Source organism: Zingiber officinale, chromosome 7A (assembly GCF_018446385.1).
Source record: "Zingiber officinale cultivar Zhangliang chromosome 7A, Zo_v1.1, whole genome shotgun sequence".
Lineage (NCBI taxonomy): Eukaryota > Viridiplantae > Streptophyta > Magnoliopsida > Zingiberales > Zingiberaceae > Zingiber > Zingiber officinale.
The window spans coordinates 131,229,601-131,301,689 of NC_055998.1; the positions used below are offsets into that span (position 1 = coordinate 131,229,601).

The 72,089-nt window shown below is 38.5% G+C and overlaps 3 protein-coding genes and 2 long non-coding RNA genes across 7 annotated transcripts in view; 1 reads left to right on the forward strand and 4 right to left on the reverse strand.

The window, feature by feature from the left end:
- Positions 1 to 5,462: 5,462 nt before the first annotated feature.
- On the reverse strand, positions 5,463 to 5,964 carry LOC122000502. Its single transcript, XR_006117152.1, has 2 exons — positions 5,868 to 5,964; positions 5,463 to 5,742 (listed from the first exon to the last, which is right to left on the reverse strand). It is a non-coding gene; the product is annotated as an uncharacterized LOC122000502 (long non-coding RNA).
- Positions 5,965 to 6,080: 116 nt separating this feature from the next.
- Positions 6,081 to 44,701, reverse strand: LOC122002593. Its single transcript, XR_006117683.1, has 2 exons — positions 44,464 to 44,701; positions 6,081 to 6,382 (listed from the first exon to the last, which is right to left on the reverse strand). It is a non-coding gene; the product is annotated as an uncharacterized LOC122002593 (long non-coding RNA).
- A 7,180-nt stretch (positions 44,702 to 51,881) lies between these two features.
- LOC122000503 lies at positions 51,882 to 54,095 on the forward strand. Its single transcript, XM_042554888.1, has 4 exons — positions 51,882 to 52,084; positions 52,777 to 53,457; positions 53,563 to 53,640; positions 53,838 to 54,095. Exons 2-4 carry the CDS (start codon positions 53,257 to 53,259, stop codon positions 53,886 to 53,888), a joined length of 330 nt encoding a protein of 109 aa, XP_042410822.1. The 5' UTR covers positions 51,882 to 52,084; positions 52,777 to 53,256; the 3' UTR covers positions 53,889 to 54,095.
- A 1,969-nt stretch (positions 54,096 to 56,064) lies between these two features.
- On the reverse strand, positions 56,065 to 57,448 carry LOC122000504 (probable purine permease 4). The gene has a single exon (XM_042554889.1). It carries the CDS (start codon positions 57,388 to 57,390, stop codon positions 56,257 to 56,259), a length of 1,134 nt encoding a protein of 377 aa, XP_042410823.1. The 5' UTR covers positions 57,391 to 57,448; the 3' UTR covers positions 56,065 to 56,256.
- Positions 57,449 to 71,523: 14,075 nt separating this feature from the next.
- The window catches only part of LOC122002594 (YTH domain-containing protein ECT1-like), a 5,405-nt gene continuing 4,839 nt past the window's right edge, over positions 71,524 to 72,089 (reverse strand). For all 3 annotated transcript variants that reach the window (XM_042557814.1, XM_042557813.1, XM_042557815.1), the window contains exon 9: positions 71,524 to 72,089. This exon is cut by the window's right edge and continues 35 nt beyond it. In XM_042557814.1, coding sequence (XP_042413748.1) covers positions 72,008 to 72,089 — 82 coding nt within the window. In that variant the 3' untranslated portion in view covers positions 71,524 to 72,007.

Consider the following 72,089-nt stretch of genomic DNA (forward strand, 5'->3'; position numbering starts at 1 on the left):
GAAGAGGAGTGGAAGGGGAAAAAACTAAAAGATCATCCAGCCGTGTTTACTGTGTTTATGGTGCAAAGGAAAAACATTAAGAATAAATTGAAATGTCTCTTATGCCCTTCACCTTCGTCGTCAATTGCAAGCACACAGTGCAACACAAGTGGCAGGCAATGAGTAGATAACTAGATTTTTGACGTGTATACAGTGGACGCGCAAAAAATTGATGATGTGATAAAAAAACGATTCGTTCATTTCAACGTCCCCTAATCTATCCTTAAATTAATATAAAAAAATTAAATCATAGATGATTACTATCTATTAATATAATTCATCAAAATATAAGAAAGAATATATTCAGACACATTAAATTTCGATCTCAAAATTTCACGCGGTAACACCCGTGGGCCTTCTTTGCATTGTGTAATAAGAAGATATCCCGAATAATCAATGGATCTAAGATACGGTAGGGGATCTTCATTCAAAATTTAAGATATTAATCATCTGAATGGATCTTTATTAGTATTTTTTATTTATTTTGTTGACCGCTGAAAAAATTTTATGAGACCGAACTAGGTATTCAAGATTAGTCAATTCGATAAACTAAATATCTGGTATCAAAAGAAATAAGAATATACATATAAAAAAAATAGTTGGCATTATGTATCCAATTTACGTTTATTATTTTTGGAATGATCGATCCAATTTTATAAAAAAATTTCACTAATCACCGGAGTAAATCAAGAAACTCTTACATCGAGTGGTCTATCAACCCAGCATTCTTAGGTCAACTATCCGTTAAGGAAAATTCATTTGTTAATCTATTGAAGTTGAGACTTGGTCCTTAGATGTCTAGGAAACTGAAAAAGTACTCTGCCGTTGTATCATTACCATGGGGCAAAAAAAGTGTAAAATTTTTTAGACTACGAGTAAGCACATCTTAGGATACCCATACACCTAAGAGGGGCAAAGCCACCCTTGGACTAGAATGGATGTCTGTCCCACCTAATTTTCTAAAAAAAAATAACTTTTAATTTTAATATTTTAGCTTCATCATAAATCTATTAGTCATTTCCATCAACCTCCTCCCCTTTCAATTTCTGACTGATTGTGCCTCCACGGGCTGGATCAGCTGGTAAGTTGCTTGGTTGTTTGCTCAAATGGCCAAAGGTCGAGGGTCGCCAGTTGCACACGGGAATAATATTCTTGGTCTGCTGGTCAAAAACTCCTAAGACCCCAGTCAACTTTCCAGCCCAGCACTCACCGTGGTTTACTCCCTCTGAAATCCTGGGGGGGCAGGCTCAGGGGGTCGCTAGGGTGGCGGTTCCACCTTTTTTTTGCTCAAATTTCTGACTGATTGCTGTTAGAAAATGATGTTTGATCCTAACTCAACCTAATTCAAATTCTATTGTATCAATTTATCTAGGGTTGTAAATAAGTCGAGTTGAGTCAAACTTTGAAGTGTTCAAGCTTCTTTGATAAGGTAACCGAATCAAGCCGAGCCGAGCTTAAAATAAATCAAGTTTTTGAAATGATTGTTTAAGCTTAGCTTGGTTTATTTTTATGAGCTTGAGCTTCTTTAAAAAAAAAAGGTAGATCTGTTAACTTAACGACCTCCTAGTGTCGGCCCCATGAATATAGAGAAAGGTACATACAGGTACATACACCATAGACGCATGGTGGGGTAAACCAGGTTGAGCTGCTTTGAAGTTTGGCTTAAGCTTGGTTTGTTTAGATATTATCGAGCTCTTAACTAAAACTTGGTTCGAGCTTTGTTTGTTTAGATGTTATTGAACTCTCAATTCAAGTTTATTTGATTGTTTGAAACTTTTATTTGTTTGATTGATTATTGAGTTTGGTAAGTCAAACTTTTTATTTATTTTTTTATTTTATTTTTTTATTTATTTAGCATATTAATAATAATTTTATTAATGAACATGGTTCGTGAACATTATTCACGAATATTATTCACCGGCATTAATGAGCTAAACACATATGTGTTAGAACTTGTCTGTTTAGTTTAAGAAGTTGTCCAAATTTGTTTATTTAATTGGTCTTATGGTTATTGAATGGACATAAATAAGATCTTATCAAGTTGAACATCAAGTTTGTTCACGAACGTTTGGTTTATTTATAACCCTAAATTTATCGCTTGAATCGGAATATTTGAGTAAGAATGGTGAAAAGCAAACCCTAGTTAGCACAAGTCATGTGTGAGTTGTTCTCCTTCAGTTTATGTCATTTCATCGATGATTTCCTAGAGTTTAGGTCATGGGTTATGTGCATTCAAACCCTAAGAAGATTTTCTGACCAAACTTAGTCATGACTATCGCTTCCCTTTGAATTTCCGATAGTAATTTGGGCAGAAGTACTACATGACCACCTTACTCTAATCCAAATAGATTTTACTTGGTTTTTGAGGAGTTTTCAACTCAATTCCAGACCCTTGGTTTGGATATTTCAAGCTACAAATTGTTATAAATTTTGTTCGCTCTATTTAGTTATGATTTTGAGAGTTTTGAAGCTGAATTTCAACTTGATTAGTCGATTTGTGTGTTGTCTGAAATGAAAATTTTATCTATTTGATTTAGTTCGATCTGTAGGTTTTGAAATTATGTGATTTTGAGGTAAATTTGATGACTATAAAATTATGTTGAATATTTAGTTGTGATTATTTAAACTATGATAATATTGGGTGATCATGTTTATGAATTTTCAAGTTTGAATTTTTAGCTTAAAATTTTATTATTACAAATTTTAGAAAAATAATTCATTGGTTGTGATTTTTGAGAATTATTGACGTTACCATTGTTATTGAATTTGTATTGTGATTTTCCTAATTAGAAATAACCCAAAGTTGAATAATTATGAAATTTAGAAAATATTTTTTTATTGGGATGAAGAGTTGAAATAACTTTGTAATAAGATAAAAAAAGATATTTTTAACAAATTCTATAGTCATCTATATTGAACGAGAGTTTATTAAAAAAATTGATAAATGTTATTAATAAGTTTGATTCTAAGTAGAAGAGAAAATTACATTTTTAGTCATGTAACTTGTATCTTTTTCAATTTTAGTCATGTTATGAGTTAATTTACGTTCTTAGTCATGTAACTTGTAATATTTTTCAATTTCATTCCTTTTTCTTTCAAAATTGGAATTTTTCAACGGAAAATGTCTAGTTTATGGTTGGAATATAAAAACACATGGGTCATAAAAAATCAAAATCCCCAAATTCAATTTACAACTCATTATTTTCTGTTGAAAATTTTCAATTTTAGAAGAAAAAGGACAGAAATTAAAAAATATTACAAGTTAAAGGACTAAAAATATAAATTGACTCATAACAGGACTAAAATTGGAAAAAGTGTAAGTTACAAGACTAAAAAAGTAATTTTCTCCTAAGTATAATTGAAGCGCACGATTTCAATAGTATCTGTTCTCATGTTTTTTAATGTTAAATATTTTTATTATTTATTTTAAAAATTAATATTCATATATTTTTAATTTATATTTAAAAATTAATTAATTTATTGTATCAATTACATCGGTGTCAATCCAAATATTTTTGAATTCTAACTACGTCCTTAGACCTAACGTTTAAAACTCATGGAACACGAGAAATTCACCTCCTATGTTTGAACCACTTAGATCATTTAGCCATTGCGTGGATTGTCACTTATTTTTTATGGATTTATCCGTGACCAATGGAAAATTTCTATGGGGTCAAATCGGTCAACTTCAAAATTAATATATACATATATACCTATATTATCAAAAATATAGGCGAGAGAGGGAGGTGCGGCATTTTCGACGCATTTTTTCTCGTGGTTTGGTGCGACAGAGGTGAGCTAGAGGGTGATGTGGAATGCATGAGAGAGAAAAAATACATTAAAAACGTCGCACCTCCCTCTCTCGCCTTCGTTGCAAGAGATCTCTGTCGCCCCGAGATTTCTCAATCCCCGACCTCCCTCTCTCGCTCACCTCTCTCGCCTCAGTTCGAAGCGGTCACCTTTCGTGATGCAAAAAGGTTGGAACCGCCAACCCAGCGGCCCCCTCACCCCGGCCCCACAAGTATGAGAGGGAGTAAATCACGGTGAATACGGGCCCAGTTATGACATGGCGGTCTTAGGTGTTTAGCACGGACAGATATTGATGTTATCGCAATTGCTGCCGCAGACCTTTGACCTCTCGACTCATGATGCAAGAATACCATGTCATAACCTTTCGTGCTTCAGTTTGAAGTCGTCGCCTCTCTCACCTCAGTTCGAAGCTGTCCCCTCTCTCGCCTCAGTTCGAAGTCGTCACCTCCCTCTCAACTGACGAGAGCCCTAGCTTCTCTCTCCTCGCCGTCCCCTCCCTCTCAACCGACGAGAGCCCTAGCTTTTCTCTCCCCGCGCCTAGGTTCCTCGTCGCCACAAAAGCCTTACAGGCACCCTTCACAAGGTACTTTGTTTTCTCTGATTTGGGTTTCGTCTCAATACCTTAATCTGAGTTGGTTTCACAATGACATGATTTCACCTTGACCGTCTTCCCTTGATTTGGGTTTCGAAGATGTTAGTGGTTGTTCAAGTTCCTCTTAGAGGTGAAAATCAATAGTTGTTTAAGTTTCTAATGTTAGTAACTATATTAGTGTGAAATTTACAATGATCATGACTGAAATAGTAGCTATTTAATCCATTTTACTTAGAGGTTGCAGCCTTATAAGATAGAGAATAGAGCAATGTAAATCCATAAATTAAGATGAACGACCATGATCTATGGCTTAACATGCTCAACTGCACTCTAGAGTTGAGAATATCATGAGGATTTCAAATATTTCATATTTTATTGTGATCTTGGAAGATAGTATTACAAATGTGGGCAACATGGATGGCAAAAGTAGATGACAACTGATACTAGTTCATCTGACAATATTGAAAGTGAACACAATACTTCTCATGGACATAATTCGAGAATAATCCATGTATTGAAATTCATTTGGATATCAGCGAGGATGAACTTGATTCTCTAAGCCGTAATCCTGATTGTGTTGTTAATTCATCTTGTTAGTTAGTATTAAGTAATGTTGGTGTTGTAATGTAATTAGTTAAATATTTATAATTATGGATACAAACTTGGTTTGTTAGTTGGTGTTGGCAACGTTAAACAATGTTGAATAATGTTGGTATTACAATTGTAGTATGATAATGGTGTTCCTCGTACTTCTACTTTCCATCTACATAACAAACTTGTAAATTATAAAGAGTCAAATTTATCTTCTGCTAAAATTTTAAATAATCTCAAACATAAATATAATTAATTTTTGTTTCAGTCATAGTTTAATTTCTTTTAGATCTTTTAAATTTGAGCCGAAGCTAAATTTGACTCTTTATAATGTTTGCTAATTCTCGTAAAAATTCCCAAAACAAGTTTTGCATCAGTTTTTTTATGCATGTTTCAAATGAATTACAAAGATGCAACTTGAGTTGTTCAATTGTGTACTAATTGATAAGTTGAGCTTATTATTTGTATCGATCAATATGACTGAGCTTCACAAATCTATTACAAGAATCTCGTATGAATTCACATTGAGTTTGTAAAATAAAAGGATGCACCCTTTCAAAATAAGTTGAAGAAGACCCTTAGATGTGTACAACTCTTTTCTGTGTGATGTATTTTAATCAATGTAATGAGAAATAAAGGATGTATTTCTCGAAAGGATGCAGCTTCTTGATCGATCCTTGATCGTGATGTTTTGCAGGTATCGTTTGGTCCTATCAGTTACAATAAAAGATGTATTTTAATATAGATGATTGTGTATCAGATTGGCATTATTTTACATGTTTCTGTGTGAAAATATAATCAAACAAGTGTATTTTTTAAGTGCATTCAAGTGGACCTTGATTCGCGAGAGGATCAGCTCGCGCTGCTGATCGTCGCACATCTCTAACACTTTCTGTACGGCGTAGTTACCATATTGATCTTTCATCATGGCCTGCCATTGAACAAGTGGGGAAAACATTCAAACAGGTTTCAGTGATGCGACTGTATCACTGTCCTAGCAATTCCAGAAAGTCACGACAATGAATTTAGTTTGACGAAACTGATAAAGTTAAATTCACAACAAGACGATAGTATTTCTTGAAACACTCCTTGGGTTTCCTTACACAACGATACGATAAACCTTAAATAGATAAACAAAGGTAGAGGAAAACACAATAGACCAAAGGCAATATATCCAATTACAATAGTTTGAAGAAATGCATGGGAATAGAACTGATAACTTCAGGAAACTGATAACTTCTGAACAACATAATTACCATCTTGGTCTTGTGTCAACATGGAAACAGAACGTAGAATCTCACCCATGACAATCTGTTGAGTATTAGGATTGTCACAATGCTCCAGCACTCTCTGAGACAATAGAAGAAAAAAATAATAGAGGTAAAATACACATTCACATAAACTAGTATGACAGCGAATCAAAAATAAAAAAAAATGAACTTGTATAACAAGACAACCATATGGATGAGTAAAGCAGAAGTATGAGGATTACAGTGGCAACATTGTCAACATGTATGAAGGATGTGCCACCAATGCTATTGTCAATGCTAGAAGAGGAGTTCAATTTTCTCAAGCTAGTACCTAAATGAACTTCAGGTACTACCCATCGAAACTGGATTACAATATGACATCAAAATACAAGATCAAGACAGCATATGACATCAAAACACAAGATCAATAATCAGAATTCTTGGATTACAATATAATCAAACAAAAAAGAAAGAAATTAGACCAATCTTTGGCTATTTCTAATTACTGTATTTCCAATCTCAGTAAACTAAAAACAAAAAATCAGATCAATCTTTGGCATCAAAACACAAGTCTTCGATTACAATATATAATCAAACAAAAAAAAGTTTTTGATGACTAATTCTTGTTGGGTGTATTAGGACAATTTTTCTAGGTCAAGGTTGACCAGTTTGACTAAGCTTGAGTTGAGTCAAGCTTGAGTCGAGATTTGAGTTTTGATATTTGACAATATAAGGAGATTGCTAGAGCAATCGTCCGGTTATGGAGATGGTCAAAGGGTTGACCAGGTTGATGATAATACAAGTCAAGTAGGTCAAGGTTGATAGGAGACTTGATTGGGAAAGTCCTAACTGGATGTTAGACATTTGGAAAGTCCTGGTGAGGAGCCAAGTAGTTGGAAAGTCCAAGTGTGATCTTGGCAAAGGAGAAAGTTCTGGTGAAGAGTCAGGCAATTGGAAAGTCCAAGTATGATCTTGGCAAAGGGTGTAAGTCCAAGCATGTGGTCTTGGCAAATAAGTCCTAGTGTAACTTGGCAAGGAGAACCCGACAACTAGGATAAGGCCGAAGGAAGCTACTGAAGGCAAGACGTGAAGGATGGGGAGATATCCGAGGGATGTGAGGCTGATGGAGGAGGCTAGAAGGCTAGTTCAAGGTTGGTCGTGTTGGAGTGTATACTGAAAGCCTAAGCTTTGTAAACATTCATTATGAATAAAGAATCACATTTGGTCAAATTTTCTACATTTAGTTGTAGTTGTTCAATTAATTTATATTGTAGATAATATAGTATGTGGTGTCACATACAGAAGATGATATTATCAGTACCTTATAAATTATAAACAGTAGCTCATGACCAAAATGGAAAGGAACAAACCATTAGAAGGTCGTAGTGTAATTAAGTATCAGTTTATCTTGACTGTATAATTACACTAGTACACTCAGAGTGTATTGAGTAGGACCATTTGAGGTCGTTTCTTTTATACTGACTTTATAAAGAAACAAAGACCTCGGTTATTATGGAAGTGTGTGCTCTTAATCCTAATATAATAACAAGCACATATATTTGATATTTATTTCTTTAATTTATCAATGGGTGAGATTTAGTTCGATAAATCAATAAGCCGATAAATTGGGAAATGATATCACTTATAGTGTGTGTTGTTGATTATAGAAGGAAACGTGTCCTAGATATCCTCAAGAGGAGCTCATAAGGATTGTCATGTTAAACCCTGCAGGTGGACTTAGTCCGACATGATGATAAGGTTGAGTGGTACTACTCTTGGACTAAGATATTAATTAAATGAGTTGTCGATAACTCACTTAATTAGTGGACATTCGATATCTTAAACACGGAGACTAACACACTCATAATAAGAAGGAGCCCAAAATGTAATTTGGGATTGGTGCGGTAGTTCAATAATAGTTCTCTAGTGGAATGAATTATTGATAAAATTAAGTTGTGTGTTAAGGGCGAACAGGATGCTTAATTTTATCGGAGACCAAAACCAATTCCTCCTCTCGGTCCCTATCGTAGTCTCTTATTTATAGAGTTTCTATACCCACCTATACCCACCTTCTATACCCACTAATGAGGGCCAAGCTAGCTTGGGAACAAGCTAGTAGGGCCGGCCATAGGTGGCCGGCCCTAGCTGAACCCAAGCTAAGGCCCTAAAAAAAATAAAAGAATTTTAATTTTAATTTTATTATGTAGAAGAAATAATTTATTAAAGAGAATTTAAATTAAATTATCTCTCTTGTAAAATTTACAAAGATTAAAGAAAGAGATTAGATCTCTTTCCTTATTTATAGATTGGTGAGATATTTTATTTTCTCTTTAAAATTATTCACATGTATAAAATTAAAATTATGGAAATTTCTTTTATTAACCATGAAGAGATTTTTGAAGAGAAATTTTATTTTAAAATTTAGGAAACAAATAAGGAAAGTTTTAATTGTTGATTGGAACTTGTCGATTTGCTTCCTCTTGATGTGGCCATTAGAGATTAATTGGGAAATATTATTTTATTTTCTCAATTAAATCATGTCGAGGAATTAAGGAAATTTTATTGTAATTAAATTTCCTAATTTGCCTAGGCCAAGGAATATAAAAGAAGGGGTGAGGGTGCCTTCACAAGACACAACCTCTATTATTTCTCTCCCTCTTTTGTTCCTTGGTGTGGCCGGCCATCCTCTCCCTCTCTTCCTCTTGTGGTGGCCGAACCTCTCTCTCTCCCTTGGAGCTCTTGTGGTGGCCGGATACTACTTGGAGAAGAAGAAGAAGAAGGAGAGAAAGCTAGCATCTCTTGGAGCTTGGTTAGTATTTTGGTTTTTCTCCTTGGTGAAGTTTTCCTTTGTGGCCGAACCTTGCTTGGAGGAGAAGAAGGTGGTTGGTGGTTTCTCATCTCGGTAGATCGTTGCCCACACAACGTCCGAGGTTAGAAGAGGAATACGGTACAAGATCAAGAGGTTTTTCTACAAGGTATAACTAGTAATTTTTCTTTCCGCATCATGCTAGTTATTTATGGAAATTGATCCTGTCCGAACCAGGGGTCAACGAACGCTGGGGACGTGGCGCTCCCTACTGGATCCTCAGGTGCTCCGGCGAACCTGCAACAAAACCGAGCCGGGAGGGGTGTCCCGGCGACGGCCCTCCGACGCTCAAGTCAGGCGAGGAAATAGCAAAGAAGTGGCTTTGAAGTAGAAGACTCGTGTACCTCCGGTGAAGAAATGGAGACCTTATATAGACCTCTCAAAGAAGCCTGGGCGCGCCAATCAAAGCAACTACCTGCTTTTGACCATGCCCAGGTATGAGTCTGTCAGAAGGGCCATGCCTAGATATGGATCTGTCAGGAAGACGTCCATGAGGCCATACTGCTACTGTATCAACCTTTCCATGATGTGACGGCAAGATCCTCCATCGTGCGATCTTGTGTACGGCCTAATCATCAGACATGCTTCTGCTGATATCCCATATCCCGAGCCGAGCGCATAGGCCGCTCGGCCACCTTTGTACCCTCGCCCTTATCTTGGCCGAACGGACAACCCACTCGGCTCTTTGGTCCCAGCCGAGCGGATTCCCGCTCGGCCCTTCGATCCTCCTACCTTGGCGTCGGAAACCCAAGCCCATGGATGGGTTATTTCTAGCTCTGCTCGGACCATTGCCCGCTTGACCAGCCTTCCATCCGTCCTTAGGCTGGGACCCTTCAGATGGTGGGCCCCCCATTCTTACAGCCGGATCACTTGCCTTCCCTTCAAGTCTAGTCGAAGGAGGCAGTGAGTCCGACTGACTGGACTATGTGTCCGAGCGGGCGGTCGTCGCCTTCGAGTCGCTTATAATATCCCTGGGGTCATTCGACCCTTCTGCCAAATTCAGCCGCTCGGCTCTTAGTTATGGTTGTCTTGTCGCTCAGCGTGGATGTTTGCTTGTTTAAATCTTCTCGAAAATCACGCAAATCCTCTTTATTAAGGCGAAGCGTGCGCGGTATGGGCGCATTAATTGCGCTTGGTGACAGAGCGCCACGTGGCTCCTCTTGCGTGGCGGTGATGATCCGTACGATGGGACGCCGATTGCTTTGAAATGGACGGTTAGATGATGACCTTGTCTTCCGTGACCTGCATCCGACGGCGGAGGCCGACCGACCTCAGCCGTATAAAGCCTCCGTCTCCTTCCTTCGCCGCATATTCGCTCGTGCGTTGCCTTCTGCTTCTTCCTCTGCCGTGACCTCCGACGATCCAGTTCTTGTTTTTCGGCGGCTACCATCTCACTGGTGATCCTTTCCGTCCGTTTCCTTCTCAGTGAGTCTTCTCCCTTCGTTTACAAGGTCTTCCCAACTTGTTTTGCCTCTTTTGCTCCCATTCCTTGATTCCTCGCTATCTTTTGCTTCTTCGAGATGGCAAGCTCCTCCGAACCCATTGTTGGTGTTCATGGCCCTTGGTACTGACCATGGAGAGTCGGTTTGATGAGGAGGGTGCTCGGCGCCTTTGGTAGCCGACCCGACTGACCGGCCCCATGACCCCCCGATCGACACCATTTGTTTTTTCTAGACCAATTCCAGGCGGCCTTAGATTTCCACCCATCCCTTTATTTTAGAGGTTTGTAACTATTTTCGCATCTCGCTCGGCCAACTTGTGCCGAATTCCTTTAGGCTCTTGGGCGGGGTGGTCGTCCTCTTTAAGCTGCACAGTATCCCCCCAAAATATTCCACTTCTTTTTCTACCCTAAACAATCCGAGTGGGCACTTTTATCTTCCAGTAGAATAGGCTTTAGATTTTTTGATAATATGCCGACCTCCAACAAACACCGGAAGGAGTTTTTCTTATATCAAGCTTCCCGATATTCGAACGAATGGCGGACATCTGCCGACTCAGAGCTCGCAAGTTCGAGCAACCCACTATCTTCATGCGGCGAATGGTTATCCGGTCGATACAAGATCGACCGTTGCTTCTCGAGGGTGTTGTATATTTTCGGATTGTCTCCGGTGGCAAATCTCCCTTCCGCATGAGTAAGGATTCTTTGCTCTCTTAGTCTTTTTGTCTAATTGATTTTAATTTCTTTAAGTCATGTAGCGCCAAAGCTACCGCCATCGTCAAGTTGGAAATCAAGGCGGCCACCAAAAGGAGCTCGAGGCGGGTCTCATCCCGCCCGGCAGATGCGGGAGAGGGGGGCGCGAAACAGAAGCTGCCCCATCCGCTTCAGCGGAGGTTGAGGCGGATCATGTTTCCTCGGCCCCCGCCGAGTGGGGTCCCTCAGTCGAGGATCCACCGTTGGAAGTTCGGTGAAAGCGTCGAAGAGACTCCCGCCTTCCGCCGCCACAAGAGGGGAACCACAGGCGCCGATCGGCGTCGCCTGCTGCACGCCATCACAGATCGGGACTCCATCTCCTCCCCGGACTCGTCGCCGCTTACGTCGGTTGGCGAAACTTCCACCATAGGGAGTCTTCTGGCCAGCAATGCAGCTGAAGAAGCGCCGTCCGGCCATCCGACCATCAAGACCACCCTCCGATTCCCATCGGAGGAATATTTCTTGTCCGCCGATCGGCCATCGAGCCCTGTTCACGAAATAACCTTGACGGGTCCGCTCGCAAGCTTTTGAGGACGCGCAGATTCAAATGGCCCTCATGACACCCAAGCTCGGCGACAACAACACGCAGAGCCACCTGGGTAAATTCATTTTTCTTCTGCACGCTACTCTTGTTTGGTCCACGATTTCATTATTTCCCTTCGGTTGGGTGAAAGTTGCCACTAGCCATCGGCTAGTGGAGGAGCTCTGGAAAACTCCAGTGTCGGGAGGTCCGTCACGAGCGAGAAAACAAGCCTTGGTCGAGCGGAAGAAGTCTGAGGCACAGAGGTGGCTCGGCTGAGGCCAAGTCAAGAAGCCTTGAGCGGATGTCAGCCTTCGCCGGAAGAAGCGGGCGGTAGCCGATTTGGACAAGATGAAATTAGATGTCCGCGCGCTAGATCAGCGATCCAAGGATCTGGAGGCCCAGGTGAACGCCGAGCGAGAGGTCCGTGTTGGGACCTTGACGTGCGCTAGAGGGGGGGTGAATAGCGGCTCACCCAAAAAATATAAGGAGGGAGAGCCGCATCGCCTAGCAGCGGCGCGCCAAGAATACCTCCGCTCGGAGAGGTTCGGCGTAAAATTCGGCGGCAACGTCTCTTCTACTTTCGCCGAAGCGGTTAAGGTCACCATGACGTACTTGAAGAAGGGTGGCCACCTTCCTGCTGACCTGAGCATTCCCCCTCCTGATCTGGCGGCCATGCTTGACGACATCCCGGACGCCTTTTTTAATTTTGAGGATCCGGAGTGATGCGGGCTCTTTTTCAAGTACTTCCTGTATTTCGTCCGCTCGGCGGATGTAAACTTTTTGTACGTGCTGGTCGACATATTTTTCTTCTAATGAAACGCTGCTCCTTTGCCTTTGTCTTCGTACTCATTATCTATAATATTCTTCTGTTTGCTTAACGTTTATGCTTAGAGTCAGTCATGCTCTTAAGCGTTCTCCATCAAGCGGCCGATCGGCTTAACCCATTAAACAAATTTCGAGCGGGGAAGACTACTCGCGCTGCACGTATCTGGCTTACGTGAATTCAGCTAACGCCAAGTATCGAAGGACCAACCCTCGATCGGGCCTGAATGTTTTAATGTTCGTAGTTTTCGCGGTTTCTTATTCTGATATTCGTTCATCCGCCCGGGGCATTATAGCCGATCGGTCGGCGCGACTCTCGATGTTTAACGACGGAGCTCGTCGGGGCGGATGTTTATAGCCGATCGGCGCGGCTCTCGATGTTTAACGACGGAGCTCGTCGGCGCGGATGTTTATAGCCGATCGGCGCGGCTCTCGATGTTTAACGACGGAGCTCGTCGGCGCGGATGTTTATAGCCGATCGGCGCGGCTCTCGATGTTTAACGACGGAGCTCATCGGCGCGGATGTTTATAGCCGATCGGCGCGGCTCTCGATGTTTAACGACGGAGCTCGTCGGCGCGGATGTTTATAGCCGATCGGCGCGGCTCTTGATGTTTAACGACGGAGCTCGTCGGTTTTCAAGGCTGACTCCTTACCAGGTCGAGCGACCTTGGCCTTCATAACTTATCTCGCGCTTGAGCAGTCTTTGTGCCCGGCCGAACCGCATGGGTCATTTGCTTGCGAATCTAATCAGCTGGGAGACCTTCACTATTCGGGTGCTTGGCCCGGATAATCCATATGCCCCTTTTACCCAGATTGGAGAACGTACTACTGGCCGAACGGCTCAGGGTCTGCTTCGAGCATTTTGGCTCGGATAATTTATCTCCGTCCGGAAGGTACTGGGTCTTCAATCCTCGAGCACTTGGCTGTTCATTCTATCAAGCTACAGAACTGATCACGGTTTGATCATACAACTCAAGCAAAGCTCAGTTCACAGTATTGCTAATAGCAAGAAAATATGAACCCAAAGCTACACTTCCACCAGCAACTATACTTATCCAACAAACATCCCTAACTGTTCATTTGCTGTTTACTTGGCCACAAAGGGTTTAAAACTGCATATTTAACGAAATGAACAGAAACTGTACCAATCCTAATACATAGCAAACTTCAAGGCTGTTCTTATTCGTCTCAGCAAGGAAGAATCTAAACTAAGGTGTTACTCAATACAACTAAACTGCATGCTCCAATTTTAACCATTTCATGCTCCAATAACTCAACAAAGGATTTGTAACTGCTATGCAAGAGAAATCTAAAATCTGAATCATTTCCTGCCCATTGTCTAACAACAAATAACTAAATCTGTAGGGTTACATATCATCCGATCATGCCCATTAAGTAACAAAGAAAACCTAAATTCGAATCTGTCTTTCATGCTTAAACTGAACTAATCCTCCTCTTCTTCCTTTAGGGTTCACGGCAGCAAGGAAAACCAACAAAGAATCAACAACAGAATTTGGAAACTATAAAACTCCACATGAACTGAGCATGCATATCAAGGTTCCAACCAATTTCAAAATCTGAAGGGATCAACCCACTTGCTGAAACTTAACTAATCCTTTCCTTTCTTCCTTTAACCTCCCGACAGCAAACAAAACCCAAAAAACTTCATGGCAGAAACTCAAACAAACAAAGAAACATCAAAACGAAGTCGGAACTACTCTTACTGCATGTGAGTGAGCAACTCACCTTGGGTTTCTTGGACTTACAACCGAGAAGGAGGCTTCTAGGGCTTTCCGGAGAAGTGAAGATCTCGGCTCCTCTTCGTCACCACGAAATCTCCTCGACAGGGAAGCCTCTATTCCGTGAAGAGCTCCCGGAACTTGCCCTTCGCCGACCGCCGGAGACGCGCCCAGCTTCCTGATGTGGTTTCGTCCGAGAAGAAAATCGCCGATGCGAGAGGAAGGTGAGAAAGAATTCGGGAAAAAGAAAACTTAATTCCCTTCTTATAACTAGGGTTTTCATTAAACCAACTATACCTTAAATAATTTTACTATCTATTCTTAAACAAAACCGCCCGCAGCACACTTGGTTAGCCAGGTTTTAACCAAGTCAGAGATCTTGACTTCGATTCCTCAGCCACGCACTTTTATTTCCAATTTATTTTACTGTTCCTAACTACTACTTAAATATATATCGCTCCATATATGATTAACAAAACATCCGTAGACCAGATGGTTGGGCTGAATTCGTTAAGACTCGGGTTTGGGTCCGTGATCTTGGGTTCAAAACCCGGCTTCAACATATATTATTATTATTATTATTATTTTTACTTCTTCCTCTTGGTAAAAATTCCAAACGAACTCCAAAAATAGCATAAAAATACTCTAAAAATCTCTAGAATTTTTCTATAGCATTTCTAAATATTTTTGAATTATTTTTGGGACTCAAAATAAGGAAATTTGGGTCGTTACAGATAAGTCCCAGTGTAACTTGGCAAGGAGAACCCGACAACTAGGATGAGACAAAAGGAAGCTCCTGAAGGCAAGATGTGAAGGATGGGGAGATATCCGAGGGATGCGAGGCTGATGGAGGAGGCTAGAAGGCTAGTTCGAGGATGGTCGATTGTGGCCAAATGCAAGGAATGGAGACCCAACAGGTCACGGTTGACCGGGAATTGGGTTAGAGACTTTGGACTTGAGATTGAGTCAAGTCCAGGATGGTTAATCGATTGAACCAGGGTCCAATCGATCAGCCGATCGATTGGAGTGTGCTGCGAAGGAAGAAATGGCCCAATCGATTGATCGATCGATTGGGAGCATGAGTCGCGAGCATAGAAGTCTTCCCAATCGATCGAGCAATCTATTGGGAATCTCCAATCGATCGGTCGATCGATTGGAGCTGGGAGTTCTCGCGCGATCGCGAGAACACAGAAAGCATCTGAATCGATCAGTAAATCGATTCAGATTGTCCCAATCGACTGGCCGATCGATTAGGATTCGATCGTTGCGCAGAATGCAGGTGATAGACGACTGCGATGGAGCGGTGCTGACGTGGCAATCGATTGGGGTTTATTTCAATTGATTGGAGGCACTGTATATAGCCTGGGCGGAGCGTCTTCTTCACCAGATCTTTGGGATTTCTTCCTGCGATTTTTTTGCGATCTTCAACGAGCTTCTCCGACTTTCACCGCCAGTTCTTGAAGGCTCTTGAGAGTGTTCTCTCAAGGTTCAAGAGGCAATAACAAGCAACAAGTAAGCAAGAAGAGAGTGTTTTTACTTGTATTTGTATTTCTTCTTTTTGTGTGAGTTGTTTGTGTGTGTGAGAATTTGTACAAGGCTTCTCCGCCTTTGGTTGCGACCGGGAAGGAGGGTTTTCATAGTGGAGGAGAGTGTCGTGTGTGGATCCTTGGATTAGTCACCTTTTCTTGAGGTGGATACCAAGTAAATCTACTTGTTAGTGTTGTGTGAGTCTTGTATTTTATTTCCGCTGCATATCATCATCAAGACACAACCGACAAGCGCGCGACGAGACGCTATTCACCCCTCCCCGTCTAGCGGGCACATCGGTCCCAACAGGGTGAAGGCTTCTCTAATACTAGAGCAAAGGGAATAAACCAAATCGAAATCGAAGCCAAGGCAAATCTTCTCTAACACTGGATTCATTGAAAGAAAATACACATCAAGCTAAATACAAACAACAAGGATAGTAATGTTTAACCTTAAACATACAAACAAAGGAAATAGATCAATATCAATCATAGATAATTACAACATCCTAGCGCATGCTATTAGAATCTGCAACAATAAAGATAATTTATTAATTTTATTTTCTCAATAAACAATAAACCATTATAATTTTACAAATTAAAACTTTGATAATACCAGCTATAGATCTCAAATCAGGTTCATATGTGTCGTCAAGAATGATATGATTATTTTCTTTAATTGATTTGATAATTAACACATTGTCATGTACAAAATATAATCAAATAAATTTGTATGAAAGAAAAATATAATAAAAATGAAAAATTGAATCGACACATACCCTTGTTGTAAATTGGGATAGTTACGCTTATCATATGACACTCCTCGATGTCCGCATCCATGACAAAGCCTGGAATTTGATATTGATTTCTCCTTTGATGATTTTAATCTCTTCCCACATCCCTTATTTCTTACTACAGAAGGATCAATAATACCAAGATTCTCATCAATGAACTTCTTTCTTTGACTTCTATCACTGCATGTTGTACTAATGGACATCTCTTGAATTTTATTGTAGATACAATCGAATTATTTATCCAAGAAGGTTGCCCTCTCATTACTCAAAGATACACCATCAACTAACACTGAATCTTTATAGGATAACCTCGAGTGCCTCGACATCAAATTCCTTTCTGAATATGGTTCATCAATGATATTTTGCTCCTACTTTTGCATCTCGTGTTCATCATTTGAATATATACGTATCAGGCAAATGAAACACTTGGTTAATACGAAAAAAGCTAACATATGTCTGCATGGAATGCCCTCAAACTCAAATTTCCTGCAGCTACATGATATGTAGTCCCTTTGTTTGTCATGCATGAGTACTCTTGATTTTGAAGAAGAAGAATTTTGAAATTTCATCACATGGTAAACCGCTGAGGCAACTCTTGTAAATGTCTGATGCACATAATAACTATGACTCTCGGTCATTTCACTTTGAAACTCCAGTCATTTTTTGTGTGTACAACTTAACCATTTGAGTTTCCATTGGCCAGGTTGTCTTAACCTTGGGATGCTCATTCATATCAATATGATCCACAACTAACTCATTGTGTCTTTGGTATCTCAATGCTCTATTAAAATGGGTGATGAAATCCATTAATGAGTTCATATTTGAGATATATTTTTTGAAAAATGCATTTGAGCCTTCAGATCTTTGACTACTTGACATTCCTGCAGAAAATACATGACTAAAATATGTTGGTATTCATTTGTGTCGCAATTCATACATCAAGGACAACCAATCATTTTTTCTAAGTTATCACACTTGATATTCTCTTCCCATGACTTCTCAAAATCATCAGGTGTTGTAAAATTTATGATGATATTCTTTATGTTGTGATAGTGGTTTTGAAAAGTCAAAGGGTCTAATTTATCTAGGAATTTGTTCAATATGTGCCACAAACACTATCGATGCACTGTTTAAGGGAAAATCTATGCAATAGCTTTTGTCATAGAAGGATCTTGATCAGTGATGATAATATTTGGTGCACCTTTAGGCATGACTTCTAAGAATTTTGTAAGCAACCAAACAAAAGACTCAGTTTTCTTATCACTAAGAAACCTACAACAACAAAAAATTATCTGATGATGATGATTAACTCCTACAAATGGTGCCAAAATCAAGTCATATCTATTGGTATTATATGTGGTATCAAATACAACTACATCACCAAATACACTGTATGCCTTTCTTGATACATGATTAACCCAAAAGCACCTAGTAGATTTTTTATCTGAATCAATCTTGTAATTAATGAAAAAATTGAATTCTTCTCTTGCTCAGATGTAAAACATGCGATCAGTGTTTCTGCATTAATACCCTTTTGTTCATCTCTAAGATTTCTCTTAAAGTTTCTAATATCTTTTTCTGTGCAACTTACCCTTTCAGAGCCTCCATATTCTATCTCCAATAAACGCATTTGTTAATAAGTTGGTACATTAGCCTCTGAAAATTATTTTATCAATGTTTTCTTGGCTACCAAAACATTACGATGTGAGCATAGCAAATGCACCTTTGATGGAGTCGAGAGAGGATGATTATGGGTTTCTATGAAGTTACATACAACCCAAGCAGGCCTCGTCTGTTTCTTGACAAATGCAATATTTGACTGACACCCCGTTCTAACTGTGTCATGTGCTCTTTCTCTTGTTGGTTGATCAGGGTTTATATGTTTATTGTTTCACATTAGATATGTATGCCCTTCTTTAAAGTATACAATTTATTTTCACGTCACTTCATTTGTCATCTTGTTTTTCCTGCTCGTGCTATTCCTTGAACTAAATCTCGCTTCTCATGCATATTGATTATAGAACGAAAATACATCCTCTAGTGATGAGAATTTCATTCCAATTTTTGTCTTTCAATCATCTATAACTTGGGGAATGAATTCTTGATCATCAACTCTATTTTCTTCCATTTTGGGGCGCCCTCGCATTATATTTGACAATAGATATATAAGTAGATAAATAAACAATAATTGTTCCAATTAACTTGAAATAAACACTAAACTTTAACAGTTTCCTAAAGCAAAATAACAAAATAAAATCCACAAAAACTAAACAAATTAGCCAAAATAAGAAGATTGGAAAACCTTGGTTGTGTCATTGTTGTTGTTAATTCAATATCAGGAAATAGAAAGAGAATGACGTCAATTCAATAGTTAGGCCAACAAATCAGAAATAACTCTAAACTTTATCTGAAAACATTATTACTATTTAGAAGACAGAGTATTCAAGCAAAGCATATAAACTAAAATTATAATGCCCAAATTAGAATCTCAAATTGCTAAAATAACGTGCATAAGCACAAAGGCATGAGTAATCTTCACTCAAAAAACATCTATCTTTCATGATCATCAGTCAATACCAATAAAAAAAAAAAAAAGACAATAAAGGTGAAATCATGCCATTGTGAAACCAACTCAGATTAAGGTACTGAGGCGAAACCCAAATCAGAGCAAACAAAGTACCTTGTAAAGGGCGCCTGTAAGGCTTCATGGTGGCGAGGAACCCAGGCGTAGGGAGAGAGAAGCTAGGGCTCTCGTCGGTTGAGAGGGAGGGGATGACAGAGATGTTAGAATGTATACTAAAAGCCTAGCTTTTGTATAAATATTTATTTTATAAATAAAGAATCACATTGATCAAATTTCTACATTTATATGCTAAGTGTAGTTGTTCAATTAATTTATATTGTAGATAACATGGTGTGTGGTATCACACACAGAAGATCATGTTATCAATTCCTTATAAATTACAAATAGTAGCTCATGACTAAGATGGAAAGGAACGAACCATTGGAATAGTCGTAGTGTAATTTGATATTGTTTATCTTAACTATAAAATTACACTAGTACACTCTGAGTGTATTGAGCAGGACCATTTAAGGTAAGTTCTTTTTATACTGATTGAATAAAAGAACAAGACCTTTGTTATTGTGGAAGTGTGTGCTCTTAATCCTGATATAATAACAAGCACATATATCTAATATTTATTTTTTTAACTTATCAAAGGGTGCGATTTAGTTTGATAAATTAATAGGTTCGATAAATTGGAAAATGATATTATTTATAGTGTGTGTTGTTGATTATAGAAGGAAACTGTGTCCTAGTAATCTAGGTTGATGATGCCCCCAAGAGGAGCTCATAAGAATTGTCATGTAAACCCTGCAGGTGGACTTAGTTTGACATGATGATAAGGTTGAGTGGTATTACTCTTAGAGTTATATATTAATTAAGTGAGTTGTCAGTAACTCATTTAATTAGTGGACATTCTATATCTTAAACACAGGGAGACTAACACACTCATGATAAGAAGGAGCCCAAAATGTAATTTGGGATTGGTGTGGTAGTTCAATATTAATAATTCTTTAGTGGTATGAATTATTATTGATGAAATTAAGTTGGGTATTTGGGGCGAACACGGGAAGCCTAATTTCATCAGGAGACTAAAACCAATTCCTCCTCTCAATCCCTATCGTAGCCTCTTATTTATAAAATATTATATCCACTCATACCCACCTTCTTACCCCCACCTTAAGGTGGCTGGCCAAGCCTAGCTTGGAGCCCAAGCTAGGGTCGGCCAATCCAAGGTGAGTTGGTTCCATTGAGTGGCCGACCCTAGTTTGAACCCAAGCTTAGGTGGCCGACCAAAATAAAATAAAAGGGATTTTATTATGTGGAAGCCATGGTTTTAAAAGAGAGTTTAAAATTTAAGTCTTTCCTTTTATAGCTTTCTACAAAAGATTAAGAGAAAAGTTTGATATATTTCCTTATTTGTAGTTAAAAGGAATATTTTAATTTTTGATAAAACTTTCTTTTTTTATAACCATCTTCATGATTTAAAGGAGAGTTTTAAAATTAAAATTTTCCTATTAAAGTTTCTACAAAAGATTAAGAAAAGATTTGATATCTCTCCTTATTTGTAAATTGAGAGGAAGATTTTAATTTTTTTAAAAAAATTCTTTTTTGGAAATCATCCACATGTTTTAATAAAAAGATTTTAATTTATAAAATTTCCTTTTATAACCAACCATGAAGAGAAAAATTATTAGAGAAATTTTTATTTTAAAAATTTCCGGAAACAAATAAGGAAGTTTTAATTTTATGTTTAAAACTTGCCTTATTTAGAGCACATGAGGTGGTCGGCCATGTAAAGGGTTAAAAGGAATTTTTAATTAAATTTTCCTTATTAACCAATGGCAAAGAGAATAAGGGAATTTTAATTATAATTAAATTGCCTTATATGTCAAGACCAAGGAATATAAAAGAGAGGGTAGAGGTGCCTCACCTTACAACATATCTTCTATTATTCCTCTCTCTTTTCTTCCTTGGTGTGGCCGGCCCTAATCATCTCTTCCTCTCTTCTTCTAGTGGCCGAACCTATCATCCTCTTGGAGCTTGTTTGGTGGCCGGATTTGCTTGGTGAAGAAGGAGAGAAAGAAGGCTTTGTTTCCTAGTTTTTCTTGGAGATTAGTTGGTGGCCGAGACTTGCTATCTCTTGGAAAAGGTTGCTTGGCCGAAACTTGGAAGAAGGAAGAAGGAAGAAAAAGGCTTGGTGGATTCTCATCTCGGTAGATCGTTGCCCACACAACGTCCGAGATAAGAAGAGGAATACGATAGAAGATCAAGAGATTGTTGCTTACAAAGAAAGATATAACAAGTAATTCTATTCCGCATCATACTAGTTTTCTTTGTATAGATTTTGAAACACCGAACACAAAAGACATATGATTCTAGGTTTCGAATTTGTGATTCGAGTTTGTGTTCTTTTCTTTTCTTTTTTCATCTTGTGGTTCGATTGTTCTTACTGGTTAAACCTAGGGTTACTATAAGGAGATTGAATATTGAATTTCTTTAAAAGGTTTTGTCAAGAAAGTGGTGGATGATCTCATAACCAAGAAGACCTAGTGCCTCACCATGTTTAACCTGGAAGCCAATTTTAGAAATAAATATCTAATCAACTTTGTAACATGAGTGGACTTTGATTAATAATGTTAAGCATCGTTTGCGATCCAAGTCTAAACCTCTAAGAACAGATAAGTTAAATTTGGAATCAATAATGTTAAGTTCCGCTTGCGAATCCTAATTTAATTTCTAAAGAATACAATAGGTTGCTAGGAATGGTTCGGGACGTCTGAAATTTTTATGCGAGGGCAGTCTTGATCCGTTGGTAGGCAGGGACCCCTAAAGAGGGGTCGATGCCACGTGGAGGTCGAAAGGTCGGTGGTCCGTCGAAGAAGGGTGGTAGGCCGGACAGCGTGGAAAAAGACGCCGATCGGCTGCCCGTCTGCGTCGATAGTGAAGGCATACAGCGGTCGGGGTTAGGCCTTTCGATGAGTAGTAAATTGCGGCGGAAGGGCTAGAGAAGGCGGGATAATGGGTGCGCCACGTGGCAGTAGGCCATCGGACGACCGCTATTCCGGCGTCCGGGCGGACGATCGTGGGCGGTGGTTGAAGGATAGAACATCTTCGACGTAGTCCATGTAGGCCATACAAGTCGACAACAAGGTGTTGTGTCCCATTGAAACATGGTGAGCTAGGCATGTGGTATGGTGTCGGTAGCTCTCAGTGCATGCAGTATGGGGTGCGGACACTTATTCGCCTCGGTGGGCGTGCACTAGTTCTCTCACCGCTCTATATAAAGAGCCTCTTCCTTTCTTGGGTATCGTTCTACGCGTTTGAACTTTTACGTCGCTTACACGACTTGGCGTCGGAGGGGAACCCCTTCGGCCCGACCTGTCTTGGGATATGGGAGCTTTGGAGGCTGCGTCGATGGGGCGCCCGCGTTTGTCGTGGGAGATCGATTTGGCTGTGGGAAGCGGAGGGGGCATGACGTGACACACAGAAAAGCCCGCAGATAGGCGCCCGGGAACAACAAAAGCAGCGTATCAGGAACAGACATGGCGGCGGAAGCACCACCGGCGGCATGCCATTCCATCGGGCCCTCTTCCGCTCCTGAGCTGACTAATCGAGAATGGGATCGTCTTGGATGAAATACGAACGAGGACAACGAAAGAAGCCCCGGCGGGCGTCTCCGGCGGGTGATCCCCGATTTTCGGAGGTCGTTTCTGAGACCTTACCTGACAGCTCTCGTGCCTCCGACGATCGGCGAGTATAATGGGACGACAGGCCGGATGATCATCAGGTAAGTTCGATAACAGCCACTCTCCGTGATACGGATGGAGTAAAATGAGTTTTCTCACCACTCTCGGGATCGGCTCAGCGGTGGTTGGGAGGCTGGGACGGATCATCATGACTTCGGACTTAGAGCGACCTTCCTCCATCATTTGCAAGCGATGTATTATCAACAGCGTGAGCACGATTACCCGTCGGCAAGAAGCCGTGAGTCGCTTGAGCTTACATCAGCGGTTGACAGTGGCGATGGACATTCAGCCACCTCGGAAACCATGATGAATGCCTTCACGAGGCTAGTGGATGGGGATTTCTTCCGATCGCTCGTCGAAAGCCGCCGAGACTATGATGATCATGCTCTACTGTGACGGCGAATACATTAGCGTGGAAGAAGCACAGCGGAAGAAAAACTCGGTAGGCGGGCTCCTCAGTAAGCGGAAGCAGGCGCTCGTGCCCGCTGAGGACCAGGCGAAGCAATCGATCCCCAGCGGGTCTCGTATGCGAAGGTATGCCCGGTAGAAGAAGAAATGGACCGATGTTACGCTCCTTCCGGACGGATACGCGCAACCTGAGGATTCAAAGTCTTCCTTCGTGGCTCGTCATGTGGGGCGGCGGTCTCCATCGATCGGCGAGTGAGACCTAATAAAGGCCGGACCACGAGTTGATAGGCGGCGACCGCAGCGCCCGATCGGCGTCGTTCTCCAGGCGGGAGGATCGCAGAGAGCGGTCTCGGCCGACAGCTCGGGAAGAGGAAAATAAACAATACTTCGGCGAGATCAGCGTTTCTGGCGGGCCGGCGGAGGACACCGGTTGCTGCATGCGATACTTTAGTTCAGGTTCTAAAAGCCTAAAGGTTTAACGGACGAGAGGTCCGGGTTCGATTCATTAAAATGTAAAATCTTGGAAAATAGCGAATATGAATAAAGGAATTTTCCGAAATTTTGAAATTTTAAATTTTTCGGAGACCGTATGGACGAGTTTACGGGGATAAAAGCGGGCCGGGAAAGCCTGTTTAGGTTACCCAATTTAAGTGAGGAAAAGTTTATTTTTCTTTGCTTTCTTTTTCTTTCTTTATTTTTTTCTCCCTCGCCTTCTCTTCCTCTCACGCGTGCCCTAACCGGCGCCGCAACCGCCGCTGCCTCCCTCTCCTCTGCCCGACGTCGACGACACCCGGGAACAGAGAGTCGGCGATTGAGCTTCTCCTCCCTCCCTCTTCCTTTCTTCTTCTCTGTCTCTGCCACTGAGGTCGGGATGCGCCGCCGCCCCTCTCGGCCGGAAACTATCTCCAAGCCGAAGCCCTAGCCACGGTGAGGTCTAAGCCACCACCCGACACCTTCTAGCGCAGACGACGCCTCTCCGCTGAATGCCGAAGACCACAGCAGGTGCCTAGGTGTCGCCCTAGTTTCCGATCGTTGATCACCAGATTCGCTAAGTCATGCCCTAATCACTGCTTGCCGCCACCAGGTTCTGCCGAGCTACCCACTTAGACCTAGAATCGTTGATTTCCTCTTCCCTTACATCTCTACTTTGGTTGATGAGGATCAGTTCCAGCAAGGAGGAAGAACTGGGCATTGATGCAGTTTTCTGTAGTTTTGGCAGAAGATCGTTGGCAGCAATATTCTGCAGCAAGCAGTGACATCTGTTTTACTTGGCTGTGGATCAACAGGAGAGGTTTTGGGTTGAAGGTAAGGTGTTAGGAATTTTGGTTCTTGCTATAGCTCAAATTCGAACTAATGGTTGGGCTGGTCACTGGGGCACCAGTCACTGTTTTCTGACAGCTCACATATCCGGCAGTGACCTAACAGTTGGGCACTCAGTTTTGGGGTTTGTTGATTTGTTGCGGTGATCTTGATTCGGCTAAGGATGTGAAAGAAGTGAGGTAAGGGTAGTTAATTGATCTATGTTGTTAATTGTGGTTTGAATCAGATGTGGTAATTAGTTGATCATGTGTAGATTGATTAAATTTAGAATTAATCTAACGAAATGATTAGGGTTAAGATAATTAACCCTAGTCAACTATTGGATTTAATTTAGGAGTATAAATTGAGGTTATGTGATTAGGGTTTTACCCTAAATTAGTCTTAGGGATTTTATTTAGCTATGTTTATGAATGTAGCAAAATAAAATATTTATGTTATTTGACGCAGGACTCTGATTCGGGACGAGCATCTCGACGTCGGATTTGGATCGAATTGGATCCTTTCTATTGGAGGCGGGTACCTCTTGACTTATTTTTATGATATTGTCTATTGGATATGCATAGTATTTTATAGCTGCAAGCAATGATCATGTTTGCCTTGGTATGTCACGGTTTGATACCCATAGCATGATCTGTTGGCCATTTGTTATGTATCCATGTTTACGTTTCAGGATTATTGCCATGAGTACCTTGGTTCCTAGAGTAAGTGGCATACCATACCTACTGAGGTTCGGACTAGGTTATTTTATTTTTTACGTGTGTATCTAGATTATCGATACCTAGGTTTTATACCATTACGACTTGTGTACCTCTGTTTGTATATCATATCGATTTGTGTACTGGACCCTTTTTCTTTGATCATGCGTGTTGTTGATACGTATCTTATGGAAGGGATATGTTTAGGATCTGGGTTGTTATATCATGAGGACTGTATACCCTAGATCGTGGGATTTGACTACTTATCTTGTGGTACCATATTATGTATATATGGATATGGATATGTTGATCGGTTTATGCTTAGTGTAAATGCGTCGTGATTGCATCTTTGTCGATTATCGGCTCACCATGGTTGAGCCATCCCTGATTCGTATCTTCCCCCGCTCATGGTTTAGTGGTATATCAGGCGGTGTTAAGGATTCTGGTTATGGCTCTATTGGTCATCATTGTTAGAGTGTATACTAAAGCCTAGCTTTTGGTATAAACATTTATCTAGAAATAAGAATCACATTGGTCAAATGTCTACATTTGTGATAAATGTAGTTGTTCGATTAATTTATATTGTAGATAACATGGTGTGTGGTGTATTAGGAGAGGATCATGTTATCGGTCCTTATAAATTATAAGCGATAGCTCACGACCGAAATGGAAAGGAACAAACCATTAGAAGATCGTAGTGTAATTAGGTATCGGTTTATCTTGATTGTATAATTACACTAGTACACTTAAAGTGTATTGAGTAGGACCGTTTGAGGTCGTTTCTTTTATCTGATTTATAAAGAAACAAAGACCTCGGTTATTATGGAAGTGTGTGCTCTTAATCTAATATAATAACAAGCATATATTTGATATTTATTTCTTTAATTTATCGATGGGTGAGATTTAGTTCGATGAATCGATAAGCGATAAGTTGGGAAATGGTATCACTTATAGTGTGTGTTGTTGATTATAGAAGGAAGCGTGTCCTAGAGATACTAGGTTGATAATGTCCTCAAGAGGAGCTAAGGATTGTCGTGTTAAACCCTGTGGACTTAGTCCGACGTGATGATAAGGTTGAGTGGTACTACTCTTGGACTAAGATATTAATTAAGTGAGTTGTCGGTAACTTACTTAATTAGTGGACATTGTTATCTTAAACAGGGAGACTAACACACTCATAATAAGAAGGAGCCCAATGTAATTTGGGATTGGTGCGATAGTTCAATAATAGTTCTCCAGTGGAATGAATTATTATTGATAAAATTAAGTTGTGTGTTAGGGCGAACACGGTATGCTTAATTTTATCGGAGACCAAAACAATTCCTCCTCTCGGTCCTATCGTAGCCTCTAGTATATAGAGATTTATACCCACCACATACCCACCTTCGCCTGCCAAGCTAGCTTGGAACCCAGCTAAGCGGCGAGACCAGTGGATGAGCCGTGAAGGTGGTGGCTAACTTGGGTCCCAAGCTTGGGTGGCGACATTAGAATATTAAAAGGATTTTATTAAAATTATTTCTTATGTGGATATCATGTTTTAAAAGAGAGTTAAAAAATTAAAATTTCCTTTTATAACTTTCTGAAAGATTAAGAGAAGAGATTAATCTCTTTCCTTATTTGTAGTTTAAAATGATGGTTTTAATTTTTGGTAAAATTTTCATATTTGTAAATCATCTCATGATTAAAAGAGAGTTTAAATTTGAAATCTTTCCTTTTTGTTGATTAAAGGAGGATTTTAAATTTTAAAAACTTTCTTTTAAACATGTTCATGATTTAAAAGAGTTTAAAAATTAAATATTCTCTTTTATAAGTTTCTGAAAGATTAAGAAAAGATTTGATATCTTTCCTTATTTGTAGATTGAAAGAGATTTTAATTTTAGATTCTTTTTATCCACATGTTTAAAAGAAAGATTTTAATTTATTAAATTTCCTTTTTATAACCAATCATGAAGGGATAAAATTATTGGAGAAATTTTTTAAATTTCGGAAACAAATTAGGAAGTTTTAATTCTTGTTTAATTAAAACTCTCCTTGATTTGAGGAAATAAGTGGTCGGCCATGTTTTAGTGAGAAGAAAAATTATTTTAATTAAAATAAAATTTTCCTTTTCATAAAAAAATTAAGGAAGTTTTTATTAAAATTTCCTTATTTGCGAAGAGGATTATAAAAGAGGAGATAGAGGAGCCTTCAGGTGAGCAACCTCTATTATTTTCTCCTCTTTTCTTCCTTGGTGTGGTGAACCTCCTTCCTTTCTCTTCTCTCCATCTTGTGGCGGACCTCTCTTCCTCCTTGAAGATCAGTGGTGGCGGATTTTAGCTTGGAGAAGAAGGAGAAAAGCTACATCCCTTGGAGCTTGATTGATGGAAAAGATCTTCATCTCTTGGAAGCGTAGTGCTTGGGCGAAACTTGAAGAAAGGAGAAGAAGGTGCTTTGGTGGTTTCTCATCTCGGAAGATCGTTGCCCACACAACGTCCGAGGTTAGAAGAGGAATACGGTAGAAGATCAAGAGGTTAGGTATAACTAGTAATTTTTCTTTCCGCATCATACTAGTTATTTATGGAAATAATACCAAATCCAAGAGGCTTATGATTCTAGTATTTCGAATATGTTTTCGAAGTTGTGTTCTTTTATTTTCTTTTCCTTGTGATTTGATTGTTCCTTTTGGTTGACCTAAAGTTATTTTAGGAAATTAAATATTAGCTTTCCGTAAAAGGTTTTGTCTAGTCGGTGGTGGTTGTTCCCGTATCCAAGGCCGTGTGTCTCGCCACGTCGATCTTGGGAACCAATTATGGAAATTAATATTTAATGGAATTAATAACTTAGGTGATTTGGATCAAGCGTGTTAAGTTCCGCGGAGATCCAAGTCTAAACCTTAAAAAACAAATAGATTAAGTTTTGGATCAAGCGTGTTAAGTTCCGCGACGATCAAAATTTAATTTAAAAGAACACGTGGTAGCTAGGAAAGGTTCGGACCTTTGTATAAAATTTTTATAGTGGAACCTCTAGGTTTTCAGAGTAGCAACCAACAATTGGTATAATCGTTTGTCTCGTGTATTTGGTATTATTTTAATTATGCACATATTCATACATAATTTAGGCGGGATAATAGTAGGATGTGCTTAACTTTGTGGATGCAGGATCCAACTATTATGGCTTTTAGTTATTATGTGTGTGATTGGACCCTTGGACATGTCGGGCATTTATATGTGTGCGTGATTGTATTATAAAATACAGAAGGGCTGTATTTAGTTTGATTTTATTTTTTGATCTAGATACATATACATTCCTTTTATGGAATATAGGATCAAAATTGTAAATTCTATTTATGTCATGGATCGAATCTTGCAGCGTGGAACCTTCAGGACCGGCGGGCAGGACAAGGAGCAGATGGATCGACGACTGACCCGGTGGCGGTGGCAAATATGGCGGACTTGGGATGACCTGGAGTCGACTAGAGATAAAAGCCATAATAGTTGAAAATTAGATTTTCATTTATTGCTTTTATATTGTCTGTGTGTGCGTGTTAGTTTACAAGTTTAGTAGGCTAGCGTAGTTAAAATTCCTCATTAATAAATAACTAAGTGGGAGAGATTTTAAGTAAATCCCATGGTCTCCATTCTTGGTTTGTAAGTGATGCAAACAAGCTTGCGCGTTGGCTCGAGTGCCTTCCTCCATGCGGATGAGCTTGTTTGCGGATCGAAACGAGACTTCCGTTTTGGATACTATAGGAAGTTAATTAGGCGTGTGATCTTCCCAACGGAAGGCATAATCTTATTAATGGACTTAGTGTCAAGTAACGGTATACACTTAAACACATCTAATAGTATCCTCCCATGAGTCACTGCTTATTATTTGTGTGACGAATGAAACCAACTATTAATTTGTCATAAAACTAGGTTGACAAGATAATAAAATTAAAGGGTTAAAACCCTCTTACAAATGATTGATTTTGTATATACTAACGTGACATACAAAATTAACGGTGTTGAGATAATTTTATTTGTCGTAAAGTTACGTTGACAAGATAGTTAATGGGTAAACCCTCCTCTTACAAATGTTTTGTATCGTCCACACTAACGTGGCGTACAAAATTCACGGTGTTTTGAGGTGTTGGTAAATTTAAATAGTATTGTTAGAGGAATCGATATTATTTTAAATTTAGAGTCTTGACAAATATTTGATTAAAGATAGACCAACTATTAATTTTATCAATAAGTAAGGTTGACGAGATAATAAAATTAAATGATAAAATTTTCTCTTTGAATTTGTATCGTCCACTAACGTGGCATACAAAATTCATGGAGATTTTAAGGAGTTGGTCTTAACAAATATTTTGTGATTCTTAGGAAGATGGTCAATCCCTAGCTGATATACTTTAGGATAGACTTAGTGGTCCCAATTATAATTGATTGGAAATAGAATTTGGACATTAAGGTGGACTGTCCTCTTAGAAATAAGAACAATATAGGTGTATTTTATTCATTAGTTGATACATGTTTAGTGGAGTTATCTACCGGTACCTGGTGTGTAGATATGGGAGCCACTGATTATGTCTGCAATTCATTGCAGGGTTCCAGGATACCCGACAACTAAATGTAAAAGTAGTAGCTGTTGCGATGGAGATGTTTATCCTTTGATAAGAATAAAATATGGATTTTAAGTAATTGTCTTTACGTACCAAGTGTTTTATTGAAGATTATAGATGCCTAATGTATATATTTCTTTTGATATGAAAGTTGTTATAAATAAAGTTATCTACGTTATATTTGCTATTTATATTCAATTAGTTCACCAAAAATATTAGTTTGTACACCTTTATATTTGATAAGCGACTTCGAAATGACGATTATATAAGTCTCTTTTTTAGCTTGGGCTTAAAGTATTTGGTGACACTGGTTTGTGTTCACTTAGTAGTGGTAAATCTACATTCATTACTGTAATCTTACTTAAAGAAAAATAAAACGAGCTTTAAGTTTAAGGGAATGGAGTCGAAGATATATTGGAATTGATTCGTTCGATTTGTGTGATATGACAATCCAGACAAGAGGTAGTATCGAATATTTCGTCTATTTTACAACTATTCAAGATACAAAACATTTACTTAATGTACCGCATGACTAAGTGCTTTGATTAGTTCAAAGAGTACAAGGCTGATGCGGAGAAATGTTAAAGTAAAAGTCACTATGGAAAATAGTGGCAAGTACCTCTTGAGAGATTTTAGGAGTCACTTATCGAAGTTGGTTCAATCCCAACTAGCTGCATCTGGAACACCCCAAGAGAATGGTGTAGTAGAAAGAAGGTATAGGACTCTTATGGAATAATTAGATAGATGATGAGTTATTCGGAAAATTACAAATTTGTTTTAAGGATATGCTCTACGGAAGCGGAGTGAACTTTCAAGTCGTAACTCTGCTCATACGAATTCTTTGAATAGGTGTAAGCTTATTTTGAGCATATTCGGATTGGTAATCCGGCATATGTTAAAGAGATAATGATAAGTTGGATAGGAGTTCACTTGTTTGTAAGATATCCTAGATAAAAATAGGTTTATAGTCTTAAAATCGAAAGGTCATTAGCATAAATGAATGATTTTTAGAAAAGGACTATATAATGAACCACGTGCTCGTAAGTAAATTTGTTCTTAAGGAAATAATAAAGGACGTATAACCTAGTACCATTTGTCTAAGATGAGATACCTGAGAAAGCTAACTCGTATCACAAATTGATACACATTTTAGAAAGTGTCTTATTGTAGTGGGAGGGTTGTTATGCAACTAAATAGGTTCATGTTTTGGGAGAGTTTTGGACTCGATCTCTGGAGGCATGAACCTCGGTCGTATGATGAAGCACTCCAAGATAAAGATCCGGCATCTTGGCGAAGAGTAATGAATAAAAGAATTAGAATATATGTATTACAATAAAATCTGGAAGCTTGTAGAATCACCGAATGGTGTAAAAGCGTTGGGTATAAAAGGTCTATAATAGGAAAAGAGGATAGGCAGGAAGGTAGTAACTTTCAAGCGAGGCTTGATGAAAAAGGCTTTTCACTGGTAGTCATGCTTAAGTTTATCAGGATTCTTTTATCTATTGCAAGTGGATGTCGAGATAGCATTCTTTAATGGAAGTCTTGAAGAAAACATCCATATAAAGCAACGGAAGGGTTCGTTCTGAAAAGGCGTCTTGTGTATAGCTCAATCGATCTATGGTGAGAAAGCTTCAAGTCTTGGAACATCGATTTATCAAGTAATCCGGATCTATGGATTTAGTGCAGGATAAGTCTTGTGTATCTGAAAGATGTGATAGAAGCGTGGTGGTATTTCTTGTACTATACTTAGATAACATTTTTGGTAGTTGGAAACAATATCAAAATGTTGTCGAAGTAAGGGTATGGTTGTCGAACAATTCGATATAAAGGACTTGGGAGAATGTATATATTCTTGAGATCAAAGTAATAAGGATCGCAAGAAAAGAATATTTTACTTAACCCAAGCTTCATACATCGGAAAAATCCTTGCTCGTTTAAGCATACAAAAACTCGAAAGGTTTCTTACCTTTTAGGGATGGAGTAACTTTATCTAAAGATATGTCTGTAGGCATGAAGGAGATAAAGGAAATAAAAGCGATTCTTTATCTTCTTTGTTGGAAGTCTAATGTATCTTACGAGATCAATCTGTTTTGCGAGGCGTAGTTAGCAGAATGTCAAGTAACCAGACGAGACGGTGGGCATGATAAAGCATATATTGTAGTACCTTAGAGGCACTAGAGATTATATGCTAGCTCAATGCAATTAATTTAGTCCTTGTGGGTTGCAAGGATTTTGACTTCAATCGGATAGGGACAATAATAAGTCAACCACGTTTGTGTTTACTTTGGGAGGTAAAGTCATAACTATGGAAGAGTGATAAGCATAGGTGTTTTTGGACTCCACCAGAAGCTTAGCGTATGCGAGCCTCCGGGGTAGCCATAAAAGTGAATGACTCAATAACCTCAAGATAGACTTAGATATGATTTAGTTTGTCGAAAAATTATTACAATTTATTGTAATAATGTTGGTCTGATAGAACTCGAAGAAACCTATAAGTCTATAAAGTGATAAACGATAGTACCACCTGATATGAGGAATCGTATAAATGAGGAGAAGTTGTTGCCGCTAGATTGTATCGGTGATGACCTATAGATCCTTTCACTAAGGTCCTTAAGGCGAGAGCTTTTGATGGACGTGTTGAAGGGATGAGAATCGGATGTATGGCGTAGATATGGCGGCTTAGTCTTTTAGTATAAGTGGGAGATTGTTAGGTGTATCTAAAAGCCTAGCTTTTGGTATAAACATTTATCTAGAAATAAGAATCACATTGGTCAAATGTCTACATTTGTGATAAATGTAGTTGTTCAATTAATTTATATTGTAGATAACATCTGTGTGGTGTCATGCGCGAGGATCGTGTTATCGATTTATAAATTATAAGCGATGGCTTCCGGCCAGAAATGGAAAGGACAAACCATTAGAAGGTCGTAGTGTAATTAGGTATCGTTTATCTTGACTATATAATTACACTAGTACACTTAGAGTGTATTGGTAGGACCATTTGAGTCGTTTCTTTTATCCTGATTTTATAAAGAAGCAAAGACCTCGGTTATTATGGAAGTGTGTGCTCTTAATCTAATATAATAACACACGTATATTTGATATTTATTTCTTTAATTTATCAATGGGTGAGATTTAGTTCGATGAATCAATAAGCTCGATAAGTTGGAAATGGTATCACTTATAGTGTGTGTTGTTGATTATAGAAAAAACTGTGCCTAAAGATCTAGGTTGATAATGTCCTCAAGGAGCTCATAGGATTGTCATGTTAAACCCTGCAGGTGGACTAGTCCGACGTGATGATAAGGTTGAGTGGTACTACTCTTGGACTAAGATATTAATTAAGTGAGTTGTCAGTAACTTACTTAATTAGTGGACATTGTTATCTTAAACACATGGAGACTAACACACTCATAATAAGAAGGGCCCAAATGTAATTTGGGATTGGTGCGATAGTTCGATAATAGTTCTCAGTGGAATGAATTATTATTGATAAAATTAAGTTGTGTGTTCGGGCGAACACGGTATGTAATTTTATCGGGAGACCAAAACCAATTCCTCCTCTCCCTATCGTAGCCTCTAGTATATAGAGATTTATACCCACCGCATACCCCTTACCCGTCCAGTGGGTAGAGCTAGCTTGGAACCCAAAGTAGGGCCGAGACCAATGGATGAGCCGTGAAGGTGGTAGGCCAACTTGGGTCCCAGCTTGGGTGGCCGACTAGAATATTAAAAGGATTTTTATAAATTTTAGGAAACAAATTAGGAAGTTTTAATTCTTGTTTAATTAAAACTCTCCTTGATTTGAGGAAATAAGTGGACCATGTTTTAGTGAGAAGAAAAATTATTTTAATTAAAATAAAATTTTCCTTTTAATGGAAAAGAATTAAGGAAATTTTATTAAAATTTCCTTATTTGCGAAGACCAATATAAAAGAGGAGGTAGAGGAGCCTTGGTGAACAACCTCTATTATTTTCTCCTCTTTTCTTCCTTGGTGTGGTAGGCCTCCTTCCTTTCTCTTCTCTCCATCTTGTCGGACCTCTCTTCCTCCTTGAAGATCAGTGGTGGCGGATTTTAGCTTGGAGAAGAAGGAGAGAAAGCTTACATTCCTTGGAGCTTGATTGATGGAAAAGATCTTCATCTCTTGGGCGTAGTGCTTGGGCGAAACTTGAAGAAAGGAGAAGAAGGAGCTTTGGTGGTTTCTCATCTCGGAAGATCGTTGCCCACACAACGTCGTCCAGGGTTAGAAGAGGAATACGGTAGAAGATCAAGAGGTTTCTATAAGGTATAACTAGTAATTTTTCTTTCCGCGTCATACTAGTTATTTATGTAAATAATACCAAATACAAGGGCTTACGATTCTAGTATTTGAATATGTTTTGAAGTTGTGTTCTTTTATTTTCTTTTCCTTGTGATTTGATTGTTCCTTTTGGTTGACTAAAGTTATTTTAGGAAATTAAATATTAGCTTTCCATAAAAGGTTTTTAGTAGGTGGTGGTTGTTCCCATATCCAAGAAGGTCATGTGCCTCATCGTCGATCTTGGGAACCAGATTAAATTAATATTTAATGGAATTAATAACTTAGGTGATTTGGATCAAACGTGTTAATTAGAGATCCAAGTCTAAAAAAACAAATAGATTAAGTTTTGGATCAAACGTGTTACGCAGGCGATCAAAATTTAATTTAAAAGAACACATGGTAGCTAGGAAAGGTTCGGACCTGTACAAAATTTTTGTACAGTGGAACCTCTAGGTTTTCGAGTAGCAACCAACAGACATTTGACCAATGTGATTCTGTTTGGCTCCACTGGCATTTAGTGTAGCGGCGTAGTAGCCGGCAGACGGTGGACTCTGTTTGGCTCCGTTGGTCGGTGACTCGGCGTGGTAGCCGTGAGATACCTCCCGTCGTCGTGTCAGGGAGTTGAGGCATTGAGCTCCCCATTTATGATTTGGGGTCGCAGGACGGGAGTACTCCGACAGCATCCCGTCCACTCGGGAGTAGCGATGACAGAGTGCACGGTTGTCACAACCTACCCACTCGGTCTCACCATTTGAGTGTGAGATGTCGGGGGTGACCAGGACGCATCATTAGCATCATATGCATTGATGCATTTATATTCTTATGATTGTGTTTCTTTGCGTTTGGTTCTTTGCGTTTGGTTGGATCGTACTTTTGACTGCATACGGATTATTGACACTTCGGTTTGGCGACCCTTTTATGCGGATAGGGTTCTGGTGAGTCTGACTTCCTCGGTTACCTTTCGGTTTTGCAATTTCCTATATATGATTAGGAAGTGTATTCCATGTTTATTCTTGTTAGATATATCTTACTACTCATGTCCATTGGTATTCGCTGAGTTGTTGAACTCACCCCCGTTGACACTATCTTTTCAGGTACCAGGTTATTTATGGTGTCGCTTGGAGCATCCTGTCTGCTGGTCCCCACGTCACATCAGAAGCCATATCTCCGCATTTTTGTTATTTGATCTTGGTATATGAGATGTATGTATTTGACTTTGTGTGTTCTGGTTTTGTGTTCGGAGTGTTGATGCTGTATGTGATGTTTTGTATTGGTTGTTAGTTGTGTAAGCCTAGCTGGCTAGCAGTCTTTGTGTTTTGGGTTTGTATTTGGTTTCTGTCATTTTCCGTGTTTTGGTTTTGTCCGAGTGGGCTAATATATATATATAACTGTGTGGTTGTGTGTATATATTCCAGCCGCGTGTGGCTGATGTATATGTGTATGTAGAAAGTTTTGATTGTCCGTCGGAGGTCTTAAAATTTCTTGGACGAGGACTCCTCGGCGTGACACCAACCGAAAACTAAGCGGCGTCCGTGACTCAATTCGTATGGGTTGCAGCCAAGCAGGCGGCGGACGGAAATCGATTCGGGCGAGGACTTGGAAGGAGTTGAAGTGCACGACGCTCTGCTCATCAAAGCGGTAATAGCGAATTATACTATCCACCGCGTTTTTGTGAATCAGGAAGCTCGGTCGACATCATCTTGAAAGCATTCGATCGATTCTAAATTGATCGAGCCGCAGTACCATGACAACTCCGCTCATGGGTTCAGCGAAGTTCGGTAGGTCAGACGGTCCGGCCACCTCGTTGGGAGAAGAGCGCTCGAGACGGACGGGACAACAAATTTTGTGGTGGTCGACTCTCCTCGTCCTACAATGTCATTCTGGGACGACCGACGCGGGCGGTCGTCTCGACCTTCCATCAAGATCAAGTTCCCGTGGAGGACAAAGTGGGAGAAGTACGAGGAGATGGCAGCCTGGCGATGCTACATAGAGATGGTCGGCCGAGGCATGCCGCTTGGAAGGCGCCACGGAACGCCATCACCGAAAAGTCACCCTCTTTAATTTATGAAGAAAAGAGGAAGTGCAGATTCTGACCCGATCGGAGGCCACAACCTTTATAGCGTCCGATCCGGAGGAAGCGAAAGAAGAGTTGATCCAAAGCCTCGAAGAAATCATGATGTCTTCCTATGGTCGACGAGCTGCCCGGAATTTCACCAAGTATAGCGGCATGAACTACATGTTCGACCTTGACACGGCAGAGAAAAAGAGATTTGTTGGCGGAATGCTATCATCCGTGGAGGTGGAGAAACTCTTGGAGGCCGTCCATATCCGAGTTGGTTGGCTAACGTAGTATTGGTCTCCAAGCCGAGCAACAAGTGGAGAGTATCGTAGATTTTGGGATCTCAAAAAGCTTGCAGAAGATTTTTATCCTCCGCCTCGGATAGATCAATTTGGTGGACTCTGGTAGGATGTGAATTAATTTGTATGCTCAACGCTTACCGGGGCTATCACCAAGTGCTCCGTGAAGATCAAGAAAAGTCAGCTTTGTGACGGCTGACGGCACTTATTGCTATAATGTGATGCCGTTCGGATTGAAGAATGCGGGAGCCACATATCAGCGCTTAATGAATAAAGTATTCAGAGAGCAGATCGGGCGAAATCTGGAAGTGTATGTGGACGACATTCTCATCAAATCCATCCAAGCGGCCGATCTCTTGAAAGACATGAAGGAAACCTTGAGCAGCTGCTGAAATACGGGTCAGTTGAATCCCGAGTGCTGTTCGAGCAAAGGAGGCGCTTTAAGTGCATAGTGACCGAGCGGGGCATCGAAGCAAATCCCAGCAAGGTGAAAGCTCTACAAGATATGCCGCCTCCAAGAAATACAAGAGAAGTGCAGCGTTTGACCAGTCGGATCACCGCTCTATCCAGGTTCATCTCCAAAACCGCCGACCGGAGCCTTCCGTTTTTCAAGATCTTACGCAAAGCTACAAAATTTTACTGGGATGAAGAATGCGATCGGGCGTTCGAAGATTTGAAGGCATTTCTGAACTCTCTCCCGATATTAGCAAAGCCGACTGCGGGTGAGCCACTTCACATGTACTTGTCTTCAACCGAGCATGCAATCGGTTCAGTTTTAGTGAGGTCGAGCGGAGAAGAACCTGTATATTTCCTCAGTTATATTTTAAAAGATGCCGAATCTCGCTATACTGGGCTCGAGAAGCTGGCTTTCGCTCTGGTCCTGGCCGCTCGGCGCCTTCGTCCATACTTCCTGGCGCATACGATCATTGTTAAAACCAATAGCCCGCTCGGACGTGTCCTACTGAATCCAGAGGCATCCGGACGGCTCATCAAATGGACGACGGAATTAAGTGAGTTCGATATCCAATACCAGCCCCGCTCGGCGATCAAAGCGCAATCCTTGGCCGATTTCGTGACTGAGGTGCAAAGGCCGGAGCCGGAAGCTATGTGGAGAATATATGTGGATGGGTCGTCCACTCGGCTCGGGAGCGGGATTGGAATATTGTTGCTCTCCCCTCAAGAAGAAAAGATGAACTTATCCGTCCGGCTGGATTATAAAGCTACCAACAATGAAGCAGAATATGAGGCCCTCATAGCTGGCTTGCAGGCTGCCCGGCATGTGGGAGCCGGTCGGTTAACGCTCCACTCGGATTCGCAGCTGGCCGCTCAGCAGCTCTCTGGTACCTTCGAAATCAATAGTGCTCGGCTCAAGCTCTACGCTGAAGCCTTCGAGAAGCTCAAAGCCGATTTTAGAGAAGTTATTGTCCAGAAAATCAAGCGACCGATGAGTTAGCCAAGCTCATGAGCTCAATATCGCCATTCAGCAGCCAATTGAAAAAGTACTGTTGGTGGCACACGTCGACCGGATGGAAGGCCTCACATTTCCAAGCGACTGGCGGACACCCATCATAGAGTTCCTCCGCTCGGGCCCCACACCATCCAATGAGTATGAAGCCCAGCTGCTAAGGAGGAGAGCCGGTCGGTTCACACTCATCGGCCAACTTTATAAAAGGCTTTCTCACGCGTTGTTGAAATCGTGAGCTCGGAGGACTCGGCACATCCTCCAAGAAGTACATCAAGGATCGTGCGGAGGGCATCCGGCGGACGATCGTTGGCCAAGAAGATCCTGGGCGGGTACTTTTGGCCGACTTCTGGCGCTCGGACCGTGTCGGCGTGCCTTCATGCAAGTACCATAACTTGTACCAGCCGTAGGAAATGAAGGCATCTATCTCGTGTCCGTTCGACCGGTGGGAATGGATATCGTTGGTCTATTTCCTATGACAACCGGAACGGAAATTTCTATTAGTGGCGGTAGATTATTTTCCAGTGGGTGGAGGCAGCTGGCGAAGATCACCGAGCGGATGGTCAAAAATTCATCCGCAACACATCATCGGTTCGGCATCCCTCGCCGATTGGTTTCCGACAGTTCACAGGAAGGCGCTAGAGGAGTGGTGCAAAGCTACGGCATCGAGCAACACTTCACATCCGTGGCTTATCCCCAAAGCAACGTCAGCCGAAGAAGCCAATCGAAATTCTTCATATGCGCTCGGCTCGACCATTTGGGAGGAAGTTGGCCTGATGAAGTGCCGGGCGTCTTGTGGGCCATCCGGACGACTCCGAAGGAAGGGACGGGCGTCACGCCATTCCATTTGGTGTATGGTGGCGAGGCAGTTATTCCGGTCGAAGTCGGCGTCGAGTCCGTTCGGATTCAGAGTTATGATGATGGCAACGCCGAACGGAGGAACATGGAGCTGGATTTGGTCGACGAGGAGCGAGCCAAGGCGTCCGTTCGGCTAATGGCGTACCGGCAACGGATGAAACAAAATTACAACCGCCGCGTAATCCCCAGATCATTCCAGGTCGGCGATCGTGTCTGGAAGAAAGTCAAGCCGGTCGGCGATGTTGGCAAGTTAGAAGCTCCCTGGGCGGGCCCCTTCAAGGTTATTGAGAAGCTCCGATCGGGAGCATTTTATTTGGAGGATGAAGACGGGCAGCAGCTGGATCGACCGTGGAGTGCGAATCATCTCCAACCTTATCGAGCGGGGTGAAAGGTGCACGAATGTAAATTATTTTTGTATATGTTAGTTGCCCGTGTCCTTGTAATGCAGGAATCAAAATTAATTCAAAGGATGGCCCATGGGTCCGCCGATCGGCAATATTAAAATTAGCCTTGAGGTCCGTCGAGTTCCGACGTTAAATATCGAGAGACGAGCCGACGTCTATAAACGTCCGAGCGGAAGGCCGTCGAGCTCCGACGTTAAATATCGAGAGACGAGTCGGCGTCTATAAACGCCCGAGCGGAAGGCCGTCGAGCTCCGACGTTAAATATCGAGGCAGCGGTGTCATAAGCGTCCGGCGGAAGGCGCGAGCTCGGCGTTAAATATCGAAGGCAGGCGTCATAAACGTCCGGCGGAAGGCGTCGAGCTCCGGCGTTAAATATCGAGAGACTAGCTTGCGTCTATAAACGTCCGAGCGGCCGTAAGCTCCGACGTTAAATATCGAGACGAGCCGACGTCATAAGCGTCCGAGCGGAAGGTCGTCGGGCTCCGACGTTAAATATCGAGGCTGCAAGCGTCCGAGAAGGTCGTCGACTCCGACGTTAAATATCGAGAGACGAGCCGGCGTCTATAAACGTCCGAGCGGAAGGCCGTCGAGCTCCGACGTTAAATATCGAGAGACGAGCCGGCGTCTATAAACGTCCGAGCGGAAGGCCGTCGAGCTCCGACGTTAAATATCGAGAGACGAGCCGGCGTCTATAAACGTCCGAGCGGAAGGCCGTCGAGCTCCGACGTTTTTATTATCTAACCACTGCTTATATTTATTTCGCACCTAACCTTTTAATGAAATACTTGCGGCTCAGTTGGTTGGCCATGTTTTGCTTAACACGCAGCTCGTGGGTTCAAACCTCGGCTTGGCCCTTTTTCTGCAACCTTTAATCTCATTTTATTTCCGTTCCTAAATACTGCTTAATACCAATTTATTTCCTTATTTGATTAACAATGACCGTTGGCAGAGTTGGTTGGCTACGTCCGGTTAAGATCTGGTTCGAGTCCGAGGTCTTGGGTTTAAAAACCCAGCTTCAACATTTTTTTTTTAAAACTTCTTCCTCTTGGTAAAAATATCAAACGAACTCCAAAAATTACGTAAAAATACTCTAAAAATTCCTAAAAATATCTAGAATTTTTCTATAGCATTTTAAAATATTTTTGAATTATTTTTGGGCTCAAAAGGAGGAAATTTGGGTCGTTACAATTCCCCACACCTTATAAAAAGTTCGTCCTCGAACTTAGAATAATTCTAGATCTCTCTGTCTTATACTGTCCTTACGCTCCTAAATAATTTCCTTGTGCTTCTGGTTCTAAATAACTTTCACTAATGGTACTCTTTGTTCCTTAGTCTTTTAACTTCTCGGTCCTCTATCATTCATATCGAATCATACCCATTAGTGATCCTTGGAAGGCCTGTTATAAGTCTCTGGAGACCATAGGTGCATTAGTCACACCAAATGGCATGACTACAAATTCGTAGCGTCCATTTCTGTTCCTGTAAACTGTTCTGGGTGTATCACTTTCTTTCACTTTCAACTGATAGTTCCCCGAAACGCAGATTTATTTTAGAGAACACTATTGCCCTCCTTAGCTGATCAAATAGATCATCTATTCTGGGAGGAGGGTACTTGTCCTTAACTGTTACTTTGCTCAGCGCTCTAAAATCTATGCACATCCGCATAGATCCGTCTTTCTCCTTAACGAACAACTCTGGAGCTCTCTGAGGTGAATGACTAGGGAGGATGAAACCCTTGTCAAGTAGCTCCTAAAATTGTTCTTGTGACTCTTTTAACTCTGCTGTAGACATTCGGTATGGAGCTTTTGAAATTGAACTGGTATCAGGAAACAACTCAATTTCAAACTCTACTTCTCTGTTGGAAGGTAGTCCAGGTAGCTCTTCTAGAAATACCTTTGGGTATTCGCAGACTACCCGAATGTCTTCCTGCTTGGGTCCTTCTTGTTATCATTGTCCTTCTAGTTCTAATTACTTAACTGGGGTTTCTGACTCCCCACTGTCTTGTCCTCTATCTTAACATCTAACTATGCCAAGAATAATACTTGACATCTTCTCTATCATTTCTAAACAAACTTATGTATATGAATATAAGAGAAACAAAACTAAAATTGTCTCTATTCTTCCTAAGCATATGTATCAAAACATAGAAAATTAAAACATGAATTTTCTTCTTTCCTAAGCACATATAAGCAGATACTCTATACTGCAAATAATAAGGAAAAGCATAAAAGAAAATTAAATACTTTCTTACTTGAAGACGGCAAGGATGGTGCTGATGTGTGATGCTGGAGAATGGGAACTGCTCTGATACCAACTGTAACGACCACCCTTCTTACTACTACTACTACCTAAGAGTGACTGTTACTTAACTACTAACTCTACTTAACCGGTATGATTAAAATCACAAGGAAATCCTACCGAAAAATTTCGACAAAATCTCCCCTGTACCGGTGACCTTAAACTGACATACATACATAATATACACAGCCACGGGCGGCTGGAACATGTAACAGACTCTCACGCAGTTTAATAAATCCAAAACAAAAAAGAACAACACCATAAATCATCACACAAGATTACAATTCTTCTACTATGTCCTAATCACATCAAAATAACAAATACTATCTCAAATACTCCTAACATAGCAAAAGACAATGGAAACTAAAATAAAACTTCTTTCCTAGTCCCATGGCTTCCATAGTCCTGGCATCACACATCCTTCGAACACCTCCTTGTCGCCTTCCTTTCTATATCTTTTCCTTTCCTGTATCTACAGTAAGAGGAAATGCAATCTATAAGCAAAATTTGCTTAGTAAGCGCTATCTAACTCACAAAATCACGAATGTGCATGTATACGAAAAGAACTAGAAACTATATGCTCTAAAAAGAAATAAAGCATAAACATAACTGTTCATGTCAAACTAATAGCAAAGAAAAGCTAAGGAATCTACTCATGTAATTCTAATAGCTAATCATGCTGCTCATCTAATAGGTAAACATGAAAAACTACTCATCTACTAGATAAACATGGTAGAATAAAGAACTAAACTTACTGATTTTTAGAACTATATGAACCTTATTTCATTTGTTCTAAACTTAATCTTTAATACTTTATGTTTATGTAAAACTCGTTTTACTTGTTCAAAAACTTATACTTATAATACTTCAAAATAATAATCAACTTCTTTTTGGGCCCAGTAACTGTACTTGCTATGCGCGCATCCCTAACTAAACCCGAGATAGCTGGTCCCGAATCTAGTAGGGTTTACTTTGTAACGACCCACCCATTTGGCGGCCCATTTGGCGACCCTCGGGTCGTCGACCATCGACCGTCGGCCGTGCCGTTACTACTAGGTTATCTGAACCTAGGGACGACTATGGGAGCCCAGCCCAAGGACAACTGAGAGTCCAGTACAGTGCCACTGATAAAAGTAAAATACTTGTTATCTTCTAATACTTCTAATATATAATGCCTCGACATTTTTTTTAGCACCTTGTGTGTCAAAATCCCTAAAGTCTTGACTTTGGGATCTTCTTAAGGTCTTGACCTTTTTCTTTCTTTTCTTTATCTTGCTTAAACTTGTTAATACTTCTAATAGAAGAATGCTTCCTTAAAAACTGAAATGTTTAAACAACTTCTAACATCGGAATGCTTAAACCAAAAATCTGCATACTATGCTACTAAAAAAATTCTGGATATTAAGCTTAATAAAAATCTATTCTAAGATTGGAGTTATGTAGGCAATACTTATCAAAATCTGCATGTCATACTTATAAAAATCTGCTTATTAAAATCTGCATACTATACTTATAAAAATCTGCATATTTAGCTAACAAGAATCCGCATACTGTGCTAACAAGAAAACTTAAATCTGTATGCAACTTAACCAAAATTCTACATATAAACTTTAACAAAATCTTTAACATGCTACAATGGAAATCAGAAGAGAGGAAATCAAATCACGCATGCTATTCTTAACCTCTTCCAAATCCTAATTCTGTACATAAAGCACCCATCTTTAACAAAATCTTCAACCAAGCAAAGCCTAAGAAAAAGTTACTACTGCTATCAAAGGTCGACTCGTGATATACTAAAACATGCTCTCAATGGATCTACACATGCTGAATTGTTTCCAACCGAACAAAGCATAAGAACATGTTACTGCTACTATCACAAATTGAAACATGATACACTAGAACAAAAACTACGTAGACAGGAATCTGCACATTCTAAAACATTTCCAGCAAAACAAGCATAAGGAAAGGATGCTTTTATTAAACTAGAACTCGCTAAACTTGCTAAAGGTTTAAACAAGACCCATATGAAACTTATTTTCATTTCCAGATCTGGCAAATTCTGATTAAAAACTCCATGGCAGCAACTTCAAAACTAACCGAACTTGATGTAAGCCAACTGTCTTCCAAAACAAAAACCCACAGCATGCTACTGGAAACCAAAACTATACATTAAATCTGTACACTTTCTCATGTTAATTGTCTAATAGCCAAATTTGACCAAATTGCTTAGGAAAAATTCTGAACAGAAGTTACTTGTGCCCCTTATCACAGCACCACTTGACTTGCACATTAAGATCACAACAGAACAGAATCCGAAGCAAGCAACCCACGGCAGCAATCAATACCAATCAAAACCTCAAACTGTGCCCAACCCTCTCATACATCTCTGCTCAAAAAAACCAAGCAACTAGAAAAACTTATCACACTGAATTTCGAATCCAAACCCCCAGTAACATCACAAACACCACAAGAATCTCGTAAAGAACATCTCTAAACAAAAAGAAACAAGCAGTGTTCACGGAAATCACATTCGGAAATCCTAGAAAGCTCAACTCTACATCTACTATGGAATAAATGCTTGCCAAGTTGAATCCGAACCAACACCACAACCATCCCAAGAACAGAACAATCTAAGGAGGTAGAGCCATCTAAAGAAAACTCAAAGAAAACACTGAATCGAGTTCGTAGCTACTCTTCTGCAGGTGAGGAAAGCACTTACCACGAATTCTTGGACTTACAGCCGAAGGAAAAGAGATCTAGGGTTCGGTTGCTGGCGATTTTTTTTTCTTCCTCTTCGTGCTCACAGCCTTCTTCTTGACGAGGGAATCCCGAAATGGTGAAGAGCTCTCGACGTTAGCCCCTCGCCGGCCGCCGGAGGTGCCCTAGCTTCGGCTGTGATTTCGCCCAAGCAGAAATCGCCGACGCCGCACGTGAGGAAAAGGGTTCGGGAAAATCCAAAAAGAAAATAAAACAATTCCTTTTTTAAATACTTAGGTTTTTATTATCTAACTACTGCTTATATTTATTTCGCACCTAACCTTTTAATGAAATACTTGCGGCTCAGTTGGTTGGCCATGTTCTGCTTAACACGCAGCTCGTGGGTTCAAACCTCGGCCTGGCCGTTTTTCTGCAACTTTTAATCTCATTTTATTTCCGTTCCTAAATACTGTTTAATACCAAATTATTTTCTTATTTGATTAACAATGACAGCTGGCAGAGTTGGTTGGCTGCGTCCGGTTAAGATCTGGTTCGAGTCCGAGGTCTTGGGTTCAAAAATCCAACTTCAACATTTTTTTTTTAACTTCTTTCTCTTGGTAAAAATACCAAACGAACTCCAAAAATTACGTAAAAATACTCTAAAAATTTCTAAAAATCTCTAGAATTTTTCTATAGCATTTTTAAATATTTTTGAATTTTTTTTGGGCTCAAAAGGAGGAAAATTGGGTCGTTACATTTAAACTTTCTTTTAAAACATGTGGCCTAATTCAAATAAGGAAAGTTTTAAAATTTAATATCTCTCTTTTAAAACTTGTAGTTTTCTACAAAGAGAATATTTTAAAAATTTAAAACACCCCTTCTTATTTGAATTATTGTGGCCGGCCCCTACATGCTTGGGCACCAAGCAAAGGGTCGTCCCTTTAAGATGAGATGTGGTCAGCCATTGCTTGGCCACCAAGCAATGGACCGACCCCTTTCTTGGACACAAAGTTGGGCCTTTCTTTGGATGGACTTGAGGCTTTAATGAGGCTATGACAGGGACCTAGAGGAGAAATTGGTTTTGACCTTCCGATGAGCTTGAGTATCCCATGTTCGCCCCGAACACACAACTCAAGTTCATCAATAATAACTCATTCCACTAGAGAGTTATTATCGCACTACCACACCAATCTCAAATTACATTATGGGCTCTTTCTTATCATGAGTGTGTTACTCTCCCTGTGTTTAAGATAATGAATGTCCACTAATTAAGTAAGTTACTGACAACTCACTTAATTAATATCTATCTCCAAGAGTAGTACCACTCAACTTTATTGTCATGGCGGACTCAGTCCATCTGCAGGGTTTAACATGACAATCCTTATGAGCCCCTCTTGGGGACATTCTCAACCTAGATAACTAGGACACAGATTCCTTCTATAATCAACAACACACACTATAAGTAATATCATTTCTCAACTTATCGGGCATATTGATTTATCGAGCTAAACCTCATTCTTTTATAAGTCAAAGAAATAAATATTAAATATATGTGCTTATTATTATATTAGGATTAAGAGCACACACTTCCATAATAACTAAGGCCTAGTTCTTTTATTAAGTCAGTACAAAAAGAACTTACCTAAAATGGTCCTACTCAATACACTTAGAGTGTACCAGTGTAATTTATTAATCAAGATAAACTAATACTTAATTATATTACGACTATTCCGATGGTTTGTTCCTTTCCATCTTAGTCGTGAGCAACTGTTTATAATTTATAAAGAACCGACAACATGATCTTCTGAGTATGACACCACACACCATGTTATCTACATATATAAATTAATTGAACAATTACATTTAACAAATAAATGTAGATATTGACCAATGTGATTCTTTTATTTCAAAAATAAATGTTTACAAAAGCTAAACTTTTAGTATACACTCCAACACTTGGTTGTCGTCCACTGGACATCACCGGACGACAAGAAATTTTCCAAGCGACCCAAGAGGATGAGGAGGCTTCAACCTCCCCCACCTGGACGTCGCCCATGGCGCTTGCTGCCAGTGTCGGTGTAGGCCCTGTGGCGGTGCGTCGTGTGTCGGTGTCGCTACGCTGTGCCTGTGCGACTGTCCACTTGTGCCATTGTATGGTGCGGGTGCAGCCGTGTGTGTGCGGTGTCGGAGAAGAAGGAGTGCTTTTTTTTTAATGTTCTTAGCATTTTAATTAAGCAATACGACAACTTAGTAAGTGGGGCCCAAAGTTAAATAAATTAAATAATAAAAAAACAAAAACATTAAACACAGATCGAACTATGTAAATCTTCCTTTTCTTTTCTTTTCTTTTCCCTTCGCTGATGCTTCGTAGAACGACAAAAACCCTAAGTCCCTAACCTCTTCCACTCCAACTCTCTTTCAAGTCTCTTGAGCCCAAGGCTCTAAGCCTCCAACCAAGTCTCCAAGTACGATAGTCGATGGACTCTCACTCACAAACAGCTAGGCGACAGGTGGCGACAGTAGTCTCCATTCTCCAACCGGAAACCGAGTCTCTAAATCTAAGGCTCTATTCTCCAACACCATTTCTCCATAAGGTTAGAACTTAGATTTGTTGTGTTTTAAATTTTTATTATTATTTTATCTTTTTTAGAAATGTAGAGGATACTTTATTACTATTGTAGTTTAGTTTTCTATTAGATTGGTAGTTTTCCATTATTATTTAATTTTTTTATAAAATGTACAGAATTACATTTGTAGTTTAGTATTCCATTAGTATTCTACTAGATGGGTAGTGGTGGTTTATTAAAGTTTTAGTTCAACATATATTTTTCCATTACATTTGTTGTTTTCCATTGTATAATTTATTTTTAGTTATTTATTTATGTAGGATATGAGAGATTTTTTAAACAAACTCATAGTTCCGACTCTAGCTCCTCTAATGAGTCGAATGTTATTGAACAAGTAAAAAATCGATGCCATGTAGAATTAAATTTGGATGATATTATTAGTGATCCGGGATTATAAAAACCAATTGAAGAATTTGATATTGCTATTCGAGATCAAGCTCGAAGAGAGTATGCGCTCCGAGGGTCTTGTCAACCAAATGGTCATGTGTATCTGAAAACAACTTTTGGTAATCAAAAAAGAAGTTTTCAAGGAATTTGGTATAAAAAATATACATGGCTAGAGTATAGCATATCAAAAGATGCTGCATTTTATTTTTTGTGTTATCTTTTCAAACCATTAAATAAAGAAAATGTAGATAATGTCTTTATAAAAGATGGATACAACAATTGGAAAAGGGCATTAAAAAGATTCAATCGTCATATGAGGACTGTGAATAGTTGTCACAATGAAGCTAGAATATAATTTGAGTCTTTTCAAGATCAAAGGCATAGTGTGGGGAATATTTTACGAGTACATAGTCGCGATATGAAAATTGATTATCGCACTCGTTTAACAGCAATGTTGGATGTGACACGCTTTCTATTGAAGCAAGGGTTGCCTTTTCGAGGACACGATGAGTCAACTAGTTCTTCAAATAGAGGTAATTTTCTTCAGTTGCTTGAATGATATAGTCAACGAAATGAAGAGATTTCTAAAGTTATAAAACAAAATGCTCCTGCAAACAATCATTTAACTTCCCCAAAAATTCAAAAGGATTTAACATATGCTTATGCTTCAGAGATCACACTTGCTATAATCAATGATATTGGAGATAAATTATTTTCTTTGATGGTTGATGAGGCTCGGGACAGGTCAGTGAAGGAGCATATGAGAGTTGTTTTGAGGTATGTGAATAAAGAAGAATGTGTGATTGAACGATTTTTTGCAGTTGTGCATGTACCTGACACTAGTTCTCATTCTTTGAGAATGACTATTGATGCTTTATTTGTACAACATGGTTTATCATTATCTAGATTGAGAGACCAAGGATATGATGGATCTTCAAATATGCGCGATGAGTTCAATGGATTGAAATCTCTGATACTACAAGAAAATCCATTTGTAATGTATGTTCACTGTTTCTTTCACCAGCTCCAATTAGTTCTTATGTTATTGCCCATGATAATTTTACTATGAGTGAATTTTTTGGGTATATTACCATGATTGTGAATATATCTAGAGCATCTTGTAAGAGGAGAGATCGACTTAGAAAGATTCAACATGATAAGATAATTGTTGAATTGGAAAGTGGAGAAATTACTAGTGGAAAAGGAAAAAAATCAAGAAACTAGTTTAGCAAGACCTGGAGATACTCATTGGGGATCACACTACTTAACATTACTTCATTTATGCTTTATGTGGTCTTCAGTGATAGAAGTGTTAGGAAGTGTACATGATGATGCCTCTTCTTATGCGAATAAAGGTGTTGCCGCAGGTTTAATTGAGAAGATGGAGAGTTATCAATTTGTTTTTATGTTACATTTGATGAAGTATATATTGGGAATTACAAATGTGTTATCACTTTGCCTACACCAAGGGAATCAAAATATTGTTCAAGTCATGTCCTTGGTTAAAAGTGTGAAATGTCGACTACAAGACTTCAGGGAAGATGGATGACGGATAATTTTGGAACAAGTTAACACATTTTGTGAATTGAATATTATTCCAATACTTGATATGGAGGACAACATGCTAACTCGTGGTCATGGCAGGCGTAGAGGGCAACTCATCACCAATTTTCATCATTATCATATGGAGATTTTTTGTCAGGTATTATTTTTAAAAATCTATTTTTTTTGTTAAAGAGATTTCATTGATTATTAATGTTATCATGATTGCAAATTTGAATGTTAGGTTGTTGATTTAATTATACAAGAAATGAATAATCGTTTTCCAGAAGTTAGTACGGAATTACTTGGTTGCATATCATATCTTTATCCAAGAAATTCTTTCTCTAAATTTGATGTTCACAAACTCATCCATCTTGCTGTTTTTTATCCCGAGGACTTCTGTGGTACTAACTATTTATTTTTGGAACAACAACTTATGAGCTACTTTTATAATCTGCGGGATGATCCATACTTTTCTTCAATTGATGACTTGGGAATTCTTGCTCAGAAATTGGTTGAGACTGAAAATATTTAGTGTGTCCCATTGGTTTATTGTATGATAGAGTTGACATTAGTTTTACCAGTTGCAACTGCTTCGGTTGAACGAGTTTTTTTTTTTTTTGCAATGAAGACTGTGAAGACTGATTTACGCAATAAAATGGGAGATAAATGGATGAATGATAGTCTAGTTGTATACATTGAAAAAGATATATTTTTTTTTCTACAATTGAAAATGAGTAAATATTACAACATTTTCAACAAATGTAGTCTCGTAGAATCCAATTGTCTCCTCTTGTATCGACTCGTTGACCATCACAAACTTCTGTGTCAAATTGGAAATGAAGCTTACCTATAGAAGAAAGGTAAACTAATCTTTCCTAAACTTCTAGTTTTTTTTCTTGCAAGTTAGATCAAATGTTCTCAATGTTAATTTATCAGGTTATGGAGATTCGGTAGAATATTAAGTGGGACAAGGGAAAGGCTCTTGGGTTCTAGTCTCTTGGACTCTTGGTAAACTCTAACAATCATTTCAATCACATATAGTAAGTATTAGTATTGCAGTCTATTATATGGTTTAAATGAGAATCCTAAGTGTTCAACAAAATCAATTGGTTGTGATTGACTTAATAGGCTAATAGCTTTTGCATGGAGAGTGTTTCATGTTGTTAGTCATCAAGTGGGTTGCAAAATGAGATGTACAACTATTTCTTATTGCTTCTGTATTGGCACAAACATTTGCTATTAAAGTGTTCTTTGTTCATCGTTGATTCCTTAAAATTATGAACCTCTTTTTTTTTTTCTTTGCTCTGTTCTACACTATCTGTCATGAGAATTTCATGCATATTATAATTTATGTGAGTGATGTTCATGTTTATTTGGCTGCAGTTTCTGTAGCACGTATATTATGTAAGAATTGGAGCCTTGGAGGGATCAACACACTGGAAATGAATAGACTAGAGATTAATTTCTTTGTTAGTTAGATTTCAGACTTCATGTGTATAGTTTCTGCAGCATCGTATATTATGCAAGAGTTGATGTAAAATTTTAATTATTAAATATTTTTATTTAGCTATACAAAAAAATATATATGTGCAATTATATATATATATAGCCTGCACCCCTGTTCGGTGCACACTCCTGGATAACCCTCACATATTCAGGCACCTCGATTCTCAAAAATGAATCGCACCTACTAATGTGAGAGGCACCCACGGGTGACGCCCATCGACGTCACCCAAGCTATCAAGCATATATGTGTGTGTGTGTATGTTATCTATTGTGAACCATATGTCGCGAGCCCGTCTGCGCCACAATGATCCAGGTGCCTGGATTCATTTTTTTTGAAAAAAAATAAAATTTTCTTAAAGATGAACACTATACCCTATGAGTATCTAAAATTTGTTTGTCTTGAACACTATAACTCAAAAGGGAAGCCTAAATACTAAAGTAAAATTTTATTAGCTTAAACTCATTATAATCCTTTAAATCCTAAATACATATAATATATCCCACGAGTTTATAAAATTTTTAATCTTGAATACTATAACTTAAGAGGGAAAATTTTATTGAGTCAAACATATTATGACTCAACTTCTTAATCCTAAAATCTTGAACCTTAAATATATATAATATACCAAAAAAAATTAAAAAAAAATTGCCAAATGAATTTAGGCACTTGGACTATGTCATGCACTGGTACCTAGATCAATTCTACACGTCCCGAGTTAAGTCTGAATGAGTTCGTAGCAAAAGATCCGTAGCATATCATATATCTTCTTTACCATATTTAAAAGATAACATCTATAAAAGATTGATACAAGATTTTAGGGTAAAGAAAGTTTTTCATCGACCAAGTCGATAGAGAGATTTTTGATCATTTCTTTGGTACTACGAGATGATATTAAGGTGATTTAATTTTCTCTCGGTAAATCTTAATTGCATATTATTTATGCTATTATCATGTAAATTAAGCTCACGACATTGTGGGTCTTACAATTATTGACTGAATTTAATCGGCCGTTCAGATACTCTCAGGTCAATCACCACCGTCCATACATTAGGCGGACTATTCGCAGGATACTTGCAGAAGCATCAGAATATGCTCAACGGCGGAGATCCAGGATCTGTTAATGAACGGTGGATCTTGATTCTTTGGGTACCATAATCCTAAGCACCCGCATCGAATTGCTATGTTAACTAGAACAAGGTATACTTTTTTAATTCCGTAAACGCCCTCTACTTTCATTTTATTGACAACACAATCCTCATGAGAGGGAGGACATTTTGGGTTATTAACGCCATGGAGTAGGGGTAATATAGTCAGTTTAAATTCCCCAAGGCCACTATTTTAACCCTTTTCTTCTTCATCCCCTTCCTCGCTTGCTTCCTCTTTCCTCCTCCCCCGCTCGGTTGTTCTGTTCCACCGCATTCCTCCCGATTCACTTCATCTCCTTCCTCAAACCCATTTCTACATAATCTTCGGTCAAAAAGAACAAGAAAGAGGAAAGGTCTTTGATTGTTTCGACTGACATGCAAATCATGAGAAGATCGTTCGATCTGTAGAAGGAGCTACATGTTGATTCCCTGGTACCATTTCCTTTCAACAAATTGTTTTCGATATGGTTTTGATTTTATCGAGGGAAGGACTGATAGAGGAAAATAGATGACCAATTCTAGTTCACATTATTTTCTTATTCTGGTTGGATTGATATGGTTTGTTTTCCTGTTGATCTCGGTAGTTTTTTTTTCCTTTACTGTTTTTCGTCCCTTTCTCCTCTTCTGTTGTAATTGTCTCCTTTGAAATGACCGAGCTTTTCTTCTTGAATCATGTATTTATTAGATCAGCTTGTCGCAAGTTGTTGGTGACATTTCCTAGTTTTTTTTTTCTTCTTACGATTGAATTTGAAGAACACACTTGGCTTCTAGAAATTGGGGATCTTCAAGTTCGTAAACAGAATTCACGTTTGCTTCTAATATGATCTTTTTGAAGTTTTCCAGTCTTTGATCTTCTCACTAAGGTCTTCTCTTCCTGGTATCAAATTGCTTACAACATTTTCTAGCGCACCTGGTTCTATATAGATCATTGTTTTCATGTATCCCATCAAAAAATCAACATTTGCTGGATAATGCAAGTTTTAATTTTGTTTGATACCCTTCCTGAGTGTTTTACATCAAGATCATATTTTAATGCCATATCTCTCGTTCTCTTTACCCGTGATATGATTGATTTACCGAGATTTGAACCAGTTGCTTATTTCAATTTCACTTTGTTGATGTAGATTACATAAAATGAGTTTCGATATCTTGCCACTCAGCAACGGAAGGAAGCCCTTCTTTAGACCATGGAAAGAGAAGGTCACCATCGACGGCGATAGCCATCGCAAGGCGCATCGCATCCATGAGAGCGAAATCCGCACCAATTATTTTCCTCTTATTTTCTTAACCCTCTCTTGAATATTTTCACTTCAATATTTTTTCTTTAAAAAAAGTATTCAAGTTTTAATTATTGTGGTTTAAACACTTTCATGATTTTTTTTTATTTCTATTTATGGTCATGAATCGTTTACGACCACTTCTTACTTCCTTTCTATTTATAGCATGGCCACGCTACAATTCATCCCCACCTTATTTTTTACCATTTATAGATCTCCGAAATAACCCTTCCTTTCTCACCGTGATCAAGACCTCAACGGCCCACCACGATCCGAGAAGCGGCCACCGCCATTCCCACCGAGGAAGCCACCGTCTCCGACGGCCCAATGAACGCCGCCCCTGAACTCGACAAGGACTTCGACACCGCCCCGATCGAAGAGAAGCTGAGCGTGGATCAATCGGAGTGGCCCAAGATCTGCATCTCCCTCTCCCGGAAGGAGAAGGAAGACGACTTCCTCGCCATGAGAGGCAGCAAGCTTCCCCAGAGGCCCAAAAAGAGAGCCAAGTGCATCGACAAGTCTCTCCAAGTATCGATCTCAAACTAGATTTCCTTTTCGTTCATTATTTTTTTGTTCCGTTTGTTTCTGCTCTTCAGATCTAGAAATAAGGCACTGCGTTCTGTGCGATTGCAGTACTGTTTCCCTGGAATGTGGTTGTCAGATTTGTCGAGAGGAAGATATGACGTTAGGGAGAAAAGGTGCAACAAGAAGGTAATTATTAATTAAATCACGAATTTCGACTCGATTTTTTTTTATTCTTTATTAATTTTCTCAAAAACGTGGTCTTCGTAAATCGTAATCTGTTTGTTTCGCGTTCGTGGTTTTGTGAGATCGAAGTTTGCATTCTTTATTTTATTTTATTGAATTTAAATTTCTAAAATTTGATTTATGGATTCAATTTTACGCAGAGGCGTTTGGGATTGAAGGGGATGGAAAGCCTCGAGAGCGATTCCGAGTGATCTTGGTGTTGCTTTCTCTGTTATTATTATTGCCATTTTATTTTAGTTTTTCTCAATTGTGGGAGGAATTTGTTTATACTTATATATTTTCCTTGCTATCAAGTTCGAATTCTTGTTTTAGTGAGGAAAATTATACTCTTTTTGATTACCTCTGATGCTGGAAGCTGTATATTTTGTATGATTTTTTTTTTAATTTCATTGATTCAACTTTATTTTCTTTTCTAAAATTGCACGCATATGCTTCTCTTAATCGACTCTAAACATTAACACGATGATGAGGTGAAAATGATTTCAAATCTAATGAAATGTCATCATCACTTCATGTTTTGATCAAATTATTGTAGTCGAAGTCCTCACTGAACGATCTGACTAGCGCATAAGGTGTTGTCACTATGAGATATGTGGTTCCAATTTTTATATAGCTGAAATAAATATTTTCCTCATGCACTAGTCACTATTTCAAAAATTAATAGTCATCCGTCATTTATCTCTTTCATTTTTTACCATCATATTATTATAATTAGAGATAGATATGAGTACATGTTGAATTTGGTGGAGGTGAAAAAGTGTCCTGAGTGAATTGCTAAGGCCGAAGTTTGGTAATTGAGTTTTATTGATAAATATGATTTACAATTTACAATCCTTGTTCATGTTTATGAACATTAGTTGAACATCAAATTTATTTCTGAATATTCGAGTCTTTTAGCATCTTATTTGTAATGCTTGAATGAGTTTTCAAGCTTGGCCGAGGTGGGCATATAAGACTAGTCTCTTTAGGGTACAGATATATATGATAATTTATCAGTTTCTTTATTATCTAATTTACTCCCACATCCTACTCTATTATTGAATAATGACACATTCAATAATTACACAGAGAAATTGAACATTTTTTCGTGCCTCTCCAAATGTACATTAACATTCTTATATAATTGCATGTCCCATAAGCTAATTGTGTTATATCACTTAATGGGTTGGAGAGTGCTATAACAATGTTTTTAAAATTTCACTTCAAATCCAACATTTATTTATCCAAATTTGAATTAATATAGTTAGTCTAAGCCTACTCTCTAAATAACTCTCTCATTGCCAATAGAAAAATTATGAAAAATCACATCTCTAACACGCCCAAATACTAAAATTTCAGAGAACAAAAAATTGCACCTTTAATAAGCAACATAATTTTTTCCAACCTCCGAAGGCAGCATAAAATGTCTCTTAAGCCCATAAAGCTTCCAATGAAGAATCATCACAATATTAAGATAAATATACAAGGTTAGAACTCTATTACCTTTTTCATAATTTCAATGTAAAGATACTCAAATTAAAGCTTGAATAACTTTAACAGAGCGGTAGATGGGGGTCTATTGGGTCCTCCTAGACAAAAAGCCACCTCAGGTCTGAAGCAGACCAGTTCAATCAATTAAATCCCAACTCCAACCTTGGATGACTAGAAACAAATGATGATGTGACGACATTGCTCTGGAAATTAACCGATGAATTTAAAAAGCATTAATTGATTAATCACGGCCTGCTGAGGAGCAGCAGTGCATGTTCTTGGTTGCGCTGGTAAACAAGGAAGGAACAAACTAAACGCTGCATCTTCAAGTACAAGCCACATGAAATTCAGCCAGTGTATCACTACTAGCTAGCTCCCCCCCTTTATAGGCAAATTAAACCTTGTAATTGATTTTCCGATCTGTAGCAGCATCAAGATACTTATTCGAGGGGCTACTGAATTGCGTTCCTTCCTCTTGAAACTTGCTAGCTAGCATGCAGCTCGCAGTACGTAGGACACTGAGGCGACCTTATTATCAAGGATGCCAATTGCAGAGGCATCCGCCATAAAGCTGACTCACTCGGCCACCTTTTGCAACAGCATCTGTCTCTCCATCGTATTCGTGGCCACCGAGGGAGGCCTCAGGATCTAAGAGGGAGATGATCAGCCATGGCAAAGCTCGATGCCAGGCACACCAAGCTAAGTAAGTACTCCCCTAAACAGGAAGATCAACATGGACATGTTCCATCCTTTTCACATGCACTGTCGTCTCTCACTCACTCACCTTCAGTACCATGTTACTACTGCTGCATGCTCCAAAGCTGAGTAATTAATAGAATTGTGGGGTGGTTGAGTTTGGGCTTTCGATCGAAATTAATTAACCTCGAAGAAGAGAAGAATAAAGAATTGCTATGGCAGTGGAAGTACACGCATTAATTAACTAATTAACTCCATTAATCTCCCCACTATATGATTTGTAACCAGCAGGATTAGACGAGGAGGAAAAGATGGAATTGAAGCAAAAACAGTAATGCGTCATTAGTTGTTTGGCACTAATGATTAATTAACTAGCAGGGAGTGGGTTTTTTTTTATGGATTAATTAAGGGGTTGCCATCATTGATCGCGTCCTTGCTGCTTTCCAGCTTTTCCAGCTTCAGCTCGCCGTAGACGTAGGAGGTGAAGCCCCAGAGGCAGAGGGCCATGGCGACGGCTTTGCTGCCGCCGAACTCATCGCCGAAGACCAGCACCCCGCCGAGGACGTTGACCGACAGCAGCGCCGTCATGCAGATGCCGCCGTTGACCGAGGAGGTGAGGAAGACCACGCCGGCGGTGCCCGCGAAGCAGAGCTGCCAGCTGACCACGGCGGAGCCCACCACGGACCAGTAGGCGGCGGCGTCGAGGTCCCATGCGTCCTCGCGGCGCCATCCGCCGGCGGCGGCCATGCCCGCGGCGGCGAGGGCGGTGGCGGCGGCCTGCACGACGACCTGCACCTCGGCGGCCTCGCGGCAGCCGGAGACGCGGAGGTAGAGGAGCTGCGTGGCGGGGAGGTAAACGGCGACGAGGGCGGCGGCGCCGAGGGCGGCGGCGAAGCCGAGGAAGAAGCTGCGGCCGTCGACGCCGGCGGGGCGATCGGTGGAGGAGTCGAGAGCGAGGAGGACCGAGCTGAGGGTGAGAAGGACGACGCAGTTAATGTTGGAGAAGGTGAGGGGGTGGCGGACGAGGAGCGCGGAGAGGAGGAGCGTGAAGCCGAGCTGCGAGGATAGGAGGAGCGAGGAGGTGGAGATGGGGAGGTAGGAGACGCCGCAGGAAAAGAGGAGGTTGTTGATGCCGACAAGGACTCCGAGGAGGATGGAGAGGTAGAGGAGAGAAGGAGTGAAGCGATAGAAAGGGCGGCCGCCGGAGGCAGGGGAATGAGTTAAATAAATAGCAAGAAGAAGCAGGGGAAAGCCAGCGGACTGGACCAGGGTGGAGAGCCACCGGTTGGATCCTCCGTGCACGAAGTAGAATCGGGAGAGCAGAGAGGAGGACAGTGATCCGACGAAGAGCGCGGCGTAGGTGGCCGCCAAGAGGACCGTGCTCGGCCGCCGGCTGGCTGCTGCGCGCCCCTCCGCCAGAACAGAGGAGTCGACGGACCCTGCGCCGCCGCTCCTGCCGAGGCAGGAGGAGCCTCTTTCTTCGTCGATACGGGGATGGCTTAGTTGCTTGAGGAACGTGTCCTCCATGGCTGGCAGAGCTTGGGGGAGGAGGAGGAGGAGGAGGAGGAGAAGGAGGAGGAGGGGAGATGATGACTTTGCCGCCGCACTAGTGGTGGCTATATATATACTCTTGTCTTTAGTCGGCACACGTATTCAACTTAAGCCGGGGTGACTGATCTGATCTTAGAAAAAAAAATTTATACTCGTAGTGAGTGATTTATCAATTCAGTGTTATGATTAATTATCCATTAAAAAAAATATTTATTAAAATTAAGACTGATTTTTAGATGTCTTAAAACTTAAGAAAGAGTTTTGTTCTTGTAACATTAACCCAAAACTATATATATATATATATATATATTAAGGATATTAATTCTCATGGATTAGATGAGTTCATATCATAATATTGAAGATCAGTTACTAAAATAAATCTCAATACGAATTTAATTCAAACTCAAACTTAATATAAATCAATCCAACCAATCTGAATCAATTTTTTCTTTTCTATATTATTATTTTCTTATAATTTTTTTACTTTAATTTTAATATTTTATTAGTGTTATACTAACATTTACTATTTGTATACTATAATATCTTAATTTTTAAAATAAAATTTAATTTAACCCCAACAAATTTTAAATTCAGATTCATTCAAGTCAACTCAAACTCAACTCTATCTAATTCAAACTTAAACCAACCTAAAAAATCTTCAATCTAAATTTGATCCGAATTTGAAAACTCTCAATCCAAATCTCGCCTCGACTCGGATCGAGTTGACGGATCCCCTAATTATATAACTCTTGATCAATTGTTGGGGTGAATAAGAGGAGTGATCATAGTGAATGGAATAAAGTTAATTTTCCATATTTAAATGATAATTTCAGTTAATTTCATTAAAGATTTAGAGGATTAATTTAGCCTCATAAAAGTTTCCTATTGGTCATCAGGATAAATCGGAAAACACATGATAGTCAGCCCAGCATTCTTTGATTGCACTTTCTATTTAGAAATTTTTTTTTATAAATATGAAATTTGAACTATATATATCTAAATGATAATCTAAATATCCTATTACGATATCCTAATTTTGAGGACTAATCTTTCATAATTACGAGTGGATTGGTGCATGCAAATGAAGATCGATTGTTAAATGTATTAAAAGTAGTGCGAAGTGACATAAAATTCAAATCCTTATAATTTATATTAGTTAAAAAGAGTAGAAAGTGAGATGCAATCATCTTGAGCAGAATAATACTAAAAGATTGCTTACTAGTGTTTTTTTCAACAATTGACCAGAGGGGCGTACTAAAGGTTACCGAATTAAAAGATTTACTTAATTTTAGATTTTCTAAAGCATAGACTTGTTTTTTATTTTAGTTCTCCCGTCAATCACTACTATAACACTGTATTTTAAAAATCAACATTATCACGATACTGTATAAATTTTAAAATCAATATAATCATGGTACTAATTAAATTTTAAAACCTATATGATTTTTAGTTGATACCAAATATTTAACTTATATCGATTAATTTTAGATTACCAATCCCGTCTCATAAAAATTTACTATGATAAATTCAGAGTAAAAAAAATTGAAATCACCCTATTTTTAAAGATAGAGAAGTTAGAGGGGTGCAATTCCAAGATTTCAAAAACAACACCTCAAATGCTTTGCAAAAAAACAAAATTTGGTATAAAAAGGTCAAATGAGAAACAAATATATCAATTGAAAAATTGAGAAATTAGGTATTTTTTGAATATAAGAATTGTCAATTTCTTCCCACATTATAAGAGCATCTGTAATGCTCTATTAATAGGATGTTATAATACCTCTTCGTATTATCATTTATTATGGAGGGGTATTATAATACTCCTCCATTTTAGCGCATTCAAAAAATTGAATGCGTTTAAGCAATGTGGGGTGGGTTAGCCATGTGTGTGTGTGTTTTTTTAAATTTTATTTATTAAAAAATTTAAATTTTAAAAATATTAATAATTTTAAAAAGTAAGATTATTATTAAAAATATTAATATTAATAATAATTTAAATATTTTATAGTATATTTAAAATTTATTTATTTAATATGATATAATTTTAAGATGATTGAGTGTATTGTGGGACCCATAAATAATGAGTGTTAATGTTAAAGTAATGTGAGTAAAAAAGATATGTTGTTATAATGAGTATATATGACAATGAACCATATACTTTTTGATGAGGTGGTGAATATTATAATGATGATGTATTGTGGATGTCCTAAGTAATGTATGAGTTTGATTGACTTTTTTTTTTTTCATCCGCATAGTACAGACGATGTATGCATGATAACTATGGCGTAATGGTTAGAGGTCGATCTCCCGAGATGATGACAGACATGGTCAATTCTATCATACTCTCAACGCTTGTATACCTGTATAACCCTCTCTTCATATCCGTAAGACTAATTCAGAGTTATTAAGATAATGTATCTATCTTTGATTGACTTTTTTTATAATGAATAATTAAAATTGATGACATATTGACACAATAAAAGTACAATAAAAATTTAAAGGGATATTTCAAGATGAAAAATAATATAAATTGATTTTATCAATCTAAACAAATCAAAAATAATAGTGAGAACCTATTATCGTAAAGGATTAAACTTGTAAGTGACAAATTCTTATAATAAATTTGACATATTTTCTTTCTTAATTATTTTATTTTATTTTTACTATTTTATTAAGAATCTTCTTTCTTTACTAGCTAATTTTGATAAAATCTAAATTGAAAATACATATTAATGTCGTTTTTACTATTCATGTCAAAAATAATTCTAAAATTTATTAATAATTTCTATAAATACATCTATCAATAATCTAAAGTTTGTGACCGTCTATTATTAAGAAATTTTCTCAATAATCAATTAAAAATCTAGAATTTTTTTTATCTCACATCTTAAAATTGACAACACTACGAGCAAAAAAATTTCTATAAATATCTTGGATCGTCGATATTAAAAAACATATTTTTCTCAATTTTTTATTTTAAATCAAATATGATATTAAATTAAAAATAAGAGTAATGCTAAAAAATTCTTCTTTCTCTAAATCTCTCCCTACATTAATCATATAAGGAGCATTCAACGCGTGTGCACATTCTTTAGTTATTATAAAGAATATATACTTTGTATAAAGTTTATTCATCTCTTGAAAGAAGATATATTCTGAGATTTAGGGAGTAATTCAACAGAATGAAGTTGACCCCTCTAGCCATCGACCATTTATTACACAATCTTAGCAGATCTCTTATGTCGATTTTTTTTTCTATAAAGTTTTGTGCATAGAAAAGTTCAATGTGTCGTTATGAACTTGTCAATTCTTTCTAAGACGACATTACGTTCGAGGACTTTGCATCCAAATGCAGTTGATCAATTTATAAGCTTATGTTGCATTATTATTATTTAACACAATCATAGTACATCTAATAATTGCAGCAAAAGGCGAAGCCCTCGCCCCCAGGGCCCCCACCGACCGGACCCACGGCCATCATGAAGGAGGTAAATCGCAGCACCCGAACTAATATGGGACGAACCGGGTGGGATACAGGGATAGGGGATTTTATTCCCCCGCTGCCACTGAGTATAGTACATCTAATAATGCACCTTCCAAAGGAGGCGACACTTGATTGACCCCACCATTTATCCATGGATGTAAAGATATATAGTGTTGGATAACATAAAGTTAAAGGCTATAATGTGTGCAACCCCTCTCAGCTTCTTAATTATTTCATAACAGATTATAAATTAATTCTATAATTTATTTTTCTTTATATAACCTAGGGATCAACTGTGAAGACGATTAAGATGAGTATAATCATATTTTACTACAATGCAAGAGGCTCAAGATTGTCTTTTTTTTTAAAAAAAAATATTTTCACCTTTAACATTTTAAGGTTTTGAGTTCGTTTAGAAAATTTAAGGGTTTTGAGTTTATTAAAAAAAAATTTATTAGTATTTTTTCCTTTTATTAAGATTTTCTTCTTCTTTATTTTGCATCTTAAAGTTTTGGGTCTATTTAAATAATTATTTACTTGATGTTAGAGAGGCTATTTTGTTTTGGTAAAATAAAACTCTTTTTCATTAAAAAAAAATCCTTATTCAAGAACACTTAAACGACAATGATTTAATGCCAAAATGATTTTTTTTTTACAATTTTACAATAGTTTTATTAAAAATCATTATCTTTGAATATTTTTTTAATCAAAGACAATAGCTAATACATTGTATGAGCGCTTTTTTTGGGGCAATGATACAAATCCTTGTCTATGAGCCTTTTTTTTTTGGACTACGATAATGATTTTCTGTGGTCGCTTTTTTAGGGGATATGATAATGATTTTTTGAAAACGATTGCCCATCAACATTTTTTTAAGGGTTATAATAATAGTTTTTAAAAACCGTTATCCTTTTGCAAAAATCTAAGGGGGTGTTTGGTTTTCATTTTCCATGTTCTTCTCTATTTTCATTTTCTAAGAAAATGAAAAACGCGTTTGGTTTGCATTTTCCACGTTCATTTTCAAGAAAAAGAAAGTGCATTTTCTAAGAAATCGAAAAATATGAAAAAGTCATTTTCTGAAAAACGAAAAAATATGATTTTTTGAAAAATGAAATGAAAATGCAAACAAGTATCTCAAGTGAATTTCATCTCTTCCACGCCAACCTTGGATGCCACCAATGGCCCATCTTTCTCTCTTCCTCCACTAAGGCGGGCGACTTCACCTCCTTTCTCATTGTCGCGGGCCATTCATCTCATCTCTTTACTTAGTTAGACTTTAATTGTTGCAACTAGTTTAGTTTAATTTTGTGCAATGCTTTTCTTGTTGAATTTAGTTAGGATGTTTATTCTTATTTTTAATTTTGGAGTAATTATGTTAGATTAGATTATGTTTCCATGTCAAGTTCATGTTATACTTATTTTATGTTTTTGTAAATTTTCTTGTAATTATAATTTAGAGTAGATTAGATTTCCATTATTTGCATTCTCTTTCATTTATTAGGATTAGATTTTATTACATGTATTACTATTTGGGAAAACAAAGATGGTTCAAAGTTTAGTATAATATTCTTCTCAATCTATTCTGTTTTCATTTTTTTGGAAATTCAAACACTAATGATTAGGTGAAAGTTACAAAAAGAATAAAAGAATATAACTTTCAAAAACGAAGTAGGAGATTTTAATACTGAAATAACAATGAACTACTTGGTTTTAATTCCCTTATATCCTAAGTGAATAGATAAACAACTTATATAAGTTCATGTTGTAAGATCGAAAGTGCTAAAAGGGAGAGGGAGATAAATATCACTCGTGACTTTTTTAGTTGTTTTCGTAAATCAATAGTATACGTAGCGGAAAAAAAGAATTCAAAAGAATAATTTGTTGGGAGATTGCTGGTGCAATCATTTTTCGAGTTAAGGTTAATCAGTTTGACTAAATTTGAATGGATTTGAGTTTAAGTTTCGATATTTGGACAATATGTTGTGGACAACATGTTTAAACAATATGTTGTGGGACATATGTGAGAGAAGTCAAGTAGATCATGGAGGATTGGTACTTGACTGGTAAAGTCCTAAATAGAGGTTAGACAATGGTAAAGTCTTAACTAGGGGTTAGACAAGGGTAAAGTCTTAACTTGAGAGTTAGACAAAGAAAAGTCTAAGTGGGTCAAAGAAGACCACACGTTGGTAAGGAAAGTCCTAACTATAGTTAGGCAAGCAAAGTCTAAGTGATCAAGGATAATCGCACGCTGGCAAAGGAAAGCCCTAACTACGGTTAGACAAAGGGAAGTCCAAGTGGATCAAGAGGGACCATACGTTGGCAAGGAAAATCCAAGTGTGCTAAGGAGGATTGCACGTTGGCAAAGAAAGTCCAAGTGGATCAAGGAGAATCGCATGTTGGCAAAGAAAAACCCTAACTACGGTTAGACAAAGGGAAGTCCAAGTGGATCAAGGAGATCACACGTTGGCAAGGTAAAGTCCTAATTGTAGTTAGGTAAGAGAAAAATCTAAGTGGGTCAAAGAGGACCACACTTGGTGATCAGAAGTCCAACAAAAAATTGGCGAAGTCCAAGTGGGCCAAAAGGTTGACTGAACACTTTGTGGAGAAATCCCAACAGGTCATGGTTGATCGAAGATTGGGCAAGGGAACTCCGGACATGGGTTAAGCAAGTTAGGGTTAGGTAATCGATCAGATGATCGATTGAGACTTGTGCTAATCGATCAACTGATTGATTAAGCACATCTCTTCACGAAGTGCATGATGAATCGATCATGTGATTGATTCACCCTGAACCCAATCAATTAAGTGAACGATTGGAATTTAGTTTTTGCCAAGCACAATGCATTGCACCGTGCTGAATCGATTGAGATGAATTCCAATCGATTGAGAATATCACAAGAGGCTTAATCGATTGGCTAATTTATTAAGCTTGGTCATGAGGGAACAGAGAGCTTCTGAATCGATCAGGTAATTGATTGAAGCTGCTTGATCGACTGTGTGATCGATTGGATGCATTTCTTCATGAAAAATAAGAGCTCTTGATCCATCATCTAATCGATCAAGAGGAGTTTTTCATGAAGCACATTATCATCCTCGTGAGAGCATGATCGATTGAGTAATCGATTGAGAGAAACTCACGAGCGAATAATGGCTTTGTAATCAATTGGGTGATCGATTAAGAATGTCAGTAATCGATTGGCTAATCGATTATATGATGAAGAAAAGAGTCATTGTGAGGTTGGATGGTTGGATATGCTTGGATCTCATGTGGCAATCGATTGAGGGTAAGGTCAATCCCCTAGATCATAAGGTACGTATAAAGGCGTTTGTGAAGATTCAAATGCAAGACTTTTCTCTGTTTCTTCTCCACTCTTCATCGCTTGTTCTCGAAAGATTCAAGGCAAAGTGTCGCTTCATTTCTGAGTCTACAAGAGGTATCTACAAGATACAAAAGATCAAGCAATGTGTTTATTATTATTCATTCATTTCCTTGTTGTATTTTCTTGTTGTATGAGGTTTCTCTACCTCCGGAGTTGTTGGTTGCTACTCGGAAAACCTAGAGGTTCCACTGTACAAAAATTTTGTACAAAGGTCTGAACCTTTTCCTAGCTACCATGTGTTCTTTTAAATTAAATTTTGGATCGCTTGCGGAACTTAACACGTTTGATCCAAAACTTAATCTATTTGTTCTTTTAGGTTTTGACTTGGATCTCCTGCGGAACTTAACATGTTTGATCTAAATCACCTAAGTTATTAATTCCATTAAATATTAATTTCCAAAATTGGTTCCTAGTACTGACGTGACGAGGCACATGACCTTCTTGGATATGGGAGCAACCACCACCGACTAGACAAAACCTTTTAAGGAAAGCTAATATTTAATTTCCTAAAATAACTTTAGGTCAACCGAAAAGAACAATCAAATCACAAGGAAAAGAAAAACAAAAGAACACTATATCGAAAACAAATTTGAAACACTAGAATCGTATGCCTCTTTTATTTAGTATTATTTCCAAAAATAACTAGTATGATGCGGAAAGAAAAATTACTAGTTATACCTTTTAGAAAGACCTCTTGATCTTCTACCGTATTCCTCTTCTAACCTCGGACGTTGTGTGGGCAACGATCTTCCGAGATGAGAACCACCTAGGCACCTTCTTCCTTCTTCCTTCAAGTTTCGGCCAAGCACAAGAACTTCCAAAGGATGAAGAATTTTCCACCAACCAAGCTCCAAGGGATGCATGCTTTCTCTCCTTCTTCTCCTTCCTTGATCCGGCCACATCCTCCAAGCTCCAAGAGATGATAGATTTTGGCCACAACAAGAGGAGAGAAGAGAAAGGGAAGGGCCAGCCACCACACCAAGGAAAAGAGGGAGAAAAATAGAATAGAGTCCTTAGCCTTGAAAGCCTCCTCTACCCCCTCTTTTATAATCCTTGGTCTTGGCAAATAAGGAAAATTTAATAAAACTTCCTTAATTCTTTTGCCATTGAAAAGGAAAATTTATTTAATTAAAAATAATTTTTCTTTTCAATTTGTAATGGCCGGCCACCACATAAATTCTCCAAGCAAATAAAATTTTAAACAAAAATTAAAACTTCCTTATTTGCTTCCGGAAATTTATAAAAAATTTGTCCAATAATTTTATCCCTTCATGATTGGTTTATAAAAAAGAAATTTAATAAATTAAAATCTTTCTTTTAAACATGTGAATAAAAAGAAAGCTATCTCTATAAATTAAAAACTCTTTTAATCTACAAATAAGGAAAGATATCAAATCTTTTCTTAATCTTTTGTAGAAACTTATAAAAGAGAATATTTAATTTTAAACTCTCTTTTAAATCATGAACATGGTTAAAAAGGAAAGTTTTCTTAAAATTTAAAATCCTCCTTTAATCAACAAATAAGGAAAGATTTCAAATTTTAAACTCTCTTTTAAACATGTAGATGATTTACAAATTAGGAAAGTTTTTACCAAAAATTAAAACCATCCTTTTAAACTACAAATAAGGAAAGAGATTAATCTCTTCTCTTAATCTTTTGTAGAAAGCTATAAAAGGAAATTTTTTTAATTTTTAAACTCTCTTTTAAAATCATGATATCCACATAAGAAATAATTTTAATAAAAATCCTTTTTAATATTCTAGTGGCCGGCCACCTAAGCTTGGGACCCAAGCTTTGGCCGGCCACCTACATGGCTCATCCATTTGGTCTTGGCCGGCCCTAGCTTGGGTTCCAAGCTAGCTTGGCCGACCCCATTGGATGGGTAAGAAGGTGGGTATGTGGTGGGTATAAATCTCTATATACAAGAGGCTACGATAGGGACCGAGAGGAGGAATTGATTTTGGTCTCCTGATGAAATTAAGCATCCCGTGTTCGCCCCGAACACACAACTTAATTTAATCAATAATAATTCATTCCACTAAAGAACTATTATTGAACTACCGCACCAATCCCAAATTACATTTTGGGCTCCTTCTTATTATGAGTGTGTTAGTCTCCCTGTGTTTAAGATAACAAATGTCCACTAATTAAGTAAGTTACTGACAACTCACTTAATTAATATCTAGCTCCAAGAGTAGTATCACTCAACTTCATCGTCATGTCGGACTAAGTCCACCTGCAGGGTTTAACATGACAATCCTTATGAGCTCCTCTTGGGGACATTCTCAACCTAGATTACTAGGACACAGTTTCCTTCTATAATCAACAACACACACTATAAGTAATATCATTTCCCAACTTATCGGGCTTATTGATTTATCGAACTAAATCTCACCCATTGATAAATTAAAGAAATAAATATCAAATATATGTGCTTGTTATTATATTAGGATTAAGAGCACACACTTCCATAATAACTGAGGTCTTTGTTTCTTTATAAAGTCAGTATAAAAGAAACGACTTCTAATGGTCCTACTCAATACACTCTTAGTGTACTAGTGTAATTATATAGTTAAGATAAACTAACACCTAATTACACTACGACTTTCTAATGGTTTGTTCCTTTCTATCATGGTCGTGAGCTACTGTTTATAATTTATAAGGTACTGATAACATGATCTTCTGTGTGTGACACCATACACCATGTTATCTACAATATAAATTAATTGAACAACTGTATTTATCACAAATATAGACATTTGACCAATGTGATTCTTATTTCTAGATAAATGTTTTATACCAAAAGCTAGGCTTTTAGTATACATCCTAACAGGAGTATTTCTGAGAAGGAATATTTTCATAGTGGAGAGTATACTCTATGTGGAATCTTGGATTAGTCATCTCGTTAAGGTGGATACCAAGTAAATCCGGATGTTATCATTGTTTTGAGTGTTTTCTGCTGTAACAAATTATTGACGAAACGATTGAAGCTAACTACTCCCTCTAGCTCACTGGAGTGTCCTATTAGAATCAACATAAACAAAGTTAACACGTTATTTTTTTACTTGGTTTGGAGCATGTGGCGACTCCTACTCCAAAGTCTGCGATTGTCGATTGTTTTCGTTGGGCAACCCACTAATAATTTTGAATAAGTACAAGTATAAAGTGATAATAGTTTAAGTGCTATAAATGAAATTATATCGACAATTAAAGATTCAGATATTCATGCTTTCGATCGTCGGAGCAGCATTACAATGTTATCGAGTTGTCTTTAGAGCATCGTGCAAAAGAGTAAATCGTTAGAGGTGTTATTTTTGAGGTGCTGGTCGAAGTCCATTTTATAAGCCACCTCCGAGCGTCTGGATAGGTCCTAGGCGCCCCCACGTAGCATCCTCTCATCGAAACTCTATCCAACAACTTTTATCTTTACCCAGGCATCTGGACTACTCTCGGATGCCTGGATGTTGAGATGTGCTGACCAATCAGATCACGCCAACTCATCTGCACGAGCAGTTGAGTTTGGCCCAGTTCGGGCACTTGGACCTAGTCTGGGTGCTTGGACGTCCGAGCACTTGGATGTCCGACACTTGGACCAAGGCCGAGTGCCTAGATGCCCATTGTCCGGCCAATCTTCCAACTTTAATTTCTTGTACCATAGAATTAGCATAACAAGTAAAATATATCATTTTTGAATTTGACAGTCTCGGGACTATCCGATTCTGGCTTTCAGATTTTCGTGAAACCCTAAGTCGAATTGACGTTTACTGTTTCCTCAACGGGGAACGCGTCCTCATCTACTTTTCTCAGGAGAGCTTACCTAATGTCAAACCGGTTCTCCAGATAATTTGAACTTTTGCTTAGCATCTGAGACTTTAGGACTTTTTGTCGGACGTTCGATCCCCGACCCATCCAATCTTCCGTCCGGTGTCCGTGACCTCCAGAACTTTCACCTACTTTCCTTGACTAGTAGAATTTTTCTCCTAATGTTCTCAATCTGCTAAGACCTCTGCCCAGTCCCTCAGACCAAGAATTCCTTGCCTAGATACAACTAGGGCTTTCCAAATGCCTAGTACTCACTAGAACTTTTACCTTATCTAAACTCATTTAGGACTTTACTGCACACTTAATCAGACTTATTAAAACCATAATAATTTTTAACTCTGAACTCTTTGTTATTATCAAAATTTGAGTTCGATCATCTGATTCTTCCTACACCAACACATATATTTTTTTTAATATTTTCTATATTTATAAATTTTAAATATTTTTTAAAATAAAATATAAATAATAATCTTTAATCGTCGTAAACTGTGAATCAAATCGTAACTAGTGGTTCTAAACTGTGAACTATAATTGCTTTTGACAATTAAGGTTAAAAATTGAGATTTTTTGAATCGTCCAACTGACACTTCCAAAATGTTAACTCGACGGTTTTGACCTATCGAACCATAAGTTTCGAATCATGATCAAGTCTACCTAGCAGCCAAGCTTGCTCGGTAGCCTTGGCTCTCAGTCCAATAGCCATGCTTCATGTGTAGCAACCCAGCCTTTTGGCTCGACAGCTCGGCCTCCTTACCCAGCCTCTCAGCACTCGACAGCTTGCCCTCCCTCCTTTACCTTTCTGCTCGGGCATTTGGGCTATTAGCCCCTAGCAGCTCAACAACTTGGTCGCTCGCTCTTTGGCCGCTTAACCCATTCAACACTCAAGCCACTTGGCTTTTCCTCATAGCTCTGCCTTCCTAAGTAACTCGACCTTCCCTAGCAGTTTAGTCATCCCCGACAACTCAACCTTTTTTGGTAGCTCAATTTACCTAGCTTAGCAGCCCGGCTTCCCGCCTAGACCTTCTCGACTTGAAATTTAAGTCCATCTCGATAGATAGAGTAAGATTGTCTAACAATATGTTCATGCCGGATGGACATATACTGGATAAAGTTCATACCCCCCATAAAAGTCATCTCATTTCATTTTCACAAGCACATAAGTGTGTCCTACTGCATAGTAAAATTCTAGATCATTTGCAATTATTTATTTCATTAAGTCTTGCAATACTATTCCAATAAATTAAATGAGACTAAGTGAAAACGATTTGTAGATCTTTTATTGCTGAACAATGTCATGTTCACCATGTTACGAATGAACCCTAACTCCCAAAGTAAGTCACAATGAGTAGCTGAAAAGTCGACATCGTGATTGTTGGAGAAGGTAGATTTAATTCAAGAAATGTCGATAGCCTTCTTTGGATTTTCATTTAACATATACAGTTCAATGATGATAGATTCCCATGTTGCATAATAATAATTTCAGAAGAATTGATGGATGAATTTTTCTTATGATTGATCTAAGAATGATGAATTGATGGGTCATTCGTGGTAAGTGCTTATCGATTTATTCTGATAGCTGATGGAAAACATTGGTGGGGCCGAACTGATCATCCCATAATTAATCAACATAAGCTAAATACCTGTTACCAACTAAATAAAATAAATAAATAAAAAATAATTTCTCATTGGATATTAAGTTCTTACAAAAGAGTCTAAACAACATCAAAAGACTCAATCTTAAACGGTTGGAGCAAGTGGTATATGGAGTTCTTAATCATGAATCTTAAGATCCAAATTTTAGAAATATGATTTGAATGCAATTGAATTGTCATTATCCCACGAAATCCAATTATGATCTTGGGAAGAGGTAAACTATAGGCAGATCTTTCATAGGGCTTAGGGTGATGACTTCGTACTCTCCTCACTAATGAGAAGTAGGGATATCTCGAAAAGCTACTCAATCTTAAACGGTTGGAGCAAGTAGTATATGGAGTTCTTAATCATGAATCCTAAGATCCAAATTTTAGAAATATGATTTGAATGCAATTAAATTGTCATTGTCCCATGAAATCCAGTTATGATCTTGGGAAGAGGAAACTATAGGCGGATCTTTCATAGGGCTTGGGGTGATGACTTCGTACTCTCCTCACTAATGGGAAGTAGGGCTTGGGGTGATGACTTCGTACTCTCCTCACTAATGGGAAGTAGGGAGATCTCGAAAAGCTATCCAATCCTACGGAGACTACGTCCTATATATATAACAGTATATCTAATTTTATTATCAACACATAAATAATAATAGAATACGTGTTAACAGGTTCTACACATATAAACTCACATCCCATAGTACAAAATCATAAATAACATTAATTAGATTGGTTGATTGGTAATAGTTGCAAAACAAAGTGTAAGCCCATCAAATAGGAAGATAAGATACAGTAAATAGTTGAAGTTCAAGCTAGAGAAGTGTTTGGCATGGGAATGCAAATAAGATGAACATATTATATGTCATTAAACCTCAAACTCGATCATTGCCGTGCTTTATTTGTTTATTTACTAACTCAGTTAAAATTACAACAATAAAGATGAACATATTATATGTAATGAAACAGAATGGTTACATTTCATGCTTTGTATACTAAGAAGAAGGAAAGAAGATATGTTAATTGACAAAAAGAAAGAGATCTTGATGCAATACTTCATTAAAGCTAATATGAGCTTAATTTTCATAGAACTCACTCAATAAAACCAACAAAGCACCTGATTCATGAGCCAACTTTTTTCCTTTCTTCATTCCACTCATTAAAATGAATGTTTACCTCCTAGAGAAGGAATGAATATATGCTTTTACTTTTCTATGTTTTGGCGCGATATGTTGCACTTAAATGGTGCAACTAGAACAAAGGGGATTCGGTAGTTGAGACTCATTAGAGGAATATAAGTTGATCGATAAATAGGTCTCAACATAGTTCATGCCTCTCTCATGTTTCCTTAAAACATGTTCCATCTCTAAAAATTATGAATCCACTTCACAATTTATTGTTTTATGAAGTTATGAATAGGTCTTCACAATTCCTTATGGATTGATATAGTTGGTATCTAGATGAATGAATGATCCAATAAATTTTAGGATCAATTTCTAACGGATATAAAATATCTCGTTGGATATCTGACCTCTCCATATAAAAGGCCGTTGTACTAAAACAAATATCCTACTTCAATTTTTAGTACAATGATGTGATTTAATCAAAAACTGATGTGCTACTGCATCAATCTATTATAATGAACCACCTACCCGATCTGAGCAGGAAGGCTAATGATCGTCATTAGTTGTTGCATAATTGTCATGAAATTTTTAATGATATCAAGAGGAAAAATTGTCTTCTTATATGGTCAAACAAGCCATCAAGGTGACAGTCATGTCACTGAAAGAATTCACTGTTAATCCACTAAAACTTGTGCAAATACAGGTAATAGTGTAGGTTGAGGAAAGAATGGAAAGGGATATTTATTATATTATTATTATTATTCTGTTTCTTCCAGATTCAGTGTTTGGACAACACAACTTTGCTCCCAAGCAGCCTCTGGGGATTTAGTTTCTTGCATTACATGCTTACACTATCCTACCCCATTTCATCTATCGACATCTTCCAGATCAATTTGTTTCAATGGAGTCATATGCCATTGAAGCCGGCAATGCTTTGCCCGATGCAGCTCTCCCCAACCATTGCTATTGTTGCTCCTGGGGCGGGCACTCCGTAGTCTCGTGTTTTCCATTTTCAGATTCCTTCTTGAATTGAGGTCGATGTTGATAATCCATGAGGGAGGGACAGAATGCTCTTTAACTTCAAAGGAGCGCTGTTGTAGTTCTCCAGTCCACATAAAGAGCTGGCTTCCTTTGCATGTTCACTTAGGTGAAGTGACCCTCGAGCAAGGGAGTGCTTCCTTCACCTCGACTAACACAAGTTTATGTGATTTGGAATCATCT

What these genes read in the sequence shown, in the direction of transcription:
- LOC122000504 (XM_042554889.1), bottom strand. Translation starts at nt 57,390, where the DNA reads ATGGAGGACACGTTCCTCAAGCAACTAAGCCATCCCCGTATCGACGAA.
- LOC122000503 (XM_042554888.1), top strand. Translation starts at nt 53,257, where the DNA reads ATGAACGCCGCCCCTGAACTCGACAAGGACTTCGACACCGCCCCGATC. An exon ending in GCATCGACAAGTCTCTCCAA is followed by an intron (nt 53,458 to 53,562) that starts GTATCGATCTCA and finishes GTGCGATTGCAG; the next exon opens with TACTGTTTCCCTGGAATGTG. An exon ending in AGAAAAGGTGCAACAAGAAG is followed by an intron (nt 53,641 to 53,837) that starts GTAATTATTAAT and finishes AATTTTACGCAG; the next exon opens with AGGCGTTTGGGATTGAAGGG.